The 72089-nt window shown below is 34.1% G+C and overlaps 2 protein-coding genes, 2 long non-coding RNA genes and 1 pseudogene across 4 annotated transcripts; 4 read left to right on the forward strand and 1 right to left on the reverse strand.

Annotated features, from left to right (window-relative positions):
• Window positions 1-23281: 23281 nt before the first annotated feature.
• On the reverse strand, window positions 23282-31176 carry LOC114417081. Its single transcript, XR_003667715.1, has 13 exons — window positions 30674-31176; window positions 30202-30384; window positions 30040-30102; window positions 29450-29521; window positions 29073-29340; window positions 28012-28131; window positions 27478-27537; window positions 27183-27223; window positions 27003-27080; window positions 26836-26920; window positions 25733-25900; window positions 23428-23797; window positions 23282-23332 (listed from the first exon to the last, which is right to left on the reverse strand). It is a non-coding gene; the product is annotated as an uncharacterized LOC114417081 (long non-coding RNA).
• Window positions 31177-37241: 6065 nt separating this feature from the next.
• LOC114385424 lies at window positions 37242-37868 on the forward strand. Its single transcript, XM_028345533.1, has 2 exons — window positions 37242-37704; window positions 37777-37868. Exons 1-2 carry the CDS (start codon window positions 37242-37244, stop codon window positions 37866-37868), a joined length of 555 nt encoding a protein of 184 aa, XP_028201334.1.
• A 10071-nt stretch (window positions 37869-47939) lies between these two features.
• LOC114417083 (SPX domain-containing protein 3-like) lies at window positions 47940-52245 on the forward strand. Its single transcript, XM_028382185.1, has 3 exons — window positions 47940-48410; window positions 50604-50769; window positions 51457-52245. The coding sequence occupies exons 1-3, from the start codon at window positions 48162-48164 to the stop codon at window positions 51825-51827; spliced, it is 786 nt and encodes a 261-aa protein (XP_028237986.1). The 5' UTR covers window positions 47940-48161; the 3' UTR covers window positions 51828-52245.
• A 1145-nt stretch (window positions 52246-53390) lies between these two features.
• Window positions 53391-54530, forward strand: LOC114417091. Its single transcript, XR_003667716.1, has 2 exons — window positions 53391-53827; window positions 54147-54530. It is a non-coding gene; the product is annotated as an uncharacterized LOC114417091 (long non-coding RNA).
• Window positions 54531-65880: 11350 nt separating this feature from the next.
• Window positions 65881-68692, forward strand: LOC114385500 (annotated as a pseudogene).
• The last annotated feature ends 3397 nt before the right edge of the window (window positions 68693-72089 follow it).

Raw genomic sequence — 72089 nt, forward strand, 5'->3', positions numbered from 1 at the left:
CAAAGATGCGTGGCGATGAATAGTTAAGGTATGTGCCATGTAAGGCAAAGTAAGGAGTTTCAAAATTAAGAGAAGATGACGGAAGTCTATTAATAAGATAAACAATTGTAGTGAAAGCTTCAACCCATAGACATAAAGGTGCACCACTATGAAATAACATAGTCATACCTAATTCACATATTATTCTATGTCTCTTTTCAACCATACTTGTTTGTTCCGGGGTATATGGACAAGAAACTTGATGTATAATAGCTGTTAAGCGAAAATGAGTTGAAAGTTTGGAGTTGATGAATTCACCTTTTCCATCAGAATGAAAAACTTTGATTTCTTTGTTAAATTGTTTTTTAACATATTGCTCAAAAGATAGATATACATTAACAAAGTTAGATTTATGTTGTAAGGGAATAATCCATGTATATTTAGAAAAATCATCAACCAAGCATGCATAATATTTAAATTTACTAATAGACAAGGTAGGAGTGGGTCCCTACAAGTCACAATTTATTTTTTCAAAGATAAAAGAAATAGAAGTTCAGAAGAAGAGAAAGTTAATTTAGTAAGTTTTCCCAATTAACAACTATCACAAAGATGTTCAAATTTCAAGGTTCCAACTACATCAATTAATCCTTTATTCTTTAGTAATTGTAAAGCCTTTGTTTGAGGATGTCCTAGACATTAATGCCAAATATCTGTTGATTCTAATTTGAAACGATTGGAAAAATATGATTTTGGAAAAGGAGAGAGAACATATAAGTCACCCTTACGCCTCCCGATGATAATTGGTTTCCCCGTTTCTCGTTCCTTAACACAAAAATCAGCAGTAGAAAACTCACAGTTAACAGGAAATTGTTTTCTTAGTTGGATTATAGAAAGCAAATTTTTCATTAAATCAGGGACAAGTAAGACATCATGAAAAGGTAGAGTAATATTTTTTTTTGGCTAAATGAATAAGTCTCCAATACCATGAATTGGGAGAGAAGAACCATCACCAATAAGCATAGAATTTGTACATGAATATTGTCGAATATTACTCAACATACTAACTTTACCTGTCATGTGATTGGAGGCGCTGGTGTCGGAGGTTCATTATGTTTCAGCAAATGTGTTGTCTAAGGTAAATGGTTGCAAGTGCTTAAGGTATCAGATTGAGTTGGTTTCTTGGACACCCACCAACATATCTTTGCTATATGGCCCATTTTATTACAGTACTGACAATTTTTCATTCCGATATTGTTTTCATTCTGCAGGAGTCATATGACGCTGTCCTGGTGGTGGAGGACGTCTTTGTTGTGTGCTTATTAAGGTTTGGATTTTATTTTGGTTCCTAGGATGTTGAGCCTGAAATCCTTTCTCGATTGATGTGAAGGTTTGAGAATTTCCTTGATGTTGAGAGGAAAACTGACGAGATCGTTGTGGTTTGCCATAGAAGGCCACTTGAGGAGCAGAAGAGTTGTGCACATTAGAGTGATTGGAGAACCAATTGCGACGTTGATCATGACTTTGGAGTTGTGAGATTAATTCAAAGTATGATGGCCTTGGAGGTTTTAGCATGGTTGTTGTGAATGTTTCATACTCGTGCACAAGGCTTGTGAGAGATAGAAAAAATTTTCTTTGTCTAGGACAAGCTTCCCAATTGCAACAAGGTTGTCGCATAGACCTTTGAAAGTACGAATGTGTTCACCAATACTTTGACCATCTTCCTTGCGAAGGTACATGATCTGTTGACGGAGTGTGAATTCATGTTCTTGAGTCTTCCACATACAAGTCTTTAAGTGCAATCCAAACAGTGTGGGTAGTGTCTAAGCCAACAACGAGTCCAAGTGCTTCCTTAGAGAGTGTTCCAATCACCCAATTATCTGCCTTGTGCCAAGCAATGAGTTTGTCAGTTAATTTTGAAACAAAATTTTATGTTTGTTGTCCCATTGGAATTTGATGTGGTGTATTGAGTAGGAGCTGAATCATCATTTGTAAGATGACCAACCAAGTCTTGGCTGTCTACTAATGCTAAGGCTTGTTCACGCATAGGGTAGTTTGTGGGGGTGAGCCTCAGAGTGATGAAATTGTCAATATTGAGGGAGAAGGAAGTCATGTTGCAGCAAGGTGTTCACAAAGACTCAGATACCAAGAAGAAAATCGATAAATTGTATAACTTTTTATTAGAAACATGAATACATTGAATCACTACAAAAAGAGACATAGGAGAAATATATAACATAGTGTACAAAGATTTTACATAGAGGAATTAATTGTAAATTATTTACAGATTAAGAGATTCTAAATATAAACTAATTTTTCTAAATATATTGAGCTAGAATTTGGTTTATTAGTTAGATTGATTTGTGTCATTTAAAGAAAATTAATCCTTCACCAGCTCTCCATTGTTGGTGGCGTGATCATAGGGATCATAATTGACATCCATGGACAGTTGATTACTGTTAAAAGTTCTGTACACACGTATGTAATTTCTTTTATGTCCTTTCTCATATAAAACAAGGTATAATGTTGAACCAGAAATCTTATTAAGAATTAAGTTGTTGTAACAATAACCAAAAGACTCGTTCTATATCAAATGCTCCAACTTCAATACCTAACCTAGGGCCAATTTAGTACTCCCACTTATGGCCGAAATTTCGAGAAAACTGACTTCGTAAATTCGTAAGCTTTAAATTGGTTTAAACTAAATTCTAGAAAACTGCAATAGTTAGACGTCACCATGCTATGTCTGGTTCATATCAAAGTGTTGTCAACTATCAATTCATTTTTCCAATTTAAAATTTTGCTACACATTATGCTAGCAATGCAGTAAATTCACTATTAAGGCAAAGCTAAAAAGCCTGTGAAAGAGTGGAAAGATATAAATTGGCGACAATAACACATGAATAACATCATGATGGAATAATCCTAAAACATAACAAAATGATGAAATAGTGATCGAGGCCGTACCCGAATCAAATAAACATTAAAAATGTAGTATCTAGGAAGTGATCCTAGGTCGTCTCCCAACGAGCAATGATCGACCAAATGTTCATAATAGATAGTAATAAAATAGTAACGAATTTGGGGGGGGGGGTTGTTTGTTTTTGTAATTTAAACAGCGAAAATTTTTTAATTAGAAAATAACATAATTAAAACATGTTGTTTCCCCTTAATTCACAAGCAAGTCTCTTATCCGAGGTTACGGGGATTTATCCTTTATCAGTTCAACCACTTAATCCAACCCTAAATTAAATTACTAAGCAAAATTTAACATAAGGCTGTCATTATGTGATTAAGCAACACATACACCAATTAATTATGAACGAAATTGATCATTAAGCATGAATGTAAATTAAGCGCAGAGACAACTAATCAAGCACTAAGCATGTATGGATTAATAGCAACAAATATAAAGTAATTGGTGAAGAGGAAAAACTGATCAGAATTCAATAGTAATAATAAAACCTCAAAGAGAGCTGTGCTTGATCCTCAAGAGAAAACAATGCAGGAGACTTAGCCTTCCATTAATCAGTAGAAAACGAAATTGTAGTAGAAAACTAGAATTATTCTCCTCTCCAAAACGAATAAGAACTCCCTAAAACTAAAACCTTGGTGATGTTATATAGGTTCTCAGCCCCAAAGCTTACAAATCTGTTTTAAGTTCAAGCCCATAAATAAAATAAAATCTGGACAAGATAAGATAAGATTTGATAAAATAAAATCTAGATGAAACAAAATCTAGATAAGATAAGATAAGATAAGATTGGATGAAATAATATATAGACGAAATAAAATCTAGATAAGATAAGATTTGATAAACTAAAATTGTCTGCTCTCTTCAAGTCCAAGCCCAATTCCGGATTCAAGCCCAATTGCTTATAATTCTCCTGAAATTAAATTAAAAACACAAAATTAGTCAAATAGGCCCAAATGATAAAACTGCATAATTAATTTGACAATTAAGGCTAATCAGTAATTAAAATGGTGACAAAAAGGGTTAAGAAATTGGAAAAAATAATGACACATCAAATCCCCCCACACTTAGCCTTTTGCACTCCTGGGCAAAATTAAAAAGTAAAGCAAGGAATAAATCAAGAGACATTAAAGAGAAACAAACAAACACAAAAACAATTACATATTTCTCAATGAATCTCAAGGAATGAAAGGAATGAGCAACATCCAACACATAGATAGTAAAAGAATCAAGATAGTCATGAAAATCATCCAAGAATCTCAAACATGGCAAAATAGTCAATCGGCTCAAGAATGAAAAGTGATAAAGCCTCACAAGATATACACTCTATCTCTCAAGTGTCTAGGCTATTGTTTATTCTCAGAGCACCCATGAAAACAAACACCACATAGACTTGGCAAGACTCTAAAATTGACAACCACATCACAAACACATGCACATGAGGATCAAAAGGTCTTTTAAGGTTGTAATGAGGCCAAGGACAAGGTAGAGGAAAGTATGGGATAGTAGCTAAAACCCAAAGGAATAGAGGAGAAATGGGGAATAAGTGGGAAGTAAGAAAAAGTAGTAAACCCCAAAACCAAAATTAAAAAGTAAACCCAAAACAAAATCAACCAAGTCCTCAAACCAATCCAAGTCTTCAAACCAAGACCTCATTTATTCAACTTCATTCTTTTTCTGTTTTTATTTTATTTTAATTTATTTTTTTTTGAACGTGAACAATAGCAATTGAAAGCATTTGAAAAATAAAGCAACAATTAGGCAATATATGTATATACATCTAGCATGGCCAAAATACATCATCAAGCATGGCCAACAAAAACATATCATCCAATGAAACATACCCCCCCTCACACTTATTCCCAAAACAATTCCAAAGCTCCAAAATTCCTTAAAGGTAGGGTGAAATCATGGTTTTTCACTTAAGGCTTGTAGTGAGCTTCAAAACAAAGAAAGGGGAACATAGGCTCAAAGGGGCTATCAAAGGAATTAATTTAAGGTAGGCTCATTTGGCTAGAGGCTTATAAGAACAAAATGCCTAAATCATCTCCCAACATGCATGTGAAGCAAGAAGTATCAACAAGAGTCATCCCAATGCTATTGTGCAAGCAATCAATGGGGCAAAACACACCGAATAAAATAGATGATGATGACTCAAATTCTCACCAAGGGTAAATCTATCACTTTCAATTCGAACTTTCAAAACTAACTTGACATGTAGGGAAAAAACAAGGGTTTCAATTCACAAAATGCCAAGAAACTCCTATTTCAAAAACAATTACCCATTACCTGTACATAACCCAAAATTCAAAGAGAAACATGCAATGTTGTACACAAAACATAAAACCAAAATAACAAAATTAACCTAGAAAAACCTAATAAAATTAAATTAGAATACCCAACAAAATTAAAGAACAATCTCCCCCCCCCCCCCCACACTTAAACGACACATTGTCCTCAATGTAGCACAATCATAAGATCAAGAAAAATAAAAAACAATCAATAAATTTGGACAAGTGCAATAAAAGTAAAGAATGAGACAGAAAAAGAAAACTCCCTAAGTCATGGCGGAAGAGAAGTAGGGTGAAGTAAGGAGGTCTCCTCCACCACTACATCCACTAAGCAGAGATTTGTGAGAAATGGTTTCAACCGGTGTCCATTGACCTTGAAGCTATTATCTGTGGATTCACTTTTGATCTCAACTGTACCATAGGAAAAACATTAGTCACCACAAAAGGACAAATCCACTTTGACCTCAACTTACCATTCATGAGTCCGAGCCTAGAGTTATACAATAAAACTTTCTGTCCAACCACGAAGTCCTTCTTAGCTATCAAGCAGTCATGGAACTTCTTGGTCTTCTCCTTGTAGAATTTGGAATTCTCATAGGCTTCTAACCGAATCTCATCAGTGCACGACCCCATACTTTTTGAGCAAGGCATACATGGATCTGTTACAAAAATGGGTGCCTTGATCACTAACGATGGCTCTAGGAACTCCAAACCTGCAAAACAGATTAGATCTAACAAAATCCACAACGACCTTAGCATCGTTAGTTCTGGTGGGTTTGGCTTCCACCCATTTTGAAACATAATCAACAGCAATGAGAATATACACAAAACCAAAAGAGACAGGGAAAAGCCCCATAAAATCTATACCCCAGACATCAAACACCTCACAGAATAACATGGGTTGTTGAGGCATTTGCTGTCTCCATGAAAGTGAGTTGCCTGCTCTCTGACAAGGCTCACAAGTGCTACAGATTCTCCACGCATCCTTGAAGATGGTGGAACAATAGAAACCGCAGTTAAGAACCTTGTGAGCTGTCATCTGTATGCCAAGATGGCCACCTGGTAAGGAAGAATGACAGAATTGCAGGACTGAGTCAATCTCATGGTCTGGAATGCATCTCCTAATAACCTGGTCACTGCACAACTTCCACAAATAGGGGTCATCCCAAATATAATGCTTAGCATCGCTCTTAATTTTATCATTTTGAGCTTTAGATGCTAAGGGAGGAAAAACAAAAGCAACCAAATAATTCACAATATTAGCAAACCAAGGAGTGGGGAAGGACTCAGAAATACTATACAGAATGTACAAATGGTCATCCGGAAAATTATCCTGAATGGGTGAGTCCGTAGACACATGCTCAATCCTACTCAGATGGTCAGCCACGAGGTTCTGTGCACCGCTCCGATCATGGATCTCCAAATCAAACTCTTGGAGCCAAAGCATCCACCTGATCAATCTAGGCTTTGATTTAGCCTTCTTCAACAGGTGCTTCAGAGCTGCATGGTCAGTATAAACAATAACACGAGTACCAACCAAATATGAACAAAATTTTTCAAGAGCAAAAACTATCGCTAATAGCTCCTTTTCCGTGGTAGTGTAATTTGCTTGAGCAGCATCCAAAGTTCTGGAAGCGTAGTAGATTACCTGAGGCAACTTATCAATCTTTTGAGCAAGGACAACCCCCAATGCATAATTAGATGCATCGCACATTAGCTCAAATGGGGTTGTCCAATCATGTGCCTGAATGATAAGAGTGGTAGTCACCGCACGCTTGAGGCAATCAAAAGCCTCTTTGCATTGGTCATCAAAATCAAACTCCACCTCCTTTTGCAGGAGATTGGATAATGGAAGGGCCACTTTGCTAAAATCCTTGATAAAGCACCTATAAAACCCTGCATGAACAAGAAAAGAACGAACCTCTCGCACGCAAGAGGGGTAAGGCAATCGTGAAATAACTTTTATTTTTGCAGGGTCTACCTCTATGCCCCTATTGGAAATGATATGCCCTAAAACTATACCTTGTTCTACCATGAAGTGACATTTTTCAAAATTCAGCACAAGGTTAGTTTCAATGCATCTATTAAGAACTCTATCCAGACTATCCAAATATGCATCAAAAGAGGATCCATAAACAGTAAAATCATCCATAAACACCTTTATGCAACTCTCTAAAAAATCACTGAAAATGCTAAGCATACACCGTTGGAAGGTACCAGGGGCATTGCATAGGCCAAAGGGCATCCTCCTATAGGCAAAAGTGCCAAAGGGACAAGTGAATGTGGTCTTTTCTTGATCCTCAAGAGCAATATGAATTTGTAAATAACTAGAAAAACCATCAAGAAAACAGTAATGAGACTTACCTGCCAAGCGCTCAAGCATTTGATCAATGAATGGCTGGGGAAAATGATTTTTTCTGGTTACCTGGTTCATCCTACTATAATCATTGCAGACTCGCCAGCTATTCTGCACTCTTGTGGGGATAAGCTCATCCTTTTCATTCTTGATCACTGTGAGGCTTGTCTTCTTAGGAACCACTTGAACTGGACTCACCCACTGGCTGTCAGAAATGGGGTAGATGATTCCAGCTTGTAAGAGCTTGGTCACTTCCTTTTTCACCACATCTAGAATGACGGGGTTGAGTCGTCGTTGTGGCTGTCTCACTGACTTAGCTCCATCCTCTAAAAGTATCCTATGCATGCAGGTAGATGAGCTAATACTAGGAATGTCTGCTAAAGTCCATCCAATGGCTTTCTTGTGCTTCTTGAGAACTAGCAACAACTTCTCCTCTTACTCAGCAACAAAGGAGGTAGAGATGATCACTGGAAATTTTTTCTTGTCCTCCAAGTAAGCATATTTAAGGGTTGCTGGTAATGGCTTCAACTCTGGTGGTTGAACAGTGGGAGGAACTAGGGTAGGAGAAGAAGAAGGTTCTTCAGCCTGTACCTCATAAAGCAAGTCAGAAGTATATGTACTTCTTGCAACATGGTTAGTGCATTCTGACTCAAAAAAATCAACATCAAGAGGTACAACACCAGACTTAACTTCAAATTCACTCTCAGTATAAAAGTCAAACACAGGATCAAATTCAAACTCAGGTTCAGGTTCAATGCATAAGGAATGACAAGTATGCAAATCAGATAAAAATGGATGTTTCCTACCATGAAGAACAAAATCAAAATCAAACATATAATCATCAACAATCTGATCAATTATCTCAGCACGAAAACAGAATGATCCTCAGATGGATGTTTCATGGCATCAAGAATGTTAAAATGAACAACATTATCACCAAATTCCATAGACAATGTGCCAACATAAACATCTATCTTGGTTCGAGCTATTTTCAACAGGAAAAATAAGTTCACAAACCCGAACCAGCACATCCTCTATGAAACCTACGGGGTAAGCAACACTTCTATTTGCCAAATGAATCACCACATCTCTAAATTGCAAAGGTCCAAGAGATAAAGAATTGAAAATGGACAGAGGCATGACACTAACTGATGCTCCTAAATCTAGCATGACATTCTCAAATTTATTGTTCCCAATAATGCAGGGTATACAGAAAGTACCTTGGTCCTTACATTTCTTAGGAATGTGAGGAACAACTTTACCTATCAATGCTTACACATTTCTGCCCATGCTAATTTGTTCATTGCCTTTGAGCTTCCTTTTGTGGGTGCACAACTCCTTTAGAAACTTGGCATATCTTGGAATCTGCTTGATGGCATCTAGTAAAGGTATGTTCACCTCTACTTTCCTGAAGGTCTCCAAGATCTCCTTTTCCACTTCTTCCATCTTTTTGTTTGGACTTGCTCTAGGTGGGAATGGAAGAGGGATATGAGGCTGCTGTAAGTCAGAATTACTAGAAGAAGGTCCACTTGCATGAAAATTTTTGTTAGGAAGCTTTCTCTTTTGTGAACCTATCTCATCCTCTTTTTCAGGTATAGAATGAAGCTTGACAGGTTCAGGTGCAGGTGCTGCTATTGGTGGAGGCACTTGAATTTGGTTGTCAGACCTCAAGGTGATGGCACTCACATTTTTCGGATTCTGCACAGTTTATGAAGGCAATTTGTCAGAATTTTGGGACTGAGCTTGGTTCAACTGAGTAGCCATATGCCCCATCTGATTTGTCAGACTCTGAAAGGAGGTTCTTGTCTCTTGCTGAAATTGCATATTTTGGATGGTCATTTTCCTCACTAACTCTTCTAAGGAAGGTTGAGGAGGATGTAGAAGCAAAGCTTCATGGTGAATTAAAGGTGATTCAAAGGTGTTTTGATGATAACAATGATGATAACAAAAAATGATGACAAAGGTGATGACAAAAAGCTCAAAGATCAATCAAAGAACAACTCAAGCGATCAAGATAGAATCAAGAACAATTCAAGAGTTCAAGATAGAATCAAGAAGAATTCAAGACTCAAGAGGAAAGTTAAGAGTCAAGAATCAAGATTCAAGGTTCAAGATTTCAAGAATCAAGATCAAGATTCAAGACTCAAGATTCAAGAATCAAGAGAAGGCTTAATCAAGATAAGTATGAAAAGTTTTTCTCAAAAATTGAGTAGCACATGATTTTTCATAAAACATGTTTACCAAAGAGTTTTTACTCTCTGGTAATCGATTACCAGATTGTTGTAATCGATTACCAGTAGCAAAATTGTTTTGAAAAAGTTTTCAAATTGAATTTACAACGTTCCAATTAATTTCAAAAAGCTGTAATCAATTACAATGTTTTGGTAATCGATTACCAGTGCCTTTGAACGTTGAAATTCAAATTCAAAAGTGAAGAGTCACATCTTTTCACATAAAGCTTTGTGTAATCGATTACACTGATTTGGTAATCGATTACCAGTGATTGTTTCTGAATAAAATCAAAAGATGTAACTCTTCAAATAGTTTTTGACTTTTTCAAATTGGTTTTTAAGTTTTTCTAAAAGTCATAACTCTTCTAATGGTTGTCTTGACCAGACATGAAGAGTCTATAAAAGCAATGCTTTGTTTTGCATTTCAATAATCTTGAACACTTATTCATACAATCCTTTACAAGCCTTGAATCTCTTTGAACTTCTTCTCCTTCTTTGTACCAAAAGCTTTCTAAAGTTTTCTGGTTTTCTAAACCTTGAAAACTTGTGCTATTCATCTTTTCATTCTCTTCTCCCTCCGCCAAAAAGAATTCGCCAAGGACTAACCGCCTGAATTCTTTTTGTGTCTCTCTTCTCCCTTTTCCAAAAGAACAAAGGACTAACCGCCTGAATTCTTTTGTGTCTCCCTTCTCCCTTCTCCCTTGATTCTTCCCTTTCCCTAATACAAAAGTGTTCAAAGGACTAATCGCCTGAGAATTCTTTTATATCCCCATTCACAAAGTATCAAAGGTTTAACAGCCTGAGATCTTTGTCTTAACACATTGGAGGGTACATTCTTTGTGGTACAAGTAGAGGGAACATCTACTTAGGTTTGACTGAGGACAAGAGAGGGTACATCTCTTGTGGATCAGTTCTAGTGGAGGGTACATCCATTAGGTTCAAAGAGAACAAGGGAGGGTACATCCCTTGTGGATCTTTGCTTGTAAAAGGATTTTTACAAGGTTGAAAGAAATCTCAAGGACCGCAGGTCGCTTGGGGAATGGATGTAGGCATGGGTTGTTGCCGAACCAGTATAAAAACTCTTATGTGTTTGTCTCCTTCCCTACTCTTTTACTTTCCACTGTGCATTTTAATTTCCGCTTTTAATTTTTGGTTAAGTTTCTCTTCTACTCCTTATTCTCTTAACAACCTAGTAAAAGCCTTAGAAGAGTAATTTTTTAATTAGTAAAGGTTTAGGAATAATTAATTCAACCTCCCTTCTTAATTATTCTGAGGCCACTCGATCCAACAGAGGAGCCTCAATTGCTGGTTGTCTTTGTTGTGACTGATGCTGCTGTTGCTGCATTGGAGGAGGAACATATGGCTTGCTTGGACCAGCAACATTCTAGAAAGGAGGGACAGGCTGTTAATGTTGTGGAGGACTTGCCCATCTCAGATTTTGATGATTCCTCCAACCTGGATTGTATCTATTGCTTGAAAGGTCATAATTATTCTGTTGTTGTTGGTTTTGCTGCTGAGGAGGTCTATTATAAATGTTTGCAGCATAAGCTTGAGGTTGCTCATTGACTCCAGATTGCTACAAAGAAGGACAAAGATTTGTATAGTGATCTGCAGAAGAACATAGACCACAGACTCTTGCAACAGGTGTAGATTTCTGATTCATGGCAAGCTGAGTTACTAGGTTGACCAAGGCATCAGGTTTTCCTTCAAGCTTTTTATTTTCAGTAGATGAAGATGAATCTGTGGCCACCTCATGGACTCCTCTAAGGACAATAGCATCATTTCTTGCACTGAATTGTTGGGAGTTGGAAGCCATCTTCTCAATCAAATTCCTAGCCTCAGTAGGAGTCATATCACCAAGAGCTCCACCACTGACAGTATCAATCATACTCTTCTCCATGTTGCTAAGTCCCTCATAGAAATATTGAAGAAGGAGTTGCTCAGAAATCTGGTGGTGAGGACAGCTTGCACATAATTTCTTGAATCTTTCCTAGTACTCATACAGGTTTTCTCCACTAAGTTGCCCGATGCCTGAAATGTCTTTTCTGATGGCAATGGTCCTAGATGTAGGGCATAATTTCTCCAAGAACACCCTCTTAAGGTCATCCCAGCTGAAAATGGACCTGGGAGCCAAGTAGTATAGCCAATATTTTGCCACTCCCTCCAGAGAATAAGGAAAAGCCTTTAGAAAGACATGATCTTCGTGGACATCAGGGGGCTTCGTGGTGGAACAAATAATATGGAACTCCTTAAGATGCTTATGAGGATCTTCACCTGCAAGACTATGAAACTTGGGCAGCAAATGTATTAGTCCAGTCTTGAGAACATATGGAACACCTTCATCAGGACATTGAATGCACAAGCTTTCATAAGTGAAATCAGGTGCAGTCATCTCCCTAAGAGTCCTCTCACGAGGTGGAGGTTGAGCCATGTTCTCAATATGAAAATTAGTAGTGGAATGCTCAAAATCAGAATATTTAGAATCACCCTCAACAAAATGCTCAAAATGCTCAAAATGCACAGAATGACCAAGATGAACATTATGCCTAACTAATCTATGAAAGGTTCTATCTATTTCAGGATCAAAGGGTTGTAAATCACCTGGATTGCCCCTAGTCATGCACTATATGCAGCAAATAATGTGTTTCTCAACAGGCACCTAACAAGGGGGTAAAACTACAGCTATACTCAAACGATATCAAAATTAGCTGAAATTTTTTGAGGAACCCCCTAAAATCATGAAAAGATAGCACAAAAAATTTCAAACAAAAATTCAAAGTCTAACTATGAAAAATACCTAAGCAAAGTTTAGAAAAATATGACAATAATACTTGAAAAATAAAAAAAACTTAGTAAACGGCTGATTTTTGGAGTTTGGGAGACCCCAACCATCTAAAACGGGTTGTCCCACTAAGGGAAATTTTTTTCTACCCCAAATGCATATATAATAATAGTCATTCTGACACCCAAAGCAAAAGTTATGGCCGTTTTAAGTTTTGCTTAAAACAAGTTCCCAAAATTTTTGTCTCTCTCAAATTCAGCCACACCAAGTGCTCTTGGTATTTTTCACACAAAATATGGATCAAAAGAAGCTACCACACAAAAAAATCAGCCAAAAATAACAACTCTAACTATCAAAACAAAAATCGCTAATTAAATTGCAAAATCAGTCGCTAATTCCAGTCGCTAATCACTGTTCATAGCAAAACACAAGGCTGAAACAGTCGCTAAAAACAATCGCTAAACAGGGGACGCAACTGAAATGCAAAATAGAACGCTACACAAAACAAGACAACTAAATACTATTATGAACTTTTGGCCCACTGCTCCCCGGCAACGGCACCAAATTTGATCGAGGCCGTACCCGAATCAAATAAACATTAAAAATGCAGTATCTAGGAAGTGATCCTAGGTCGTCTCCCAACGAGTAATGGTCGACCAAATGTTCATAAAAGATAGTAATAAAATAGTAACGAATTGGAGGGGGGGTTGTTTGTTTTTGTAATTTAAACAGCAAGCAGATTTTAATTAGAAAATAACATAATTAAAACATGTTGTTTCCCCTTGATTCACAAGCAAGTCTCTTATCCTAGGTTACGAGGATTTATCCTTTATCAGTTCAACCACTTAATCCAACCCTAAATTAAATTACTAAGCGAAATTTAACATAAGGCTGCCATTATGTGATTAAGCAACACATACACCAATTAATCATGAACGAAACTGATCATTAAGCATGAATGTAAATTAAGCGCAGAAACAATTAATCAAGCACTAAGCATGCATGGATTAATAGCAACAAATATAGAGTAATTGGTGAAGAGGAAAAACTTATCAGAATTCAATAGTAATAATAAAACCTCAAAGAGAGCTGTGCTTGATCCTCAAGAGAAAACAACACTGGAGACTTAGCCTTCCATTAATCAGTAGAAAATGAATTTGTAGTAGAAAACTAGAATTATTCTCTTCTCCAAAACGAAAAAGAACTCCCTAAAACTAAAACCTTGGTGATGTTATATAGGTTCTCAGCCCCGAAGCTTACAAATTTGTTTTAAGTTCAAGCCCATAAATAAAATAAAATCTAGACAAGATAAGATAAGATTTGATAAAATAAAATCTAGATGAAATAAAATTTAGATAAGATAAGACAAGGTTGGATGAAATAATATCTAGATGAAATAAAATCTAGATAAAATAAGATTTGATAAACTAAAATTGTCTGCTCTCTTCAAATCCAAGCCCTATTCCGGATTCAAGCCCAATTGCTTATAATTCTCCTGAAATTAAATTAAAAACACAAAATTAGTCAAATAGGCCCAAATGATAAAACTACATAATTAATTTGACAATTAAGACTGATTAGTATTTAAAATGGTGACAAAAAGGGTTAAAAAAATAGGAGAAAATAATGACACATCAAATAGCTATTACAAATCATGCTTTAATATACCGGAAGAATTTAGAAATCATAAATATAAGTATCCAGAAAGAAAAGAAAAAAGTAAAGGTGTCAAAAAAAAAATTGGTCATATCAAGCCAGTGAAAATAGATACTTTGTATACAGTCATCGGGGGTTCCAAATGGACAATCATTACAATACGATTGATGTTCTTGCAACTGTCCCTTGTCATTGCATTTCACCAACACAGCACATTCGTACCGTCCTCCAACAATATCACCACATTTTGTATAGCATATTGGATAGAAGAAGCTACAAATGCAATCATGAGACACAATAAAAATCTTAGTCCAAGAGGAGTGCACTCCGTATTCTTTCATCGCCCATGTCTCCAAAGAACATTCAATATGCTATGCTTAAAAGCAGTCTTAGGTGGCAGAGACATCTCTAAAAAAACTCTTTTTCTGCTAAATTAAAGACAACAATAATGTCCATTGATACATGACGATTGAAGGCCACGGAATGAATGACACCGTTCAACAACAACCGGTCTCCGTTGACTATCTTAACAGAGGACTTAAGGACAAATGGGTAGCCTCAATTTTTTTACACTCTTTAGCTCTTAACCAGAAGAACTCAACATCCAATATTATATTAATATTAATATTAATACTCAGATTCTTTTTATCTTATTACATTGGTTACTATAAAATTGAAGGCTAAATTGTATTTTTGTTTACAAAGTTACCTAATCTTCCAAAATTGTCTTCCCAATCCATCTAATCTAATCATCTTAATAAAAAATTTGTGAATACATTCAAAGATGCAAAATAATCTTAATCTTAATAATAATAATAATAATAATAATAATAATAATAAATAAATAAATAAATAAATAAATAAATAAATAAATTTGTGAATTTATTCAGAAATGCAGAGTACATGTGTCAACTATAGAAAAATTCATGCACATATTGTAGTGCATACAAAGAATCCTCATTTTGTACTTTAAAAAATTATATATTTGCTAATTTGTCTCACTGCCTACAGAGAGATTCTTCATTTGCTAATTAATATTCCCACACCAACTCCTTAAATATTTGAAAAACATCCCATTGTCCTCTACAATTAGGGGTGGGTAAACGGGCCCAGGTCCATGGATTGGCCCGCGGGGCCCACGGTCCGTGAGGGTTACAGACCAATTTTTTTAAACGGTCCATGGCTATGTCATATTTTTGGGTCTGCCCCGCTTAACCTGCGGATTATGCGGGTTTGACCCGCGGGGTCCACGGGTTGCCCGCAGCCCGCATTAGGTTTGATTTGTGTGATGCTGACCCAATTATATTAGGTTTGATTTTCTCTTTTTCACTTTAAACTTTTCTTTCTAAAATAACAGCTAAAGAAATATATTAGATAAGATAAAGATTTAAAGATAAAAATAAAAGATTTAAATTAAAAGATGATAAAGATAAAAAAGGATAAGCTAAGAAAAATAAAAGATAACAAAAATAAAAGATTAAGATAAAAAAAAGATAAGTGATAACATGCTAAAAATCTTCCTTTTTGATATTTTCTCGATCTTTTTTTCTTTTAATCTATGTTTTTTATATCTGCAAGCCATAAATAATAAAAATATTAATTATTATCATCTAAGCTAAAAATAATTGTTAAATAAATATTTTTAAATATATTTCAATATATTTTTATTATAAGAACACTTTTTCTCCTCACGGTTTTTCTCCACCACATAGTCATGCACGCGCGCGCGCAAGTCATACGACTCTTTCCCTTACAAGGAAAACAAAACGCGATTCACACTCACGCAGTCATGCAACACACCACAGCGGCACAGCCTCGACCCACCATCGCGCCACCACGCAAAGTACATATCTTCTCTCTCTAGAATTTGTTTTTATCCTATTTTTGTTGGGGCTGAGTCATTGTTGTTGTACTCTTAAATGTGGAGATGTAGAAGGCTCAAGCTACTTCAAATATGAAATTGCTTGTTGTTGGAGATGTTTAAATTTCATATTTTAGATTTATTGTTTGGATTTTCTTTTGTTAAAACATTATTTATTTTATTGATGTAGTTGACTAATTATTGAAATTTTATTTATATTTGTATTGAACTTAATTTGATTGTATTGTATTTTTATTAAAATTGGAATTCTTTAAAAATTAGGCCCACAGACCAATCCGTTTGACTTGTGGGGTCTGCGGGGCAGGGGTGGACCAATTTATTTGGTCCGTGTAAGAAGCGTGGTGGACTGGTCCGATCCACTGCCAATGCAGACTTATGCGAGCGGGCCTTACGCGGGGTGGACCAACCCGCTTACCCACCCCTATGTACAATAGAAGTAACTATAGATATTAAAAAGAAATGAGAAAAATTTGTATAATTTTATGAAACTTAAGAAGTGGTCATAAACATCTTTAACCAAAGATGAATAATATCATCCTAATAATTAATAGTTTTTTATTTTAATTTTTTATCATAAACGATAAATAATTTTAAATAAAAGTGATTCTAAAATATCCTTTGCTTCAAATTTATTTTACTTGCACTTTCTTAGTTACTTGTGTAATTTTACGAATTCCCATGAGTGATTAGTATAATTTACTCTTGTAACAAAGCTAATAAGCTATACCTTCCTCGTATCATTCACTCACTCAGATCAATGAAATATTGTCCTCTCAAATCATTCAAACTTGTACAAGGTGAAATTTTAATGCGACAACTTCGAAAAACATCTTTAACCAAAGACAAATAATTTCATCATAATATAATTAATAATTTTTTATCTTCTAGATGATCATAAATGATAAATAATTTTAAATAAAAGTGATTCAAAATATCCATTGCTACAAATTTATTTTATTTGTGCTTTCTCAGTGATTTCCAAAGTCCATCCAACTTGTTCTTACAGTCACTTTCACGTTCCATCTTGTCTGTGCAGCAGAAAACTTGTAACAGTAGAAAGCTAGAGGTGATGAACAAAACAAGCAGAGATGAAACTGTTGGTAGTTGGTTAGATGATAGTTGATAGTTTTAGAGAATTGTTTTAGAAAGAAGGCTATGTCATTGATTTCTTGGATTGTCAATTACAACATACCAATTGCCTATTTATAGGCTCAAGTCACCAACCTCTCAATGGTGGTGAACGTTTCTACATTACTTTAGGTCTTTCTAGAGTTTTCATGATAGATTAGTATCATGATAGTTCTAGATTCTTCTATCTTATACATACACTTATAGTTCTAGATTGTTCTACCATATTCATATACACTATAGTTCTAGATTATTCTACCATATTTATACATATTATATTTAAGAATATTCTAAAAATTTGTAGCAATTTCAACACTCCTCCTTGATGCAAATTTCTGTGACTCCGAGCATAGCTCGTAATTCTTCAAATCTTGGTCTCGACAAAGCCTTCGTGAATATGTCTGCAATTTGATCTTCTGTTCTGCAGTAGTCGAGTTTGATCTCTTTAGTTGCTTCAGCTTCTCTGATAAAGTGATACTTGATTGCTATGTGTTTTGTTCTGCTGTGATGAACTGGATTCTTCGCCATTGCAATTGCTGATTTGTTGTCGCAGTTGATTTTAGTAGGCTTATCTTGTTTTTCTCCCATGTCTTCAAGTATCCTACGAAGCCATATAGCTTGACTCGTTGCTTCAGCAGCTGCCACGTACTCTGCTTCTGCTGTTGATTGTGCTACTGTAGCTTGCTTCTTCGACGCCCAAGAGAACATTCCCGATCCTAGTGAGAAAGCATAGCCAGAGGTACTCTTCATGTCATCTGCCGAACCTGCCCAATCACTGTCGATGTAGCCAAGTAATTCTGAGTTGGTTTCGGTAGTATACCATATACCGAACTCTTTTGTTCCTTGTAGATACCTCAAAATTATTTTTCCTGCTCCAAAGTGTATTTGACTTGGGCTTTGCATGAATCTTGATAGAAGACTTGTAGCATACATTATGCCAGGCCATGTAGCTGTCAAATATAGGAGGCTTCCAATTAGATTTCGGTATTTGGATGCATCAGCTTCTGGTGCTCCATCATTCTTCTGTAGTTTCTCATTTGTTATGAGTGGAGTAGCAACAGGTTTGGAACCATACATCTTGAATTTCTTAAGTAAGCCTTCTGTGTATTTCTTTTGCGAGATGAATATCCCTTCATTTCTCTGACTTACCTCTATGCCGAAGAAGTAACTCATCAACCCAAGGTTGGTCATCTCAAAGGTCTTCATCATGTCTTCTTTAAACTCCATCATCATCTTAGTATTGTTTCCCGTGTAGATAAGATCATCTACATATAGAGAGAGTAAGAGAGTGTACTGACCTTGAGACTTGATGTAAAGTGTAGGCTCACTCTTGCTCCTCCTGAATCCTCGATCCATGAAATACTGATTGATTCTGCTATACCATGCTCAAGGTGCTTGCTTCAAACCGTAGAGTGCTTTTCTTAGTTTTAACACTTTGTTTTCTTTGCCTTCAGACACGAATCCTTGTGGCTGCTCCACATAGATCTCTTCTTCAAGTACGCCGTTAAGGAAGGCGGATTTGACATCTAGTTGATGGATACTCCATCCTTTTTGTGACACAAGAGCTATTAGAGCTCTTATGGTATCAAGACGAGCTACTGGTGCAAATGTCTCATTGTAGTCAATTCCGGGTTGCTGTGAGTAACCCTTAGCTACTAGCCTCGCCTTGTGTTTCTGTATGGTGCCATCAGGGTTGAGCTTTGTCTTATAGACCCACTTAACCCCAATGATATCTTTTCCATGGGGACGATTTACTAACTCCCATGTGTTGCTTTTCTCGATCATCTGTATCTCTTCTTCCATTGCCTTGACCCATACTTCCTGCTTTGAAGCTTCTTCAAAGCTTCCAGGTTCAAGTATGGCCAAGTTACAGGTTTCATATATGTCCACCAAAGATCTTACTCGTCTTGGAGTAGATTCTGGTGATGATAGTTCTTGATCTTGTTGTTGTGGTGGAGGTGAAGGTGGTTCACCTGGGTCTTCTTCCTCATCTTCTTCTTGAGGTAGTTGAGCGGGTATAAAAACGTTCTTCTCCACTTTTTCTTCATCCCAATTCCATGAAGCATATTCATAAACTTCAACATCTCGACTGATGACGAGTTTCTTAGTTTGCAAGTTGTAGACACGGTAGCCCTTAGAGATATTGTTATACCCAAGGAAGATACCTCGTATAGTCTTGTCTTCAAGCTTGTGCCTCTTCACGTCTGGAATATGAATGTAGCATATAGATCCAAAGACCCTTAGGTGCTTTGCTGATGGCTTCTTCCCGTTCCAAGCTTCAATTGGAGTCTTGTCTTTTACAGACTTAGTTGGACATCTGTTGAGTATGTAAACAGCAGTGTAGACTGCTTCAGCCCAGAATGTGTTAGGTAGTCCCTTTTCCTTGAGCATCGATCTAGCCATCTCCATAACTGTGCGATTCTTTCTCTCGGACACTCCATTTTGTTGAGAAGAATATGCGACTGTAAGTTGTCGCTCAATGTCTTCATCCTCACAAAATCTTTCAAACTCGCAAGAGGTGTACTCTTTGCCGCGATCACTTCTTAGTACTTTTATCCGTTTTCCACTTTGATTTTCAGCAAGGACCTTGAACTTTTTGAATACTCCAAAGACTTCTGATTTTTCTTTTAGAAAATATACCCATGTCATTCTAGAGAAGTCATCAATGAAGAGTATGAAGTACCTGTTGTTCCCATGTGATGGCGTCCTCATTGGTCCACAAACGTCCGTATGTATCAGCTCCAATAGATCTTTCGCTCTCCATGCTCCACTTGTTGAGAAAGGAAATCGGTGTTGCTTACCAAGAAGACATCCTTCACACACTTCATTGTTCTCCTTTATGCTTGGAAGATCTCTCATCATGTTCTTCTCATGTAACAACTTCAAGGCATGTGAGTTGAAGTGTCCAAATCTTCGATGTCATAGCCATGAATCATCAACTTGTACCTTCATGGCAATGTTTGTTGCATATTTTAAATTTAGAGGGAAGCTTCTATTGCTCTTATTCATCTTTACTTGGGCTATCTCAGACCTTTTATTTTTGTTGTCTAAGATTTTGCATACACCTCCTTCAAAGTGAAGTGTGTAGCCTCTCTCCATCATTTGGCCAATGCTTAGAAGATTTTCTTTTAGGCTGGGAACTAGTAAGACATCATGGATGAGTCGCGTACCTTTATATGTCTCCACCATGACAGTGCCTTTGCCTTTTGATTCAACCACACTTCCATTTCCCAGTCGAACTTTGACTTTGACAGACTCATCAATACTTTTGAAAATAGTCTCATCCTTGGCCATGTGATTGCTACATCCACTATCCAAGTACCAGTTTCCTCCCTTTTCTTTTATTGAGTCTTGAGTGGCGTAGAACGTACATTGTTCTTGATCATGCTCCTCTGCGATATTAGCTTGATGCCTATTTTTGTTGCGACAATTTTTCTCTACGTGCCTGAACTTCTTGCAATGGTTGCATTGTGGCATATTACGAAACCAACAATTTTTCTCTGCGTGGCCTTGCCTTTTGCATATATTGCATGGAGGATTTTTATCTGTTTTGTTCTTAAGGAAATTCCTAGAACCTTCTCTTCTTCTAGAAGTTTCTCCATAATTTTTCTTTCCTCTATTTTCTTTGTTTTGGGGCTGAAATTTAAACTTTGACTGGAAGGCATTTTTAATTGTATCTTCTTTATGCCTATACAGTCTTTGCTCATATGTTTTAAGAGAGCCCACAAGTTTTGTCTCTGATAGAGTGGACAGATCTTTGGTTTCCTCAATTGTTGTCACGATTGGGTCAAACTTTTGGGGCATAGTAATTAGAATTTTCTCAACAATTTTCTTGTCAATAATATCTTCCCCAAAAGCTCTCATTTGATTAACTATTCCTTTAACTTTAGAATAGTAATCTTTAACTGTCTCGGACTCCTTCATCTTCAATAGTTCAAAATCTCTTCTTAGAGATTGAAGTTTAACGGCACGTACCTTAACACTTCCTTGAAATTCCTCCTGCAATGTGTTCCACGCTTCTTTGGCAGTCTTAGCTCCCATAATTCTTGGGAAAATTGGATCAGTCACCGCTTGTTGCAAGGTGAACAACGCCTTTGAATTTTTCTGTTTATTTTTCTTCAACTCTTTTTCTTGAGATGCATTAAGAGCTGAAGTATCCGCGGGAATGGTGAAGCCTTCTTCTACTATGTCCCATAAATCTTGAGATGAAAAATATGTTTCCATTTTAGCACGCCAGAAATCATAATTTTCACCATTGAAGATAGGGACAGAAATAATTGACGATTGAGTAGTGTTATCCATAGCTTAGAAAAAATATTATTGGAGTGGGTTAGTAGTACAAAGGAAATTTTTGAAGTAGTTGGGAGGATTTTGGAATGGTAGGTAGGTAAGATAACTACGCCCAATGTATGACCGAACGTAGCTTTGATGCCACTGTTGGTAGTTGGTTAGATGATAGTTGATAGTTTTAGAGAATTGTTTTAGAAAGAAGGCTATGTCATTGATTTCTTGGATTGTCAATTACAACATACCAATTGCCTATTTATAGGCTCAAGTCACCAACCTCTCAATGGTGGTGAACGTTTCTACATTACTTTAGGTCTTTCTAGAGTTTTCATGATAGATTAGTATCATGATAGTTCTAGATTCTTCTATCTTATACATACACTTATAGTTCTAAATTGTTCTACCATATTCATATACATTATTGTTCTAGATTGTTCTACCATATTCATATACACTATAGTTCTAGATTATTCTACCATATTCATACATATTATATTTAAGAATATTCTAGAAATTTGTAGCAATTTCAACAGAAATAAACTTCCACCTGGTACCCAATCCGTCAAGCCAGAGGTAATAGACAACAGAAACTTGCATTACTCGGGAACTAGAAAGCAAATGTTTTTTCTGCGGCAAAGAGAAGGTAAACGGATTTAACTGAGGTGAATAAACAAGTGGGAGCAACAAGACTCAACAATAGAACACAATTTCGATTGCAACGTCATACTTTCATGCATAAATGATCAAGAAATCCGTATGAGAAAAGTATGAAACACAGACCACATTACTACACAGCTTACAGATGAAATTAAAATTCTAATGTGCACAAATTTAATTAGAAAGCACTCACTGTGTAAAAGTTTTTTTCACAATCATCTAATCACAAATCACAAGTTTTTTCTTTATGTTTAAAAACGGTATTCAAACAGACATTCTTGTTTTCAGCTTTTCCTTTACAAAATCATGAAGGAAATAGAGTAAACAAGGTAACATTTTTGTAATTATTAGAAGAAACATATAAACCAAAACTGAAAACAAAAATCAACCAAATACATGCTAAGTATACACGAGATTCATTTTCAACACAAGTGTCAAGCATCATAAAAAAGGGTGGTCCAGTGCAAAAGGCTTACACTCTAGTTTGGTGTAGGGAGGGTTCAGAGGTACAAAGCCATTACTCCATTAGTGGAAAGGTTGTTTCCGCAACGTAAACCCATAATCAACAAGTAAAAAAGCAACCTTACAATTGCACCAAGGCTTAGCCTCTATAAATCTTGAATGCCGAGCAGCAAAAAATAAAAAAAATAAAGATCATACCATTTTTATAAATAAAGTTTTAGAGAACAATAAGATCTTTATTCTGATCCGTTGGCAAACAATGACTGTTAATTTCATGGTGTAAAACAAAGTTGGTATGAGGGATTTCTAATGTGTCCAAAAACTGCATATTTTGATGTGAAAATAATTAGGAAAAGGAAAAGAGAGAGAGACCAAAAAGCAAAAGCATAATAAAAAACCCTAATGAGAAGATTCCCCCGTAGCTTTTCAAATAAGTCCCAACAAAGTATATAAACACCAAAGAAATCAAATTTTGGAAGCATATTTCAGTATAGATGCTTATATCAGCAAACACACTAGGTAAAATTACTAGGTCATTGTACACAGGCTTACCCTTGCACATGCAAAGAGACTGTTTCAGGGGACTGAGAAAAACTTGCCTGACTTTGCTGTTCTTTATCGACTCGAAGATTTTTGCCTCTTCTAATCAACTAAGAAAATGTTTGAAAAAACAAAGATAAGGAAATATTTAAAGTAATTGATGCAGAAACTACTACCAACTTTCCATTTAAAGAAATGTGCATACAATTTTGCATCAGAAATGTCTGACAGAACTCCGCTGAATCAGTGATTGAGCAATATGTAGCTTAAACCAACCAAGATGATCAAGCAGACCAGACGATCAACCACCCCTTCATCAGCACAACATCTAGGATAAAGTCCTTAACCCATTTCTTGGAAGTTGCCACCATGTAACTAGGAAAAAACTAATGAATACATGAAAGGCATACCCAAGGCTTGGATGTCAAGGCATGAAAAAGATATTAGATGTCCAACTTCCACACCCACCATTTGCACTGCTAGACGTCAGTTAGTGATCATCTTCCATATATACTCTGCATGATGAAAGTGACAGACCATATTTTGGCATGCATAACTTTGCACAAGCCAGGAACCTGCTTAACAGAGAAATTTGACTATAAACATAAGTTGAAGAATGCATAAATAAAAATAACTTGAAAATAAAACAATCAGCTCAGAATCATAATAAATACTCCAATTCAAAAGTTTTCAATACTCAATTTATATGACTCTTACTAATTATCTTGGTCAAAAGTGTTATTAAAAAAATAGATGCCAACAACAAAAGTGTAACATGCATAAGTATATGAAAGGAAAGACATGGCTAATTAATAATCCTAATGGTTTTAACCTTCATTGTTTATACTACAAACAAAAAAAAAACTACTAAATTTTCAATACTCATTTTTCTGACTTGTTTATCAATTATCTTAGTCAAATGTATTATTAAAAAATTAAACACCAACAACAAAAGTGTAGTATCCATAAGCATATGAAAGGAAGACACTTGTTACCCCCAAACAAAAAGTGTTGCTAGTTACCAAAAGCAAACAGACATTATATAAATTACCAGAAAAAGGACAGTAGTGTCTTTCAAGTTTTGGATGAGCGGCCTACTTGGAAGATAGAAAACAGAAATTCATAGGGCTGTCTTTTCTGTTTTGGTTGTACAAACAAACAAATAGTCGTGCGAAACAGGAAGGAATACATGTCTGATCTGAACAGGCATGGCAGCATGTGAGGTGAGGCAGAAAGATGTAACAGAATACACTTCTCGAGTATCTCTGTGATATAATTCTTGTTTTCGTTTTATGTCATTTACTGTAATTTTCTTTCTTTTGTATCTGTCACTCAGTTAAAGTTTTCACCTTCAGACAGTTATAACTGACTTTTGTCTTTGTTGTCCTGGCAGTATATTTTGGGTTGTAAGTCAATGATTCCATCTTTGTAACTTTTTCACAAATCAATACAATTTCATTACCTAGAGCACATTGATTCTATCCCATGGCTTCTGAAAACCAACCTCCTCCACTACCGCAGCCATTTCAAGCTTCACCGTGAAACTCATATCGTCCGTCCTAATGAAAGAAAAGGAAAGGGAAAGAGGTGGTCTTCTTGTCTGGATGGTTCTAGCAAAAAAACAAGCTGGAAGGGGGAGTCTTAGTTATGATACTATATTTCAAAATTGAGGTTGTGATGAAACTACAGGGAATCATTTATAAATCTTAAGCTATAGTGACCTATTTAAAAAATCTCAAAAAGTACAAAAGCTTGCCAATTAATTTTATCTCAATCATATAACAGATGACACCCATTTTTCTTTCAACGAAATATGATATTTTACTCATTGGGTCAGTATGCTACTGCTCATCAAGCTAATCAGTAGCTTGCCAGACAAGGGCTAGGCCTTTTGATTCACCCAGCCAGCCAGTGGGTAGCATACTCTTCTTGTGAGACAACACTACAGAGAAGCTAAGTCCTTATGTAACTTAATAGTCAACCAAAGAGTGTGATTATACGCATTCCCAAAATTTTCAAATTTTTAACATGTTAAGAATGTAGAAGTCTTGGGTTATCTGGATTTGTCAGGTTAAAACTTGTGAAATTTTGGGTGTATGAATCATTTTCCATAACCAAAACATGATTTATTTCCCCCCACCACCAATTCGAGTGGCAAAATTTTTGGTTGAGGGGAATGAAGGGGGAACACTTCCGCAATAGTGAAATGCTCTGCAACAAGCTTTGAGAGCAAGGAGGCTCCGTTCTGTGACAGTGCATTAGCAACCACTCCAACTACTGTTAACTACTCTGATTCAGGCACAGTCAACATCGGCTGGAGCCTCAACCAAAAATCAGTCTCCAATTGCAAATAACAAAGCGCTAGGCTTCCATATCCCTCTAGTTCATTTATTTCCACTTTTAGATAATAAAGTTATTCAAACTCTAAATTCAACAATTTGGTTTAAGACGAAGCAAAATCATATTAGAAACATGTTAATAATTGCCACCAATCATTTATTTCCATATACCTTTAGAAAAAATAAAATTTCAGTCTTCATGTAGTGAGAATCTTATGATATATCAAGACTTGGAATGATTTTTGGAAGCAGTCTGTAAGGTGGCCTTGAACATGACCCACCATCACTATTTAGGAATTTGAGTTCATTTTCAAGAACAGAGTAAGCTTCTGAAAATGCCTGCACTAATATTATAACTAATGAGAAACACTACCAGAAAAGTCAAATTCATCAAAGCATAATTCTTTCTTAAATAAAACCAATTTCAATTTTCAAGAATCTTATTTTAGAGCAATATTTGGGAGATTCAAGGATGACACCATAAATTGTTAATAATATACAATGATTTTGATGAACTTCAAGAAGTTTAAACACGGTACTCAGAAAAACATCATATATGGACCCATTAGAGTTCTATGCTTCTACTAACATAAGCCGCCTTAATTGCAATTATCATATGATAAAGGGGTCCTAGCTCCTAGCCACTTGTGGGTACACTGCAGCTTAATCTTTTAGAGTCAATTATGTGTGTTGGAAAGCCGCCTTAATTGCTGTGACCTGTAGCCTGCCTTAGTTGTGGTTGTGGCTTCTCTGGGCAGCCTTAATTGCAGCATGGAGGATTTGTTTAGTCCCACATGACTAGAGATATGGCTTAAATAAAGCTTGGTTAATCCTCACTTTACAAGTCAGTTTTGTGAGGTTGAGTTAGGCACTAAGCCTAAATTCTAACAGTAAGTTTACAAATCTTGCCAGACTTCAACAAAATTTGTCCATCCTCTACAACTTTCAAGAATCATGAACACATTTCCTCTTAGAAAATCACAAACTGACACATGCCACATTGTTATTGAAAGTACATTTGTCATCCACAGGCATTTCAGGTGCATTATTGCTAAAAAAATTATAGACACCTAGATCAGTTAATGAAGACATTAGAAGCTGTTTTACTGCCAAAATTACACGAAATATTTTCTTTTTTATTGGTTTGAATTACATTAAAGATAGTTTCATAGCTTGTGGATAACATAAACTACAGGTTTTTTTCCCTGTCATCATGGCATAGCAAAGGTCAAGTATAACAATTGAAATATGGAAAAGTTGTTGTTAATCAATACCTTAATACATTGATGTATTCAGAAGCAATTCCTTCCCAAATTATTAGTTGGAAAAAGAGGATCATCTATGTGAATTGGATCGATGCTGCAATGAAGGTAATTGCCATTTAGCTGGAGAAAAAGGAATGATATCGCACAGTAGATAGAAAGTTTGGTTTCTATATTACCTACAACCTCTTTCTCTTTTTATATAAAGTCCACTTCCCTGAACTGATATTCTCATTTGGCGAGGATCAAACACATTCCTAAAAGAAAAACCATTGAATTGGATTCTAACCAAAACAAAATAATTATACAAGTCCTCTCTAGTAGCAACAATAAAATATATAATTATGATTAGTTCTCACCCAAAAAAGTAAAGAAAATCCATTAGAAGACTTCCATAATTCTGCCAGAAAATGTAAGAGAAGTTTATTTAGTAGAAGTAATAAATACAGCTCTCCATAACCCAGCTTGTTTTTTTATACTAAATCCCCATTGATTAAAAGAAAAAACAAAATAAGAGTAAAGTCTGGTTTTTCATTCTCTTTAAATTGTGGCATTCTACCCTTAGTTTTATAATAATTCAGAAGACAATTAGTCCTCGATGGCCATCAACAGATACAGACTTGAATAACTATAACTAGAGAGATCTAAGTTTACTTGGTTGATTGGCCAGCCAAGATGGTGTTCATGCTGAAGAAATCGTATAATTAGTAAGACCTGCATAAAAAATACAAAATACAAAACAAAAACAAATGTTTTTAGCAGATACAGACTACAATTTCTCAAAACACTCAAAAACAATGACAAAGCAACATAGTTGCAAAAACAAATTGTGTTTAAGAGGAAGGCAATAAGATATGTTGAAGTGTGTTTCCTACAGCTTCCACCTCAATTTCAAAAAGCAAGTGAATCTAAAGCACAGATTCCAAAAGAAACTAAGAACATAAAAATCTTTTTTTTTTCTTCACTTTTTCCACCTGATCATCACTAAACTGCCGAGGACAAGATTATATGAAACAATGATCATGCCAGTTGCAGATAGATCAGAAAATGTAATAAAACCAAAGATTCTTCAAATCTTCATAGCCTATCTGAAAAGCTACGTCAATTTGTGTTACTACAATAGAAAAGGGACTTAGAAAATTCATTGAGAAATGAAAATTGACTGAAAAAGGAAGCAATCATGCATACCAAACAGTAGGAACTTAAGCCACCAGAGTCGGACTGATCAAGGCTTCGATCAGCCAAAAACTGTTTTAGTACCAAAGCAAGAGGTGTAGCAGCTGGAAATTGCTCTGTCAACCCCTTAACCTACAGGAAGCAGTATCATAAGTAAGAATTACAAATACCAAGCAAAATAAAGAGAACCACATGATACATTTGACCACAAGTACAGTATCAGAGCTGAATGTAGAACAACTCATTCACTTATAGTTGATTTTGTTGACAGCCCATTGGATCTCAACAATTCCAACCAATGGACTTATTCGGTTCTGCTGCTCTTAATAATCATCGAAGAAAAAAATAGTTGTTATGCTGTGTCTAATACAAGTTCTTGTGATGTATTTATGAAACCATGGGATCAAGCTGAATTATTAAAAAATATTCCAGGGAGGAGGTACAAGAGGAAAACATAAGATATACATTAAGGCATTGCATAAATATGGCATCAAGCTTCTTTGAAGTACAGTTTTTGTTGCATTTCTTCTCATCGATGTTGTTAAAATAAGTAGACCATTTCACTGGTAGGCATCCAATTCTGCATTCTACATATGTAACTGAGCAATCCTAACAACCCACCGTAAGTTTATTCTTGGGGTTAAAATATATATTTGTGAAAAAAAGAAAATTTAATAAAAAAAAGGTATTTATTCATACAAATTAACATGTTTTGTACAACTTCAAAGAATTTTTCTAACTTCCTGAGTGAGATTTAGGGAAAAAAATTATTCACCAAAAAATAGTCTATCCCAATCAAATAAATAAAGAATAAATTTCTTCAAGATTTATGGTTAGACAAATAAAGTAGGTTACTCTCTTCTTGAACTAGGGCATATGTGTGTATGTGTGTGTGCATGCATATGGTGCACACATGCATGCCTGCATGCATATATGTGTGTGTGCATGCCTGCATGTCCTTTTGACCAAAAGATGGATAGGTATCCAACAGAAAAAAATAAATATATATATATAACCACTGAAACAGGAATATTTTATGTAATTGAGGGCCCTATAGACATTGGAAAAATCACCATTTCTGTAGTCTGGAGTCCAGTATGTGATGGGGACTTAAAGTTGATGTCCAGTCTAACTGATTTCGATTTCAAGGCATCGAATTTCATTTGGGATCTTTTTGACAAAGCCAAATCTTCTAACTGGAAGGTATCGGATTGATTGTCATTACCATGTTCTCCAGGAGACAGGAGTACAATGTGGCTCTTCATTTAACGACTGTATCATAGGAGCTGATGAGGTAATAACATCCTGTGGTACTTCCACCACAAGCATAATAATAGGAATCTGATAGAAAAAAGATACAGAATGATATCTTACCAGAAATCAAGATAAAGAGTACACTTATTAAGTAGATAATAACAATTAACAGCTTAAGAGAGAGAAGAGGTATTACAGCTGTATTTTTCACTGTCTTCAGAGAATCATTTTTCACCCAATCTTGATTGGCAAGATACCTAGCTGCATGCTGGCAAAATAAGCATAATAGCATCAATTGTCCGATATACAGAAAATCTTCTTGTTCTTATAATTACTATTGATAAAATATATACAAACTAGAAAGAACAAATCATTATATCCACCTATAATTTCGTTATAGAGAAGAAGAAAAAAAACAACAATGCAATAAGAAATTCTCTTTACATGTGGATCAAATAAAATATCATTTAAACAGAAATGGAAAGATTAATTAACAAGATCTGTAACACACGTTGTGCAGGAAGATTGAGAGGTAAAGCAAAACATTTTTTAATGTCTCAATTATTCAGGAAAGCCATGTTCAAGTCAAGCCTATCCAAAATACAAAGGTCCACACCACCAACTAGCTTCCAGTTTTTTCAAATTAAAAAACCAGTTTGTAAAGTATGAAAGAGAAAGAAACAAGTCAATGAACTGGCATGACAAGTGCAGATTATTTTATATCATAGTGCACTTCATAATTCATATATTCATGGCATGTGGGGACTCATTTATTGCCAATATTACCTGAAGACACGTTTCTTTAATTCCATTACGACCTTCCAGTATTCCAGCTTCTTTAATAGGTTCCTGAATATTTTATTACAAAAGTTAAACAAAGAGTGTTAATCCGTCATAGTAATAACATGGCCAGACCCACAAACAGGAGAAAAAAGGAAAAAAAATTACCAGGTTTCTCACTGGAGGGAGACAAACCACAAGGTCAACATCACTTGTTGGAAGGGACATACCAGTTGCATTTGAACCAAATATGTTTGTCCGGGATCTAGGCCACAGAACCTGCAGAAATCGGGTAACTCTCTTGACAGCCCAATTAATGTAAGGCCTCCTGGCCATATTTTCTGCAGCAACCTGGAGTACATTGTTATAATAACATGATTAGGTTTCTGGTGAAGATATCAAGATATATGAGGTTTCTACAGATTCAATAGCAATTCTATTTGGAAAGATTTTAAACAAAGGACTGGAATGCTGATAAGAAACAATTATCAAAATATAAGATACTAAAACAAGCTATGTAAAGTTCAAATGTGTATCATTCAGGAAAAAATTAGAATGGACAGGATATCATCCACTAGCTTGCAAAGGAGTATGCGAGAAGTGTTCAAGTATGCTTTAGTATAACAAATAAGCCCTGTACCTGTTTACAGAAGGGGGAAAAGGCTTCCATTGCGGCGGTGGTGTGTTTGATGCAGCGACGAGGAGAACGCGAAGGCAACGTGCGTGTAGTGGTCCAACAATATGGTGTGTGCTAGTTCTATAGGCTCCTTTGTGTGACGACAGAATAATGGTTGGTGGTTTGACGACATCGGTGGATAGAGGTTGGTTCGAGTCTGATGATGACACTAGGGTTCAATGTTTCGATAACTGAGTTTTAGAGCCTTGTTGTTGGCCCCATTGGTGACCCCAGTGTTGCGACTTGCAACTGCGTCTGTGCTTCCATGGCTTCCCTTCTTGTTTTTGTTTTTTAATTTTCTTAAAAAAAACAAAAAAGTTTGAAAACCAACAACTTGATCGGGTTGCACCAGGTCTCCCCCGATTCATTACATGAGTGATATGATTGTTGGACTGAACCAGTTGGTCCACCAAATCCAGATCCCCAGGCGGACCGATTAGGTCAGTTTGATTATTAAAACTATGATTATGAGGAAGATCCTAAATGTCATACAATACCTAAAAAAACAATTGTAGCTTTATATGTGGGAGTTCAAAAGCAATTTTTTTGGCTTGTCATGTTCTACGTGTTCAAAGTGTACTATTTAACCATCATTAGTTATGCTTGTTCCAAGTGTTAATGGGGATGAGAATGGATTCAAAATTGAGAATTCATTGAGTGATAAAAAAACATTGGTGACATGAAAGTGGCATGGATAGTGTTGGCTTCTTTCCAATCTTTCATTGTCACCCCAACACCAATTCATGCAATTTAATGAGTTCTTATATTTTATTTTGTTCCCATCTTAACACTTACACATTGTTACAATGTTGAGCATGACATGTCAAAAAAATGATTTTGAAACTAGAAAAAAGAAAATTAGTGATGGGTATAATTTCTCACTAAATATAAAAAAATATGTTAGAGTTATTAAGTGATGGATTTTGTGACAAATACAGTTTCGTCACAAAATGGGGTGTCCCAAACTGTTAGTGACGTCCGTCACATACTAATTTTATATAAAAAAAAATAGTTGACACCAAAATCTTATTTGCACTTGATAAGAGAATCATAAAAAGGAAAAAAAACTTTAAGGTCTCTTCTAAGTTTCACTAGCGTAAATAATTCCTTCAATTAAATAAATCCTATTTTAGATTTAACATTTAAAAATTTACAATTTTTTGTTTTCTTCTTTTTTAAAGTTATATAGTTCTATCTATTTTCTTTTAAATATTTAATTAAGATAATTGGTTTGAATTATTATATTATTTAAATGATATTTCTTAAGTTGATAAAAAAAATGGAAAATAATATAATAATTCACAAATTCTATATAACTTTGAAATATAAAATTAAATAAAAGTAATTTTAAAAATACTATTTGTGATGAACTATATACTTGATAATCTTATAATTACAATTTGTGACATAAATACTAAGAGAAACATTAATTTGTCACAAATTTTTCGCAAAATAATATTTAAAAGTTTGTAACGGATAATTTTTATATCAATATAAATCCGTCACAAAATTATTAGCTAAACATTTTATATTTATTTTGTGATAGATTTTGTGAAGAATAGCTTTAAGAGGTACAAAAAGTCTGTCAGAGAATCCCTCACTGAACATTACATATTATTTTGTGACAGATTTTGTGGTGAATGACTTTAGGAGGGGCAAACATCCATCACAAAATTCCTCCCAAAAGGAAATCTATTTATTTAGTTAGTAACGAAAAGCCTAGAGAAGGATAAAATCTATCACTAATTTCGCCCCAAAGTAGCACAAATAGCACTCACCACAAAATCTTATTATCCATCACAATGGTCGTTACTATTAGTGAAGGAAAATGGTCCTTCACAAAAGTTCATAACTAAATTTAATTTTTCTAGTCGTGAGGTAAAATTGTTTTTTTAGGTGTTGTATGTCTTTTAGTGTCTTTCTCACATTACAATGTTGCTTTCATCTATCCTCATAGATCTTCCTTGACTTGTGAAGCTCGACCCAATTTCTTGAATGAACTCATCATGAACAAGGTGGAAATAAGCAGGCCTAAACAATTTGTTACAAAAGAAATTTATTGAAAAAAAAGCTTAGTCATTTTCCCTAGTAAATTTATTCAAGCAACATGTTGTTTAGTGCTTTGCTTACTACAACCTCCCTTATGATAAGTTCATTTTTCTTAGTAACTTGATCCACCTTTAAAAGCCTATGAAGAGCTATGGGTATAGATGAAACCCTCTAACGCCATCGCTTGCAGCCATTTCATTTGGATCTTGTCATGCATAGGTGCATTGCTTCTCTTTCTGCTTCTTAGGAAGAGTTTTGAGTGTGATAATTTCTAAACTATTTCTATTTTATCTGCAGGCTGGGCAGATGACAATATACTTTATTAACTTGATGCCTGCATTTAGCTATTGTAGATGGGGGGTTATTTGGAAGCAATGGTATGACACTAATTTCATTGGAAATGGGACTTATCAGGTTTCTATTCGACTAAGTCTAGATATAGTTGGTTGATTGCTAATCGTGGGCATAGCTTGGGGGTCATTAGAATTGGATTTGGAAAATGCAACTTCCAGAGAATGTAAAGTTCTTTGTTTGGAGGCTTAGTCATAAAGCTCCCCCTACTAAGAGTTTTATGGTGCAATGTCGTATTCCTATTCCATATACTAAGAGTTTTATGGTGCAATGCCATATTCATATTCCATCTATTTGCCCTAGATGTGGGAAATGGTAAGGAAGATTCACATCATATTTTTTAGGAGTTTAGCAATATTATGCAGGTGTGGTAGTTGTTGAGCATTAGGGTGTTGATCCCTAATAGGGTTAACATGAATTGGCAAACGTGGATTCATGCTCAGATGCAACATGTGGGAAGGCTTCTTTTGTGGGAGGTGTGGAAGGCTCGTAATGAGTCTGTTGTCAAGGGGAAGCTTATTACAAACAACTAGATTGAGGCCAGGATTCATTCCTTGTTGGAGTTTATGGCCATGGTGTTTGATAGTGAGTTTGATGGTGTGGAGTCTAATGGAGTTAGTTAGAAAAGGTAGGCCTCTTGTATGCTTGTGTCAGAGAATTAAGTGACTATTCATGCTGATAGGAGTTGTCGTGGGAAACCTGGCGTTGTGGTTTTTGGTGGCCTAATCTGAGGCTTGAGTGGTGAGTGGATTAAGGGCTACTATGGGAACATTGACCATGCAGATATCTTGAAAGCACAACTGTTGGGGTTGCTTCATGGTTTGCAAAAATGCAGTAATGTTCTTTGTGTTTCAGACTCGCTGCATGCGGTCCAATTGATCAAGAAGAAAGTCCATAGCTACAATGCACATTATCATATTGTTGAACGTATTAGGGACTTTTTGAAGGAAGATTGGAGATTGGAGTTGAAGCATTCTCTACATGAAGGCAACTAGTGTGCGGATGCCTTAGCCAAGAGCCTAAGTGAGGAGTGGCCATGTCCGAGGAGCTTTTTATTTTGGAGCTTCCGCTGCCAGAGATGGCTGATTTACTTCTGGTTGATGTTGTGCAAGTCTCTTTTTAGAGGCTTTAGTTTTGTTCTTTTTTGGTTTTTGCTTGTTTCATCACTTTACCAAAAGAAAACATTTAGTTAAAGTTATTATTTTTTAGTTCTCGTAGAAATTAATTGTTTTAGTTTTTATTATTTTTATGTAATATCAAATTAATTTATTTTCTTCTATTCATGGCTTTTTAAAGAAATTGTAAAATATAAAATCACTTTTTGGACATTTTTATTTGAATCCCTCCTTTGTTGTTGTTGCCGTCTTTGGCGTTGGCGAGATGATCGTGTTGTTTAGCGTGAGAGTCGTGGTGGAATCCATGAGGAAGAGTGTGAGTATAAATAATCTCTCGTTGGATAAGCTCCCTCTCAATGCTACCAACCCCATCGGCTACGCCTCCGTCGACGATGATGCTCCAATCAACTTCGGCAATGCCAATGAAGAAGGCACTCATGGTTTGACACTCACGAGTATGTCAACAAATGCAAAGGAGAGGAGATGAACGTTTAAAAAATAAAAAATGAAAGCACCATAATGTTTCCAAAAGCCACGAGACTCACAAGCATTGTTATAAAAATCAGTTCGATCCAGCCTGTCGGATCGATTCAACCGAGATCCAACCAGTTTTGTTATTGGATTATTCATGTATGTAATCCGGAATGACCTGTCCAAACCCGACCAGTGTTGAGGAAACTCCGTGACTCTTCCAATTTTACAAATCCGGACTGGGCTATGCACGCAAAAAAAAAATGAATCACCTCTATGATGTCATTTTGATGTTTCATTATTATCAGCCCAAAAAGAACTTTAATACGTTTGATATTTTTTTTAATACTTCTATTGTTATTTTGGATGAACTTTTATTAATCAAATAATATTAATTATATATTTATATATAAGATATATATATATATATATATATATATATATATATATATATATATATATATATAATTTTGAATTTTTTAAGATATACCAGATTAAATTGAGTCAATTATAAACCCACCAATTAAATCACTAACAAACTACTTCGAACAAGTCAATGACCAGACCAATTTTTATAACATTACTCACAAGTCTTAGGATAGTTTCCTAAAATTAAAACTATTGTCACTTTCATTGTATTTTTTTTCCTTCCACCTCATTTTCGAGGTAAAAGTAAAATTATGGTTCCCATATGAATTTACCCACTTTCAGCACAACTTTCAGCATAATCAAACACCCCTTCAATTTTACTTTCATTTTTTTTCAACGCACTTTCATTTTTATCATTCAGTAATGCCAAACATGGTTTGAGACTTTGGTTTTCTTTATATTCTCTTAGAGGAATTTGTTCTATCGTTCATGCTCTAATTCAATTAATTGAAAATTTCCTCCAACATCATTACTTAACTGTGATTATCCGTAATTTTAGATGCCTAAAAATAAGATCCCTGTTTCCCTCATCGTTGACATTAATATATATTAGCACTCGCTAGTTCATATCGAAAAGTTCTACATAGATAAACTGTCAACTAAATATTCAAAAGACGTACAAGTATAATTTTTCTCTACCGAATATACTAAATATCCTTTTTGACATATTCCGTAGAATAGGCTACCTCGTGTAGCATTAAAATCACCTTTGTGAGAAGGCATTGCCTTGTTCTCCACATCCTCATTGTCTGTTTTTTCCTTTCTATTTGTTCACATTCAATATTTTAAAAGAAACAATGAACACTGGTTCCCTCAATTTACTTTAACCATTCCCATCGTATGGTATAAAAGACATAATTTTTTGTAGTGATTGTAAGTGCATCACAAGATAACTCCTCAAGGCTAGAGCCTGTTCTTTCAAGGAAATTACGAACCCAAATAGATCTCAAACCCAATAAGACAAAAAGTACCAAGTCTTATGATGATTTTGCCAGGGGAATTGCTTGGGGCACCCAACAAATTTCCTAAATGCCAAAAATACCCTTATGGTATTTTCGGTTATAAATAGCAATAAAATTTTTTTATTTCTGCAGTGCCATTTTTTTCCGTAAAATTTCCGTAAGTCAGTGTGTGTTGCTTCCGTTAAGGGTGATTTGAAAGCGTATTTGTTCTCCGGTGGTGTAGTGCGTTGGTGACGAGTATATGGTGGATTATGGTCGGTTTTCGTTGCCGGAGAAGAAGAGGTACGCGAAGAACATACGGATTGGTGATTCGAATGAACATACGGATTTTTTTTATTTATAATTGTTAAATTAATTATTAATAATTTAGTAAATTTTGTTTTTACTAATTTTTGTAATATTACATTGCTTAAAAATGAATATACTAATGATTAATAATTAAATAAATTTATATGAGAATGATTATGTATTTAATGTTTTTTATTGAAGGATGTATTTATTAGATTTATTTGACATTTTAATGAAAAAGTCCTATAAAATATTTTTTGTGTAAACAACTATATTTGTGTGAATTGAATTTGAATTTGTTGTTATTGAATTTGTTAAATGTTTTATTAAGATGGATGAAGATCAGTGGATGTATGATAGTATCATGTCCGAAGAAGTTGAAATGAATGTCGAAAATGAGGAAGATGCCGACGTTAAAGTTGATTGCTCTGATGCCTTTAATACTTATGAGGTATTTGAGCAATTTGTTGTTGTTGGTACAATAATTATATTACATAAATGTTTACTCATGGCAAACCTGATTTGAATTCTGTTGTAGTTGTTTGGTAGCCGTGATGAAGTTTTACAATGAGCTCGATCGTTGACTCATGACATTGGATTTGTTGTTGTTATAATGAGGTTAGACACCAATACCGGTGTTTGAGGAAAAGCCTCATTTCTGTTGATAGCTCGTGAAAGGAGTGGGAGTATAGGCCTAAGAAACATAATTTGGTAAGAACATGCACTGGCAGTAGAAAATGTGGATGCCCGTTTAAGTTGCGTGCGAAGCCAGTTTCGGGAGGAGACGACGAGATGGTGAAGTTAATTTATGGGATTCACAATCACAAAATGACAAAGTCATTGGTTGGGCATCCATATGCAGGTTGAATGACAAAGGATGAAAAGATTATTGTTGCTGATATGACGAAGTCCATGGTGAAGCCAAGAAATATTTTGTTGACGTTAAAGGAGCACAATGACAATAATTATACAACAATCAAACAAATTTACAATGTGAGACATGCTTACCGTTCCTCCATAAGAGGGAGTAACATCAAAATGCAACAACTGATGATGTTGCTTGATCGAGATCAGTATATTCACTGGCATAGGCTGAAGGATGATAATGTTGTACGGGACTTGTTTTGGAGTCATCCCGATGCAGTAAAGTTAATCAATTCATGTGATTTGGTTTTCTTGATTGACAGTACCTACAAAACCAATAGGTACAAACTGTCGTTGCATGATACTGTTGGTGTTACACCAACAGGAATGACATTCTCCGCTGGTTTTGCTTACTTGGAAGGAGAATGTTTTAATAATGTTGTTTGGGCTGTAGAGTGGTTTCGGGGTATTTTCATGATAGTTGATGCACTCCCCGGGATTATTGTCACTGACAGGGATTTGTCTTTGATGAATGCAGTGAAAACTGTATTCTTGGATGCTACGAACTTGTTGTGTCAGTTCCATATTGACAAGAATGTCAAGGCAAAGTGCAAAACCCTGGTTGCTTAAAAGAATGCATGGGATTATGTGATGGAGGCTTGGGGGAGTTTGCTTGACTATCCCAATAAGAGTTCTTTTGATGAGTACCTTAAAAACTTTGAAATGACTTGCTCTCCATGGCCTATGTTTGTAGACTATGTGTGTCAAACATGGGTGATTCCACACAAAGAAAGATTTGTGAAAGCATGGACAAACAAAGTGATGCATATAGGAAACACAACTACTAACAGGTATGAATATTGATTTTTGTTTGTTTTCATTTATTGAAGTGTTGATTTAAATGACAATGATGCGATTGTTTACATGTTTTTGTATATTTCATCTGTAGGGTTGAGAGTGCTCATTGGTCACTAAAGAGACTCCTACAAAACTCTGTTGGTGACATATGCAGTGTTTGGGAAGCAATGAATGACACTTCAACACACTCAGATTAAAGCATCTTTTGAGACAAGCACGCACGTGGTTGGGCATGTGTTTAAAGTAACCTTGTACAAAAAAACTACTTGGCATGGTATCAAGGTACGCTTTAAATGAAATTGCTGCTGAGTATGAGCGTGTAGCTTATGCAGGCAAAAACCCTTCACGATGTGGATGTGTCACGAGGAGTACCCACGGTCTTTCATGTGCATGTGAGTTGTTTAAATATGTTGTTAGCTCCATACCACTGGAGACAATTCATATTTGTTGGCGGAGACTTAGTTTTTCAGATCAAGGGTTAAGTGAGACAAAGGTGACCATAACTGAGGAGATGGAAACCATATCGAAACGCTTTCAGCAACTCGATGTTTGTGGTAAAATACATTTGAAGTCAAAGCTGCGAGAAATTGCTTACCCTGATATGAACTCCATCTGTCCTCCTCTAGAAAAAGTGAAGACCAAGGGTGCTCCAAAAAAACCACTTGCCAAACAACAAAAGTCAACAAAACGCGATCCGTCTTATTGGAAGTATGTTGATGCTTTACACTTTATGCAAAATAGTAATTCCTCAGTGAAACATAGTGCATCATCATCTTAGGACCCAATACAAAGATGGAATATTCCAATGTTGACTTAATTTCATCCTTGCATCCAGGATTCTATTGAAAACATTATTGATGTCAAAGCATATGGTAATTGTGGTTATCGTGCAATAGCTGCGTTATTGGGTATGGGTGAAGAATCGTGGTCATTGGTGAGGAACCATCTGCATAAAGAACTGACTAGTTGGTCTGATGAGTATATGAACCTGGTTGGTGGCATAGAGAGATTTGAGGAATTAAAGCGTTCTCTACTTGCAGACGACTTATCTAAGGTGCATAATTTTATTATTATGTCATTTTTTTGTTAAAATAACATTTTAAGTAACCACTATTTGTTATTTGTTACATGTAGCTTACCATGGACAAGTGGATGAATATTACGGATATGGGATACGTCATTACTTCACGATACAATGTGATCGTTGTTTCTCTTTCATGATAACATAGCATGAAATTTTTTTCTCTTAGAAGTCAGCCGCCGCCAAATTCTTTTGTGCATCGTGTAATATGCATTGGTCACATGTATGGAAATCATTTTGTACAAGTAATTGCATAATTATGAATTTAGTAAACATGCTAAAAATTTAGTTGTGTATCTAACGTTCAATTACCACTGTCGTTATGTAACAGGTGTTGTTACGAGACCACTGTCCTTTACCACCAGTGGCATTGTTGTGGAGTACACATTGTCATTCTCGGGCAAAGCAGTGGCCCACTCCATACATAGCTAGAATGCAGCGTTACACAACTTTGTCTAGGCTGAATACCGAATTTGTTGATTTAGGTGAACCATGAACATAAAATTTTATTAGCATTGACGTTTGTGTAAATTATTTTATTTTTTTTACATTCAGAATTTTGCTTTCAATCAGTATTTTTAAAAGGTACAAAACAATTAAAAGCTTTAAAAATCATAATCATACGGTTTCATTCGCTAATGGACATGAATTCAAACATTACATTAAGTTGAACATAGTGGAAACAAATAAAATTTGCATGAAACTACAATTAAGTAATACTAATTTTGCATTGAATCATGTTACGACCGAGACACGTCGTCTTCCATTTCCATTACCTGTTTACTAAAAACAGCTAAAATTTCTATTGGCCCAAATTGTTTCTAGTAGTTAGACTGTACTAAGACCTTTAGCACGTCATTGTTAGTTTTCAGCTCAATAATTTCAAATTTGATAACTTTATCTGAATACTCATAGTGGCTTGGTTGTCGAAAAAACAATCGTCTTACCGTTTGTGATTCATGAATATCATAAGGGGGAATCCCAAGAGGTACAACTTGCTTGATCAAATCCTTCAGTTCATCGATAGTACATCCGGAAGGAATGTCAAAATTTTTTGGATTTTTTCATGTGAACAAGTAACCGATAAACTCATTTTGGCGTTGCATGTTCCACCTCCCGTTGTAATATAGCAAGGCATCATGAGTAGGGGTCATAGTGGCTTCAAGTAAGTTTAATAGATCATCTAGTGTTCTACCAATGGTGCAAAATAATTCAATCGGGCCAACACACGAAAATTGATGATTACACATTAACATTGTGTTAACATCATCATCATTTTTTTAGTTGCATACATTGAAAGCAAAATTGGTTACATATAACTGTGAATGACTGCCGATAGTAAATTTCATCCAAAGATTGCTTGTTAGTTAGCTGAAGGGTATTGTGTATTCTGGTTTTTAGCGTTTCAAAATCACAAGTGTTAGGTACTCAAATGGGTACTGGAGTGGAACTTTGAAAATAAACACCACTATCATTGTGAATAATCGTGGAAGCAATGCCTTCCAATGTTATTTTGATGATGCTAAAGAATCAAGAGTTAAACAAAGTTTCAAGCAAAGATTCAAGAATCAAGTTTCAAGATTCAAGATTCAAGAATCAAGTTTCAAGAATCAAGAATCAAGATCAAGATTCAGAACTCAAGATTCAAGAATCAAGAGAAGACTCAATCAAGATAAGTATTAAAAAGTTTTTCAAAACATTGAGTAGCACATGAAATTTTCACAAAATCTCTTACCAAAGAGTTTTACTCTCTGGTAATCGATTACCAAAAGATAGTAATCGATTACCAATAACCAGCATTGTTTTTCAAATTGATTTACAAAACTGTAATCGATTACCACATAATCATGTAATCGATTACCAGTGTTTTTAAAACGTTAAGATTTTCAAAATTCAAAATGAAGAGTCACATCTATTGATGTGTAATCGATTACACCTTAATGATAATCGATTACCAGTGACTGTTTTCGAAAAATTCATTTCCAAAAGTCACAATTCTTCAAGTGACTTGTTTCTGAAGATTCTTTCAAAAGTCACAACTTTTCTAAGTAACTAGTTTTAAAAGAAATTGCCTAGAGTCACAAACTTTGACTTGAGTCATCAAAAGATTATAAATATGTGACCATGGCATGAATTTAAAATCGATCCATCATTTCTTTCAATCATTCTATCTTTCAACATCTTCTTTCATTTCTTTCAACAGAACTTTCTGGTTTCATTTCTCTTCATCCTTCTAAAAGTTTTTGTTCAAAAATTTCTCTTCCAAGAAAAGTTCTTTGTTCAAAAACTTGTGCTATTCATCTTTTTCATTCCCTTCTCCCTTTGCCAAAAAGAATTCGCCAAGGACTAACCACCTGAATTTTTTTTGTGTCTCTCTTCTCCCTTTTCCAAAAGAACGAAGGACTAACCGTCTGAATTCTTTTGTGTCTCCCTTCTCCCTTGTCAAAGAATTCAAAATGACATAGTCTGAGAATTCTTTTGATTCTTCCCTTTCCCATAAACAAAAGATTTCAAAGGACTAACCGCCTGAGAATTCTTTTGTTTCCCCCTTCACAAAGTTTTGAAGGACTAACCGCCTGAGAACTTTGTCTTAACACATTGGAGGGTACATCCTTTGTGGTACAAGTAGAGGGTACATCTACTTGGGTTGTTGACTAAGAACAAGAGAGGGTACATCTCTTGTGGATCAGTTCTAGTGGAGGATACATCCACTAGGTTGTTCAAAGAGAACAAGGGAGGGTACATCCCTTGTGGATCTTTGCTTGTAAAGGAATTTACAAGGTTGAAAAGAAATCTCAAGGACCATAGGTCGCTTGGGGACTGGATGTAGGCACGGGTTGTTGTCGAACCAGTATAAAAACTCTTTTGTGTTTGTCTCCTTCTTCCCTACTCTTTTAATTTCCGTTGTGCACTTTAATTCCCGCTTTTACTCTTGGTTAAGTTTCTTTTCTATTCTTCATTTACTTAACAACATAGTAAAAGCCTTAGAAGAGTAAATTTTTAATTAGTAAAGGTTTAGGAATAATTAATTCAACCCCCCTTCTTAATTATTCTGAGGCCACTTGATCCAACAAATAATCGATCCATTTGGAAAAATAAAACCCAATGTGGAGTTCGCAATCGACTGACTGCTTGTTTGTCCCAAAAATGCCATACTTTGTTCTAAAAATTAGGTTGGGAGAGATTGTGATTTTTTAGAGTGTTGGCGTGTGTCATATATATAGATGGTTTTCACTAACATTGTTTCAATTCTTTTAAAAAATAGAGATGCGTGCACATGATTTCTGTTTGTGTTGTCAACTACAACAATGTGGTGTCAAGCTTTATCTTGCATCAGAATGTGTTGTCAAGTCTGACAATGTCGTGTTTATCTTAATACGCATGCATTTCACAATGTCTTGTCAATTCTGACAATGATGAATCATACATGCGTAATTTATTTAAATTGTACCAATTAATTTATTTCTTAACACAACAATTAAGTAATAATTAAGGATAGACAAATGACAACAATTTATATCACATAATGATTAAAATTAAATAAACAAGTGTCACTGTCCATAAATAAATATACAAAATAAATAAAATATCCAAAATAAATAAATGTACAAAAATTATAAACCGAAAATTTACAAAGCCAAAGTAAAACTTCAATGTTCATTCGTACGCCGCCTTCGCCTCGATCTGTGGGCTACAGTTAGCTGTCCAATGTAGCGTCTTGTGATGCCCACACATTCTTCAACAACAATATAAGCTTTTGTTCCTTTGGTCAAGATCCTCAGGTTCAGTAGCCTGTCCAACCTATCGCAATTGTTGCAAAGTCATCCTAGCAAGTGAAATAAAACAAACATAACAATTGTTAGCAATCAAATACTAAACAAAGCAACAAACAAAAAAACCAAAAAAAAAATATTACCACTGCATGCCGAAGATGATGTTGATCAATGTCTGCCTCATTAGGTGCCGTTTCCGCCATCGGTTGTTGATACATATTTGCTTCAACAAATTCTTCATGTTGCTGAACCGGCGGTACTCTAGGAAGATCCTCTAACTGTGCCAGACTCATGAATGAGTGCGAGATCATGTAAAACTAATCCGGGTAATCTAGCGAAAGTGGCCAGGCACTGCACATAATTGCCCTACAAGTGCAATGTAGTCACCAAACTGCATCCATCTATCATCAATTTCTGCAACAGACAGCGAAGACACAGCAGGGTGTGGCGGAATAGTCTGGATGTAGTCAAACTGTCGTACAACCCTCTTCGGTCGGTGAATAACCATCAAGGGGCCCTATCTGAGATGACAAAAAAAATAATGAGATGACCTCAAATTCTCTAAATGAACGGTGGTCACCGTACGAAATCCAGTACATCGCGTCAAGGGTCAGTCTATCCAGATCCCTCCAATACGTGGAAACGGGCAGTGCCTTGCCAGAGGTCCAACGACATGCACGCGGTCTCCTCTCGTAGTAATCCTCGGTAGCAACAACGGAATTAACGGATGGAAAATGCTCGTAAATCCAACACTAAATATATTTTACAAACATATTTACTAAAATACACGACAACATATAATAATAAACTTCAATGAAAAAACTTTTCGTGACATGTTAACTAACCTGTAACAGAGTGATATATCCTGCAAGCTACCTCGTCGTGCTCTTGGACACGTCATTTAAATTATCATACATGTGCACAAGTGTAGCAGCGCCCTAAGTGTAACCTCCAGTATGCGTCAAATCATGCAGTGCATCCAAGAATACCACGTGCACGTGTGTGGCACTCTTGTTAGCAAAGAGTGTGCATCCAAGAAGATGCAATAAATACACTCACACTGCTATGATCCAGTCACATGCCTCGATCTTCAACTCATACACATCGCGCAGCCACAATAGTCGAACATAAGAGTCATGACACTGAATCGTCTCAGCTCTCGCTTCTGCAGCACTGACCTCGAGTAACTCCACCAACATTTCGCCAGCGTCATCGACATGAAGTAGCTCAAAGCTATGGAATGCCCCTACAACAGGCAAATGTAGCAATGACGCAACGTCATCCAAGGTGATAATCACCTCTTCGACAGGCAAATGGAAACTGCTAGTTTCCTTATGCCAGCGTTCCACAAAAGCATACATTAGTCCCCGATCGCCCGTATCTAGGAAACAAGTGATCAAAGGACTCAGTCCACTGGCCACCACAAGGGCTTCAATCTTTGGGGCAGGCCTCCCGAACTTAGCCATCTTCCTTCCATGGGAAGATAACTTCAACTCAGGACGTTCCTGCAAACAATATTAGGGATGATGTAAAAAAATAATTAACTAGTAAACTACGTTCTTTAAGTTTTTTAAAAATTACATACCTCTACATTCCACACTCTCAAAGCAATGTGATTTTCAAAATCACTCAGAACTGATGTGTCATGGGGTCCGTCTGGAAAACCCTCAACATCAGTAGCACCTTCTTCAACAGGTGCTTCTGGTTGGTCGTCGACCAATTCCTCCTCCGTAGGAGGGTCCTCGACAACAACCTGTTGTTGTTGTTGTCTACGGGCTGATGTAGTAGGCCTTCGTCGCTGGGGGCATCATCGTCATTCTCATCTCTCCTCTCCAACACTTTTCCTATTGCTCGCCCTAAAGTCCGACCAAGACCTCTAGTTCTAACCATTACCTACATAATAATTATCCTATCTCGTAAATTCAATGGCCCAGATTTTAATAAACGATTTCAATCATTTTTAATTTTCAATTCAAAATTACTTTTTATAACTAATTTTAATTAATTTAACTATAGTCTTACTTTTGGAAATCTTAGGTAATCTAATCTTAGTCTTAATTTGTGAAATCTAATCTAATCTTAGTCTTAATTTGAGAAATCTAATCTAATCTTACTCTTAATATGGGAAATCTAATATAATCTTAGTAATCTAATCTTACTCTTCATATGGGATATCTAATCTAATCTTACTAATCTAATCAAATGTAATGTTATACTACCAAACATAATTAAATAAAATAACTACCCAAATAATCAGCAACACAAACCAAATTAGTCCATACATAATAAATTTTTATTAATGATTAAATTTCACAAATGATTATGACACTACAAAAAATAATTACACTAAATTTTATTAGCAAAATCACTAAACTAAAAAACATTTCAAAATAAATACAACAAAATTAAATTAAAAAATTGCATTTTTAAATTATTTTAAACAAATAAATTTCAAAAAATTTAGCCTTCTTTTATAAATTTCAAAATAAAAAAAAAACTAGTGATCCATATGGCAAAGTTTTTTTTAAAAAAAATTTAATCATATTTTATAAATTTAAAAAGAAAACCATACGGATCAGTGATTCGTATGGTTTAGAAAAAAAATTAAAAAAACCAATTCGAATCGGTGATCGATATGGTTTATAAAAAAAAAATTTAAAAAATCATAGGGATCACACAAAGTTTTTTAAAAAACATTTAATTTTAATTTTTTTAAAAGAACCATACGGACATAAAAAAATTTAAAAAATACCGTATGGTTCATACGGATTGTCAATCCGTATGAATCACTGATCTGTATGGCAGTAGCGATAATTTTTTTTTTAAATTATAACCTGCCAAGATTTAAACATATTTTTATAATTTAAAAAAAAATAAAAAAATTCCAATTAACTTCGACAAAAACCCATACGGATCACTGATCCGTATGAACCAGTGATCCGTATGAGTCATACGGATTGGTAATCTGTATGACCCATACGGATCATCAATTCGTATGGATTTTCGTCGACAACATGCCATTTTTTCCGGTTAAGCTACAAAACCAACCAACACCAGCAACATCAAACACCAAAAAATAATTACATAAAACAATAGAATCATGCAACAACGTCATAATAACAAAAAATCATTGATTACTTCAACAAAAACAACTTCAAAGTGGGAAGAGGAACAACAACAACAACTAAAGAACTGAACAAGAAGAACACCACTTACCTCGAAGAAGATTTTCTAACGAACCAGAAGGAGAACTGATGAAGACGAAGCAACAATAACCACCAACAGCAACAACCACTAGCACGGAGGAAGACGAAGGACCAACAACCACCACCACCAACAACCACTAGAAGCACCAACACCAACGGTAAGAGGAAGAGGAAGAAGCAAATGGTGAGAGGAAGAGGAAGAAGCGACAGTAGGAAGAGGAGACGAAGATTCGCGCAATACGGACGAGAAATGTAAGGCTTTTATATTATTAGGGTGAAGGACATTTTTGCCTTTTCATCACAGCTACTGGATGCCCCAACAAAAATACTGGGTGCACCAAGTAACACTGTTTTGCCACTCATGCCCAAAAACAAACCCACCATCATGACCCACTTCATGAATATAAATAAAGCATTTTCTCAAATGCCTTGTGGCTCAAAAGATATTCCTCCTTTGGTTACTTCCACAATTGCCAAAGTACCATGTATTTCTACTTTAATTAATACTCACGAATGCACACTTTTTCTATTCCATGGACGATTCTTAGTAGATTCCGAGGAATCATCCTATCCCCCCCTCATCCCACATGACAACTTTTTCCACTACTTCAACCTCTTCATTCTTGACAAATATGCAAGGAAATCTCTTCCTTCTCAATCACGGAACCAACTTTTTTTTTTCTTTCCGTCTTACGATAATTTATATATTTTTTCTTTAATTGAAAATATTATTTCTCTTAACTTACTAATCTTTTCACCCATATTAACACGGATATGTGAAATATATATCTTTATATCACAAATCTTGAATATTAATTTTTAAATAGTAATATTTTTAGGGATGGTTTTTTCCTTTTTAAACCATGTGACTTTTCTTGCATTTACTATGTAATTTAAAAAAAATCATAATTATTTAAATTAATTCAATTTGATTTCTAATTTAAAATTACTTTAAAATTTTAATATTGAGACTTTATATTAAATTAAAGATATTTTTAGATAAATGCAAATTTATTATTATTATTATAATCTTAGTAAATCTTAATTTGAATTTTAAATTTTAAATACTATATTAGTAACAAAATCATTTAAAAAATTGTAAAAAAACTTCATGTACCATTAGTTTTTTTTTTTTTTTGTAAAGCATTTACCATTAGTTAATATTATTAATATAAATAAAATACATATATTACGGATGCAATATAAAAAATAAATTAAAATAAGTTAAAAATAATTTTTTTTTATAAAAAAGTCTTATAGACTTTATAAATAAGCAAAATGATAGTATTTTAAGAATATTTTACTTGCTTATATTTTCATTTATTATGTTTAAGATTAATATATAATTTTAATTTGTTATAAATTCTATGTAATGTAATTTGTCATATTTTATAAATTATTGAACGGAACTCAAAAAAGAAAGATATGAAAAAAATAAAAAGTCTTTCAGAAAAAGTCAGAAAAATAAAATAAAATAGAGGTAACTTAAATGAATAAAAAGTAAAAAAAAAAAATGTGATGTTACAGCTCATACATATATTACATAAAATAATGTTATGAAAATTACAGGACCCACTTCACAAACCCCACTCGCTAGTGTTCCCTGGTTACTAAACTCGATCAACCACATTTTGCTACCACCAAGGAAAGAAAGAAAGAAGCAAGTTTTTATTTTTCAAAGTCTTGGTCATAATTACGACCATGAAGTAATATTAATTGTAACCGAATATGCTTCCAAGAATTCTCATGCTCCCTCCAACAACCCTTTTTATACCCTTTTCTAACCGCCACTTCATCACGGCAAGCATATGCCTTCTAATATTCTAGGAAACCTTCGCTAATAAATTCCCCTCTTAACCCCCTCCCCCCCTTTTTTTGTATCTTCATCATCATCATATTTCATATCACACCAACCCATTTTAATTTGCATTTGATCTTCTTCATAGACATATATACACTATCATAATATTAGTTTCTTCCTTAAATTTTGGTTGTTTTTAACGTTATGAAGTTTGGGAAGAGACTCAAGCAACAAATTCAGGAATCGTTGCCGGAGTGGAGGGACAAGTATTTGTCGTACAAGGAATTGAAGAAACTTGTACGGCTCATATCGGCGGCGCCGCCTACCTTGTTGAATGGGTCGTTGGAATTTGGCAAGACGGAGGCTGAGTTTGTGTACTTGTTGAACAATGAAATAGACAAGTTCAATGGGTTCTTCATGGAGAAAGAGGAGGACTTCATTATTCGCCACATGGTAATGTTCTATAGTTTAAATTCGATTGTGGTACTAAAATTTCTTACACTTACATAGGAAATCTTTGTATTTTTTAGTATATTTATTAACAATGATTTTATTTTTATTTTGTTTTAATAAAATTATTGTTTGGATAATTAGAAATTAAGAGTCTAAAAATTTAAGTATTTTTTTAAAAAGGTGTTATAAAACTTGAAGTAAGATTTGCATATCAGACAAAGTGAACAAGAGACTTTTAAACTATAAGATAAGACACAGTAATAGAGTTCAGTCCACTATTATTGCATCTTGTCTGACATAGTTTTACATTCAAATTCTTGGTCATGAAAGTAATTGTAGGGTTTTGTGGTCACTTTGTTTGACGGCAAGAACTCCATATATACTGATTTAGAGTCTTGTTTATTTTTATTTTTTATACATAGATAGTTAAGAAAATTGAGATAATTTGAACATTATAATTGTAAAGATCTTGTGATGTAAAATAATGTATGTAACATTTAAATAATATTTGAAAATGCTGTGGTTTTGTGTAAGTTATTTCATATGTGCGAACCGTAATTTACGGTATGCTTGTTTTGATGTTTGTGATATGTATATATATATATATATATATATATATATATATATATATATATATATATATATATATATATATATATATATATATATATATATATATATATATATATATAAATGACATTTTTATATATAAAGCATGTGTAAAGGACTTAGGACTCTTTTTTTTTTTCCTTTTCAACATTTTGTTTTGAAAGTAATAATATATATAGATGCTTGTATATCACAAATGTTTATTTAACATTTCTCATTTAATTTGTATCTATTTTCTTTTCTTGTCATACTATATTATTACATGAACCCTTCTCTCTTTTTCTTTCTCGTGGCGTCAGATAATAAAAGGTGTGCATTAATCTTTATTCTTATTTTAAACGATAACGCAGTTTCAGGTCATAAATTAGTAGACAAAAATTAATCTTTTTAGAGGGGATTACAGGGACTAGATTTTGTGTGTGTGTAGGAATTCATTTCATCGATCCTTCATCATAATCACGTCGTTTATTCCTTACGAATATTCTTTTGAATAGTTAGTTAAGAGTAAAAGATTGAAATTAAAGTCATGCATTACCTCTATTGGAAATTATGATTAGAGTGGAGATAGTGTTGGCCAGCTGCGAAAACGTAAGACAAATAAGATACTGTTATTTAGACCAAATTATTTATATTATCGGCTTAATGAGTAGGTGGTCTACCAAACGAGGAAGCAACACAATGGTTCAATCGGATATTTTGAATTACCAAAAGCAATGGGTTTTATATGCGAGAGCTTTGGAATTTTAATTTTTATTGTTAATCTTGAGGTTTCAGTAGTTATAAGTTTTATTTGATGTTTTAGAAAATTAAACTTAACAATAAGAAAAAATTGAACAAAGAAAAACTGACAGAACTTGATTCAACAAAAAGAAAAAAACTGATAGAACTTAAACAAGGATTTTATAGATGGTTTTGTTTTTATAGGAGCTGACGTAAAAATATATATAAATTTTATTTTAGTGAATTAAGCTCATATTAGTCCTTTTAAAAAATAATGAGTTTTACTTAAAGTACTAATATAACTTTCTTGGTAAATTTTAAATATTTAATTACATACTCTTTTTAATTATAATAAAAAGTTTTAAGGGAATCGTGGCTCTCCCTCATCCACAAGAGGATCCTACAAATATGAATATGGGTCAGAAGGGAGATAATTTGGCCCATGATGGTTTTTCACGTGGAACACCGTCACCATGTGTTTGCTTTAAGCCTTAAATTTCTCGAATTTCCCTATCAATTTTGAAAAATGGAAAAATCATGTATTAAAAAATGCACTTCAATTGTTCAAAGAATTCAAGTGAGGGGCATTGTTATTGGGCCCATTACAAGCACGTTTTGCCCCACACCCACACTTCCTATTCGTTACCCCAAGTTAGTTAGGTGCACAAATTCTATATTAATGCAACAATTTTCTGTTTCTTTTGACACGTTTCAATGTAGCTGTAGCAAAAATCATCTTTATTATTGTTGAATAAAATGGGCATAGGGATTTCAAGGAATATGGCAGCACGTCCTCTCGACAAATTTATTAATATTGAAATAAATGGTGACTATGAAATTTTTATAATTAGATGTGTAGTGCAGGAAGTACAACAGAGAATCCAGAGAGTAGTTGATTTGTGGGGACCAAATGGAAGTCAACCTTCAGAAGAGGATTATAAAGAGGAGATGGCGAAAATCAGAAAAGCTATTGTTGATTTCCATGGTGAAATGGTTCTCTTAGTCAACTACAGCAACATCAATTACACAGGTGTTTTTTTTTTTTTCCCCACTTAAAAGTTCCCAAATAATGTTGGAGGTTCTAAACTAGACCTGATTCAGCTTTTTAGCAGTGTCTCTCAGGTTTTGAATTCCCCATATGCTTAAGCTATTCACTGTTTATACTCTAATCATAGATTGTAAGTTTATTCATTTTTATAATAATTCCTTTAAAAAACTGATGAAGACTATCACATGGTCATGATCAATTTTCATGTGACATAATTGAGTTTTATTAATTTTTTTAAAATTAAAAGATTCAATTTTATTTTATATGAAAATCAATGAAGACGACCATAGACACATAATGTTCTCGAATCTTATAATAATTTCTCTATATTTAGGGTAATTTCTAACTGATTGACCAAAAAATATTACATGGCCGAAGACTATAATCTTTTAGATAATCTCCACATGATACATAACTGTGATTATGTAAAAATCAGTTATATATCATGCGGGAAATTAGTCAGGACCATGAACGTGATGGTTATTTAATCATGCAATAATTCCTCTTGTTTTACCCTAAAAGCTCTTTATACTAACATGGAAATTAAATTCCACATATTGAAATATGCGTTGCCATAGACTTTGATGCAGCTTTCTCTACACAATTTGCAATTTATAATTATTGCCATCTGATGCTAGCTTCAACAAGTGACAACACTGAATTTCGCAGGGTTGGCAAAAATTCTGAAGAAATACGACAAGAGGACAGGGGGGCTTCTGCGTTTGCCGTTCATCCAGAAAGTGTTGGAGCAGCCCTTTTTCACAACAGATTTGATTTCAAAGCTCGTGAAGGAGTGCGAGAGCATAATTGATGCAGTGTTCCCGGCCGAGGAAGAAGCTGAAAGAGCAAAGGAAGCAAAAGAGGCGATAACTGTGGCAGGAAAAGGGATTTTCAGAAACACGGTTGCAGCTTTGCTTACACTGCAAGAAATCAGAAAAGGTAGCTCCACAGAGAGCCCTTTTTCTCTGCCTCCACTCAATTTGCCGGACTCTGATCTCATCCAATCAATACAGCTCAATGCTGCAGTTCCTATTGTCTAGGGAAAATGATGATGTAACTAGATGAAAAATAGTTACCACAGTATGGTCGGAAAATAGATAGTTATAGTAGTGTGTTTGGATTTCTGTTCCAACACCTCAAACGCCCGTTCATTTCAATCCATGCATAGAGAAGCTTTTCTGTTTGGGTACATTGCAACGTGTGCGGATAGTTATTCAAACACATCCACAGTGTTACAATGGGATGTAATAGTAATACAGTTTGCTAGTAATTAGTGAGTTAATCAAACTATATATCCTTTTGATGAAGTAACACATCAGTTACTTGAAATGAGTAACTAGCCATTTCAATGCTATTTAGTGACTATTGGTTAGGGCATTTAAATTTTATTTCAGTGTGATATGGTCAACATACTGGGTTTTCTATGAATTAGGAAATAAAACAGTTATGTTATGTCCATTCCAAGGCTTTCTCTTTAAGTTGTCTCGGCCGAATCTTATAAATAAAAAAATTAAATGTCAAAGAGAGTTCTGTTTGAAGTCTAACTCAATTAGTTGAACAAAATGCATAAGTTATTATAAATTTTTTGACACTATCTTTAATTCCTATGTATCAAAAAAAAAAAATCTAAGTAACTTCGATTAATCTATTACTTAGTATGTGTTCTAGATACGTTAGTTATATCTCCCGAGGTTCTATATTGGATGCTCTCTGCATCTGTGCAGACACAAAGCAAGAGTATTTATCCATGTTGTCTGTCCTCATACATCGTTATAACCTTTAATTATGCTTCTTTTCACAATTTTCTTTTCTTTTAATTGTGCTCTTACGTAAAATATTGTAAGCATCCACAACAAAAGGCATTGTATATGACCAATTAGTATAGGGACCTGTGATAATGGATCCCCGATTATGAACCATGACTCTTTAGAAGTATCTAGCATTATTTAATTTACCAACCACAACCTTGGTTAGCAATTTAGTGTATAAATCCTTTATCTTCGTGAACTTTTCTTAATCTCTTGAGGAGCACATAATGTCTTCCGAATAAGAATCAAGAAGAGATTGCAAACAATCTCTCTCAGGTGAATGAGTGGTGGAATGAGTTTTATAATCTGAGTATAATAGATTTATTTCAATACTAATTAGAGTATTGATAGATTTTTTTTTTTACCAAAGATATCTCTTGATCAATAGTTAAAGACTAATTTATTTCAAGACGTAAAGATAAATAAAATGAGTTTAGTTTTCTTAACAAAGTTTTCTTCATACATCACTAATTGAACTCCTAACAACACATTTAAAAGTCCCAGTTATCTTCCAACTGTGTTAAAGCTTATTGGTTATGATATTGATATAATAGGTGGCAACTATTGTACACTTTCTTTGGTTCTTCCATTTGGCAGTATAGACTATTTTGCTTACGAAAGGATAACTCTTATGTAAAGGGAAATTTCCTTTTGTACGGAATCAAAATTAAAGCTAAAAAATCCGTTCCCTTGACAAAGTCAAAGATTATGAAATTTATTAGAGCAGAAAGGTTGACCTTGACAACGTGACACCAAAAGTTCCAAGATATAAATGTGGTCCCATATATCATTTTGTTATGACTTTGGTACAATGGACCCAACAACAAACCTTGTTGAGTTTTCATCTCAGAATTTGGAAGCATGTACCAACAATTTCAGTCAGAACAATCTCATTGGCTTGACACAGTTTGGTAGATTGTATAGAGGCAACCTTGAAGGTCAACATGTAGTAGTGAAGATATGGGATGGTGAAAGAATGAAACAGATAAGTTCCAAATATAATGATGAGAATTTGATTATCAAAGCAAGTGCTCTCACTATCTCTTTCACTCATAAATGACCTTTTTTCTTATCCTGCTTCCAACTTTAATTTTGTCTCACTAATTGTGAAAAGTCAATGGTTCTGTTTTGCAGGAGGAAGTAAAATTTTGAACTAATCCAACATTGAAAGGTTACCCTAATCTGGTGAAGTTGATTGGTTATACTTGGGAGAGAGATGTAAAGGGACTTGTGTATGATCTCAATCCACTTGATACTTTGGATAACGTAATAATGAAAGATATTAATTACTTTATTACAAGCTTTGATGTTTATCACCTTCAAATGTCAACGGTTCAGGAGAAATTTCAAAACTCGTTTTAATTGGAGAAGAAATGAAAGAGCCTCTAAGGAGTTGTTGCCCTTTTATTGTTATTGAAGGATATGTCCTAATCCTTAATCCATTTCAATAATTATTTTTGGTCCTTGAATTCTTGATATATGATAGGAAACAAAGATAAATGATTTACTTAATTACTTTGATATTCTGATGTGATTTCTTTGCTGAGGCAGGTAACCTGAATTGGCTTCGGAGAATAAATGTAATTCATGAACTTGCAAAGCTCTTGAAATTCATTCATGACCTGGAGAAGCAAAATATGGTGTTGAATATCAGTGCATCTCATATACTACTCGACAAGTTTAGCACATTATTGTGGCAATAATCCACTTCCCAGCTCCTAAAAATTTTATATATCGATGTTTCCTTTCTCATTTGCACTTTCTCTGTTTTGGCACTCAACATGAACACTCATTTCTGGTGTAGGATTACAAGCCAAATTTTATTGATTTGATGTTGCTCAGCGAAGTGACAATGCTAAAGGAACAAATAACAATGTCAACTAGCTACATCGATCCTTATTTTTCTCTAAGGGATAATTTTTTTTTTTACCTGCATCGTGAATGCTTCCTTTCAATTTGTTTTGCTACTATAATACTAAAATATTTTATTATCAATTTATTATGACAAAAATTTAGGTGTAATACGTTAGGTATATTCATTACTGTTCTTCAATAGAAATTAAAGTTTTACTTCAGGAAGGATTGACGCTAATTAGTGAAGTGAAATTCTAATTTTAATTAGAAAATATTATTAAAAACACTTTGTTGTAACATAACATATGTTGCATTTTTAAGGTCACTACATCTAAGATATTGCGTGATTTGACTCTTGTATGAATTTCTTTGTTTTGTGTTTAAAAGGGTTAGTCTTTTTTTACAGGGCCTTGCGACCCACATGTCTGGCCTAGGCCCTCTATGATATTTTTTGTTCATAAAATAGGCTTGGTGGGTTAATGGTAAGACTGTTTTTGGTAGGGGTTGACAGTCCACGTGTGTGATCGAAGTCTCGACTAAAGTCCACTGCATTGTTAGAATTATCACATCTGAATTATATATTCCATTTTAAGACTTGTATGAATCTTTCACAATTTTTTCCTTGAAAAGTATGTCATTGAGTTAAGAAACAAAGGTGCTTCAACTACCCTTCATCTAAATTCATAAGCAATGAAGGATATTTTTGGTGTAGCAAAACGACACTAAATAACTGTCTCTAACTCTCGTAGTTTCTATTATTAAAGCAAAAAACTTGTTCCGTGTCGTCTGCATACCGAACATGCTACATTAGTGCCTAAACCAAAATTTCTAGTCCCGTCTTATGAAAATCTTCGATGTTCATCTAATATTCTAATTGTTTGAGGAAAACCCTTCATCTGGTCTGTGATGTATATTGTACAGATCGAAGCCTAAGTTTGTATTTATAATACACGATCCTCTTTTCACTCAAGGCAGGTGGTGAATGGGATAGAAGCTCTTAACTGTTTTCATTTGGCATTGTTTTACTTGAACTCATAACCAAAAGAGTTTCATGTAAGAATTAATGTCAAACATGTGACTTATGTAGGGACTAATAAGTAAATAATTAACGATTAAGGGCTAAATTATAATTGGGCTTAATAGGAGAAGTTTCTAGAATTAACTGTTACTTGATGGGAGTAGTGGTTATAAAAGGGGTTTAATACCCACTAACGTGAAATAAGGTCCCCTTCCTAACCAGAAAGTGTTCTCTCTCACCCATAGTCATCACGAACGGAGAGAGACAGAAAAGAAAGGCCTAAGGAAGTGAAATCTTATTTCTCTCCTCTTTCAAGGAAATCAAAGTGCACTGGAGAGAAGTTCCAATAGAGAAAGGTACAAGTCTTCCTATGGAGAAAGGTACACATCATTATCTATTGTTGTTTATTGATTGTTTGTAAGAACCATAGGTTTCAAGATCCTGTTGTTTCCTATCATTGATAGTCTAGGAAATCTCTTAAGAATTTTTACATGTGGTATCAGAGCATGTGTTATGAAATTTATGATTATCCAAGAATGATTTAATTTCTCCCAATTATGCATGAACCCTAATTCTGAAATTTAGGGATAATTTATTTTCTTCAAATTATGCATCAAACCTAATTATAAAATTTAGGAATTTTAATTTCTATTACATGTATTTTCAATTAAAGTACACGTTTGGATAGTGTATTTTTGGCATTAATTATGTTTTTTCGTTGCAAAGTATGAAATTTTGTATGAAAGAAATATTATACAAAACTTCAAAGAGAAAGCTTCTGCTACGAATTTTATTTCTAATGGAGAAAGTTGTCTTTCCATTAACGTTATTTATATATTAAATTATGGAGAAAGAATGTCGCGCTATGCTGTGAATTGGTTTTGTAAAGTTGTGCGGCTGCATGTACCTTTCTTTCAATTCCAATTGAAAAGTCACTGCTATGCGTACCTTCCTTGTAGGAGAATTAGAAATTTTGGATATTGCTATTTGTAACCCATTTTGCTATTTCTAGTCCCACTTGTGTTTTTTTTTTTGGAAATTATTATTAAACGTAATTGAAGGATTGAAAGTTTATATTCTGTAATTAAATTAACGTGAATACTTTGAAATTATTGGTAGCAGTAAATATATGTATATGCTACATATTTGCTTGAACGTGTTTGAATGCAAAAACATAAATAAATACAAATATTATTTTATGGTCTGTAACGAAATTAATATAATGACTATGAATTGTTAATAGCAATAAGTATGTACAGGCCATATATATTTGGTTGGAATTAAATGTATGTTGAATTTGTTAGTCACCAAAGTGGCCAAATTTGTAAGGTTATTTAATTCCAAATTAATGATTATTTCAATTATACTTGGTTGGAATTAAATGTATGTTGAATTTGTTAGTCACCAAAGTGGCCAAATTTGTAAGGTTATTTAATTCCAACTTAATGATTATTCCAATTACTCATAGAATAATGATGCTAAATTATATGATTATTGGTTTATGGGTAATTGAAATTCATTGTTATAAGACATTTATGAATCACCCAAAAGTTGATTAGTTGTTCTTATAATTAATGAATATAATTGTAGACAATTTGTGTGTATCATTAGTTTTATTTATATGCCCAAAGGAAATAGATACTACTAATTGGTGCATATTTAATTGCCAAATAATGTTAAAATTTTATTAGCATCATTATGTTTGTATGTTGTATGTGGGTGTATCACCCAAAGGAGAACATCAATATACATTGTCCATTATCTAAATGAATCATATGTATGATATGTATGATATGTATTTTATGTCTTAAAACACTTATGTGAATTTTATTATGTAATACATGTTTTGAATTCATTGGACTCTGATGTATCATCTGAGCCAATTTTAATGGACTTAACTTCTCTAACTGAAATGAGTAGGTCCACTTTCACCTCGGTGTTTTGGATCATGATCTTGCTATGTTGGAAGAGAAGTTTGTTACTATTATTGATGTTAGTAGCAATGAAGAGAAAGTTCATTATAAAACTTGGGAAAGATCTAACAGACTCAGCCTAATGTTGATGAGAATAACTGTTGCAGACATCATTAAGACAACTCTCCCTAAAATCGAAAGTGCTAAAAAGTTTATGGATTAGTGGAAGAGTATTCTCAAACAGCTGATAAGTCTGTTGTTGGGACATTAATGAGTATATTGACCACCATGAAGTTTGATGGTTCACGTACTATGTATGAACATGTCATTGAGATGACAAACATTGCAGCAAGACTTAAGACATTGGGAATATAATGGCTGTGAATGAGAACTTTCTTGTTCAGTTTATTCTAAACTCATTACCGTCTGAGTTTGGCCTGTTCTAAATGAACTATAATACCATGAAAGATAAATGGAATGTGCATGAATTGCACAGTATGTTAGTTCAGGAAGAAACGAGGCTTAAGAATCAAGGAAGTCACTTAGTCCATTATGTTAGCCACCAAGGGAATCAAGGAGTTTGAAAAGAAATTTATGAAGAAGCATGATAAAGGCAAAGGGTCATTAAAGAACAATGACGACTCTTTGCAAATCCAGAAGAAAGGTATCAAAGGGCAGTAATTGTCAATTTTGTGAAATTAAGACATTTCCAAAAAGGATTGCCTAAAGTGTAAGTCTTGGTTCGAAAAGAATGGTGAGCTTAATGCTTATGTATGTTTTGAATCAAACTTAAATGTAGTTTCCCATGATACATGATGGATTAATTCTGGAAGTATGACTCATGTTTCTAACATTATGCAGAGATTCCTTATAATCCAAACCATAAGCCCAAATGAGAAGTTCATTTTCATGGGGAATGAAGTGAAAGCTCCAGTGGAAATAGTTGAGACTTATTGTTTAAAACGCAACACTGGACATCGTTTAGATTTACTGGAAACTCCTTATGTACCTAGTTTAACTAGGAATTTAGTTTCATTATCTAAACTTGATGTTACCTCTTTTAATTTTGGTAATGGATGTTTCAATTTATTTAAGCATAATCATCTCATTGGTACTGGTATTCTTGTGATGGTTTATATAAATTGGAAATAGACTGTTTGTATGCTGAAACTGTTTTAACTCTGCATCATAATGTTGGCACTAACATAGTTTAGTGAATGAACGATCTACTTTTTTGTGGCATAAACGTTTAGGTCACATTTCTAGAGAAAGGATGGAAAGATTAATAAAGAATGAAATTCTTCCTTATCTAGATTTTACAGATCTAAATATTTGTGTGGGTTGTATTAAGGGAAAACAAGCAAAACATACAAAGAAAGGAGCTACAAGAAGCACTCAGCTTCTTGAAATTGTGCACACTGATATTTGTGGATCTTTTGATGTTAGTTCTTTCGAAAAGGAATGATATTTTATCACCATTATTGATGATTATTCATGTTACGGTTATGTCTACTTACTGCCCGAGATTTCTTAGGGAATGAATGTCTTAGAAATTTACTACAATGAAGTAAAAGGGCAATTAGACATAAATGTGAAAATTATTAGATATGATAGAGGTGATGAGTATTACGGAAGATATGATGAAACTGGGCAACACCCAGGTCCATTTGCTAAGCTTGTTCAGAAACGTGCATTTGTGTGCAATACACAATTCCCGGTACACCATAACAAAATGGTGTATCAGAAAGGCGTAATAAAACTTTAATGGATATGGTTAGGAGTATGTTAATCAATTAGACTTTACCCGTATCTTTGTGGATGTATGCCTTGAAAACTGCCATGTATTTGTTGAATAGGGTTCCTAGTAAAACAGTTCCAAAGACATCTTTTGAACTGTGGACAAATAGGACACCTAGTATAAGGCACCTGCATGTTTGGGGTTGCCAGGCAGAAATAAGAATTTACAATCCGCAAGAAAGAAAATTGGATGCAAGAACAATCAGTGGATATTTCATTGGTTATCCAGAAAAGTCAAAGGGATATATATTTTATTGTCCTAATCATAGTATGAAAATTGTCGAAACTGGAAATGCAAGTTTCATTGAAAACGGTGAAATCAGTGGGAGTACAGTTCCACGAGAAGTGGAAATTAAAGAAGTTAGAGTGCAAGTCCCTTTAGCTTTTGCCTCTAGAAGTAAGGTGATTACTACTTCAGTTATTGCTACAAACAGTAATGAAGAAGTACAACACAATGATAAGCCAATGATACATAATGAACCCATTGTGGAAGAACCACGAGAAGTAGCATTAAGGAGGTCTCAAAAAGAAAGAAGACTAGCTATTTCGAATGACTATGTGGTATATTTACATGAAACAAAAACAAACTTAAGCATTAATGATAATGATCTAGTTTCATTTTCACAAGCTATAAGTTGTGATAATTCTGAGAAGTGGTTAAATTTCATGAAAGAAGAGATAAATTCCATGGAACATAATGGAGTTTGGGACCTTGTAGAATTACCAAAGGGTTGTAAGAGAGTTGATTGTAAGTGGGTCTTCAAGACTAAATGTGACTCTCATGGCAACCTTGAACGTTACAAGGCTAGACTTGTTGCTAAGGGATTTACTCAGAAAGACGACATTGATTATAAAGAGAAGTTTTCATCAATCTCATGAAAGGATTCTTTCAGGATTATCATGGCATTAGTAGCCCACTATGACTTGGAGCTACATCAAATAGATGTGAAAACCGCCTTTCTTAATGGAGATTTAGAGGAGAATGTTTGTATGGACCAACCAATGGGGTTCTCAATTGAAGGAAATAAACACATGGTGTACATACTAAAGAAATCAATATACAGTCTTAAAGCAAGCTTCCCACCAATGGTATTTGAGGTTTAATGATACCATTGTTTCCTTTAAATTTAAGAAAAATACTATTTATCGGTATATGTATCTGGAGGTCAGTGGGAGTAAGGTTATTTTCTAATTCTGTATATTGATGATATCTTGCTTGCAACTAACGATCTTGGTCTTCTTCATGAGACTGAGAAATTTCTCTCTAGAAACTTTGAAGTGAAATATATGGGTGAGGTAAGCTATGTGATAGGGATAAAATATTTTGTAATAGATCACAAGGATTGTTAGGCTTATCTCAAAAAGTGTATATCAATAAAGTACTAGAGAGATTCAAGATGGAAAGGTGTTTAACATCACCTATTCTAATTTAGAAATGAGACAGAGTTAGTCTCGCACAATGTCCTAGAAATGATATGGAACGAAAACAAATGAAAGTAATTTTGTATGCATCAGTTGTTGTTGCATTTGAGAGCTGAATTTGTAGTATGTTTTGAGGCTACAATTCAGGCTAATTGGTTGCGGAACTTTATTTCAAGGCTTGGAATTGTCGATAGTATTGCTAGGCCGCTGAAAATGTATTGTGATAACTCCGCAACAATATTTTTTTTAAGAACGACAAGTACTCTAAGGGTGCTAAGCATATGAAATTGAGGTACTTTGTCATGAAGGAAGAAGTTCAGAAACAAAGAGTGTCAATAGAACATATTAGCACAAACCTTATGATAGTTGACCCTTTGAATAATGGATTATTGCCCAAGAAATTATAGAACATGTTGAAAGTATGGGTATTATTGTTATTGATGATCATTAAGAGTAATTTACCTTTTGTAATTTTGCTGACACTCTGAGCTTAATTATGATATGTTTCTGATTACCTGTTCTCTATGTTTGCATGCATGTTTGTGTTAGAGTAATGTTAACAGGTTTTGTCTTGAATGAAGACATTATGTTGGACCAATTATGTACTCCTAACTAATGGTCATATTAAGGAGAAGACTAATTTGTAGTACATGGAAGGGACTATGTCGATTAGATGATGTACAACCGCCATGACTCGAATTGGTTCTCATTCTTAATCATGAAATTATGATGTACCCAATGTATAGAACAATTTAGTCAATTTTAATGTGCATTATGTTAGTTAATCTATTTATTTATTTAGTCCATAATGTTTATTAATGTCACATGAGCCAAGTGGGAGAATGTAAGAATTAATGTCTCATGTGAGAGACATGTGACTTATGTAGGGACTAATAAGTAAATAATTAATGATTAAGGGCTAAATTGTAATTGGGCTTAATAGAAAAAGTTTCTAGAACTAACTGCTACTTGATGAGAGTAGTGGTTATAAAAGGGGCTTAATACTCACTAACGTGAAATAAGGTCCCCTTCCTAACCAGAAAATGTTCTCTCTCACCCATAGCCATCACGAACGGAGAGAGGCAGAAAAGAAAGGCCTAAGGAAGTGAAATCTTATTTCTCTCATCTTTCAAGGAAATCAAAGTGCACTGGAGAGAAGTTCCAATAGAGAAAGGTACAAGTCTTCCTATGGTGAAAGGTACACATCATTATCTATTGTTGTTTATTGATTGTTTGTGAGAACCATAGGTTTCAAGATCCTGTTGTTTCCTATCATTGATAGTCTAGGAAACCCCTTAAGAATTTTTACATTTCAGTCATTGGGAAGAGAGAACATGCAAGCATAAACTTGGACAGTGTGGTTCATATTTGGGCCAAGAAGGAATACAAGTCAAATTGTTCTCTTGTCCACAAAACTTTGCAGGAAGATTAGTGTTATTGTGCTGAAGATGGTGTTGCAATGACTCAATTGGCGTTGCAGTGCATAGAATTTTTTCCAACAATGAGGGATGTCTTGCTGAGGCTAGATAATCTTTTAGTGTTACAACGTTTGGCTGATGGTAGAGCAACCAAATGGGAAAAGCAATTCATTTCATCATGATACAAATTTAGCTTTTGTATGCCAAAAATGTGTGTATATAAAAGTTAGAAGTTTTTCCTCACTTTACTGCATTGATATTAGAATGAAAAAAGAATTGCTAGAGGGAGTATGTTATTATTGAAGCAATTGAGATTTCCCCAAATGTTTTAAATTCATCAACTAACTCATTTCTCTTCTCCCTATTTCCTTTGAACTTCTCTTTCCTTCCATTTATCTAACAGTTCTGTTAAAGTTTCCAATAAAACATATTCCAAAAATTATCTCTTACCCTCATCATTCAAGGAGTAAACATATACAATGAAACATGAAGTATTTAATTTCATGTTCCATTTACACCAATGAAATCAGTATTGGAGAGCGGATAAATCATCTCGAAGGTCCATTTCCTCTAAATACACAAAAGACCCCATATGACTCCATATGATCTCGCAAGTCCTCTTTTGCCTTCTTATTTTTGTCTCTTGGATTTAGAAAAATCTAAATTCTTTACTTCTACCATTTTTCTAAAAATGTGTAACCTCTTGTTATAGGTAAAATCAATTAGTGGATTAGTTACAAACTATTCCATGCTAACTAAACCTTCACTACTAGAAAAAATGTTTTTCACGACGGTTCTTGAAGAACCGTCTTAATATATAAGGCGGTTATAATTTTGTAAATGTGAGGGTTTTCAACAAAGATGATTTTTCAAAAATCGTTTTAGAAACTATCATTCTACAATGGTTTCGTGAAAAACATCTTGGAATGACATATTCCAAGACGGTTTCCCAAAAATCGTTTTAGGAAGCTGTGTGTTTTTAATTTTTATCTCTTCCTCTATTCTCTCGCGCTTAAGCATTTCTCACTCTCCCTCACACACACTCTCTCTCACTCTCTGTGAGCGAGAGCTGACAAAGCCTTACAAATGATCGTCGATAACTCCTCCTAAAACGGTAATGTCATTTCCACCTTTGACAACTCCTCCTGAAAGCATTTTTAAAATCCTGTGTGACACATTCCGCATTGATGTCGCAAAGATTGGACTTGTCTTTGATGCCAATGCTAACCTTTTTGGTCATTGTAGGTTTCGTTTGGGAAGGTTGTTAAATGCCCTAGTTGTTGGTGTTGCACAACCACAACCAGATATTCAGGGAGACCTTGAACTAACTCCATGTCGGTGAACAACACGTCTCAAAATGTACTTTTTTAAAATATATTTTTTAAAAAAGTAAATTTTCTAAGATGGTTTTGCATAGAACTGTATATATTATAAAAAAAAGACATTCTAAGACAGTTTTATGAAAAACCGTCTTTGAAAATTTACTTTCTAAGATGATTTTTAGAATCCTCAATTTTTTTCTTAATTTTTTTTAAAAAGACATTCTAAGATGATTTTTGGGAAAACTATTTTAAAATTCTCAATTTTTTTAATTTTATATATAAAAAAAGATATTCTAAGACAGTTTCAGACAAAACCGTCTTAGAAATTATTCCCTTCTAAGACAGTTTGAAAACTGTCGTGAAAAGTCTTGATTTTTTACGATGGTGGCTTCAATGTACAGTTGAAAACCATCGTAAAAACTCCTTAGAATCGTCGTAAAAAGCATTTTTTAGTAGTACTTGTTCTAAATCTTTAGAATATTATTTAAATTTAAAAATATTATGAATTTGTTTAGAATATTTTAGGATTTTGTTTCCTCTTTTAAGATTGTGATATTAAATTTATAGATAAGAATTTTGATATGAGAAAAAACATTCCACCTTACCCAACCAAAGAACGGATTTTGCAAGTTTCACAAAAACTTGTGATGAACATCATGTTCAAGGGTTTACAAGTTTTTCATAAAAACTTGTAATAAAAATGATGTACAAGAGTTTATAAATTTTTCATAAAAATTTATCATGATCATGGATGAAATATTTAAGAAGTTTCTCTACAAAATATATTTCCTTCCCGTTCTTTTCCTTTACAAATATATCTTAACAAGAATGACAAATAAAAAAAAATCCATGACTACCATCATAAATTTACAGTACCTCTTCATCTTCAAAAACATCTTCAAAACCTCTTGGACGACAAATTCATTGTAAGTATCTATCTCTCATGAAACGGTGCACATTACAACATGATAATAACACATAAAAACAATCATAAAAAAGTGTAAAAAGTGTGTATCTAAGTGTGTTTGACCCAACTTTTTTTCAGCTTATTTTTTCCTTAAACGAACAAGCTAGGAGCAGTTTTATTAATGAAAAGCGCTCAAAACTATAAGCAACTTAAAAACTGTTATTAAACAAGTATTAACATAAAAAAATTAAGTTAATGACACGATAAAAGGTTTTAAACATTTTAAATGTTTTACTTAATATTTAAATTTCATCAATTAATATTAAATTAATAAACTATTTTCAAATCATCATTAAAATACTTTTCATTAATTAAAGTATTTTTACATTTTTAAAAATAATATTTTTTAAATATTTGTATTTTAATATATTTATTATCAATAAAATTATTTTATATAAATAAATTTAATTTACCGTAATTTAATTTTTCAAATTATGTTAAAAAAAATTAAAATATTTGTATTAAACAAGTATTAACTTAAAAATTTAAGTTAACGACATAATAAAAGGTTTTAAACATTTTATATGTTTAACTTAATATTTAAATTTCTTTAATTAATATTAAAATAATAAAATATTTTCAAATCATCATTAAAGTATTTTTTATTAACTAAATTATTTTTAATTTTTTAAAAATAAAAACTTTTAAATATTTGTATTTTAATATATTTATTATCATTAAAATTATTTTATATAAAAATTTAATTTACCATTTTTAATTTTATAAATATACTTCTCGTTACCCAATTTTTTTGTTTTTTAAATATACTTTTATTAAACATTTTATCTTTAGAGGAGCTTTTAAGCTAAAGAAAATTAAAATTGACAAACAAATTTTACTTATTTTTTAAAATTTCTAATTTTTGGCTTAAACTTAAAAATAACGTTAAAGCTCAAAATAAATTAGGTCAAACATATACCAGAAGAAGATATCGAATCTATTTATTATCTCATTACCACAAAAATGGTCTTCTACGACGCTGGTTTTACGATAGTTGTACAAAAACCGATGTCATAAGTAAAGCAGTGACATTTTTATAAATAACTGGAAAATTTAAAAGACGATTTTGATAAAACCATATTTAAAAATGCATTACGACATCAGTTATTGTAGAACTGACATAGAATGCGAGAATAATATCTTAGGGAATATAAACTGGCTCTCTATCTGACTCCTTATTTTCATCTTTTTAATCTCTCTCTCCCTTAGTTTTGAAAAACCCTAAATTCTCCTCCTTGCTCTCTCTCTATTCATGCATCCATCGTCATGGAGATCGAAACAACGTGGTTTCTTCCATTCTCCCTTAGTTTCTTCCATTCAAATTCTAGATCCTTACCAGCTCCATCGCGAGGCACGTGCTCATTCACACAATCCTACTTGCTTGCACTGTCTCGATTATTTCTCTATACCGCACCCTATCCCTCTTCGATTTCGGAACCCTCACTCCCATTGCCACCTACTCTGACTACGTCTCCGACTTCTAGAGCATCACCTTCTGCCCTGGTTCCCCCATACTCCGAACCCGGTTCAGGGTCTCTGCCAATTACGAGAAAGACGTTAACTTGACCCTCACCATGGTCACCGAGCTAACCGGTAACCGGTTACACCATCCCGGAGCTAAAAGCCTCTACGTTGGAGAAGGCTCCTCAATGGCCGTCACAACAATGAAACAGTTAGGTTTTTTCTCCAGCGTCAGTGTCGTCCAAATGCACCATTTCGAGCAGAGGAATGTCCTGTACAAGGATAATTCCTTTGATTTCTTGTTCTCCAAAGACCTAGGAGAGGTTTCTGTCCCAACATTGCTGGTTCTCGAGGTTTAGTGTGTCCTTAAGCCACATGGCGTTGGTGCCTTCCTTGTAGTCACCACAAGTATAGCATGCCTTCCTTGTCCTCTTTGCTAAAATATTTGAATTTTCTTTTACTAGTTTATTATTCTTTCCTAGGTTCATTATTTATGTTATGTTTTTAGAGTGTATAGTTTCACTATAAATAAACTTTGTAATTCAATGCTTTTCACAGAATGCTTCAGGTAAACTAAATCCCTTTACAATAAGAAAAGAAAAAGAAATGGTTTGGAAAATTTTATACATGAGGATTGTATGAGATTATGGGACTAATTATTGAAGTTTAGTTTTTCTTAAAGAGTTGTTTGGATGTAAGTTTATGTTTTGTACAAACTTAGGGTATTTTTATTGGGTTTGATAATCTAGATGGGGTGATTTGCATAATACGTGAAGCTTCAAGTAACTCAGTTGCAACAACTGGTTTACGTAATGGTAAACTTCGTATTTTAAGTATATTTATTGGTTTATTGATTTTTCTTGATTGTAAATTTCTTAGGAAATGAAAAGAGTGGGTTGTCTAGCAAGTTCTATGATTACTATGACTTTGCCAGACTATTTTCTATTATTTTAATGATGATGGTTGGTCACTTGGGTAAGCTTGCTCTCTCTAGCACAACCATTGCCATCTCTCTCTGTGTTGTCTCTAGATTTAGTCTTATTGTAAGTCTATTCCTTTCCCATCTCACTGCTTTCTTCTTAAGCTTTAAGACCAACAATTGCATTGAACCCAAATTATCAAAGGAGGGAAAATTATTATAAAAAAAAAGAGATGAAAATGAATTAAAACACAAAATGGCTTAAGTTAGAGTAGGATTCTCTTATGTGAAGATACCTATGGTCTCTAAAAAAATTAAAAAGAATTAATTGAACTTTGTCTTTTTTGTACATGTCAAACAATTTGGAATGTCATGTGCATTGGAAACTCAATGTGGGTAAGCATATGGAGCAGAGAAATATCGAAAATTTAGTGTTCAAATATACACTACTATTGTCTCTCTTACTTTAGCATGTCTTCCTCTGACTCTTTTGTGGGTCTACTTGGAGAAGATACTCATTTTTCTTGGCCAAGACCCTTTGATTTCACAACAACCTGGAAATTTTGCTTTGTGCACGATCCCTGCTTTCTTTGTTTATGCAACACTTCAGGCCTTGGTTCAATTCTTTTTTATGCAAAGTTTGATCAATCCCCTTGTCATAAGTTCCTCCCTTACTCTTTTCTTCCATGTGGCTTTCAGTTGATTAATGGTCTTTAAATCTGGATTTGGTAACTTTGGAGCAGCTTTTTCAATTGGTACTTCATACTGGATGAATGTGATTTTACTTGGATTATATATGAAATTCTCTATTGAATGTGAAAGGACTGGAGTCCCAATTTCAATGGAACTATTCCATGGAATTGGTGAATTCTTCACCTATGCTATTCTTTCAGCTGGAATGATTTGGTGAGTTTCTTCCTCTTATATTTTATCTTTTGTGTTGTGTTTTTATTTCCCATTTAATTTTCAGCCATGGTATGTTTCTTACTTATTTGATTGTTGCAGCCTTGAGTGGTGGTCATTTGAGCTACTAACCTTGCTTTTTGGTCTTCTACTAAATCCAGAGCTTGAAACTTCAGTCTTATCCATATGGTATGCATAACTTATCCTAGTCCTTCAGACATGAATGGCTTTGTGTTTTAAAATATGTGCTGAGATTGTTACTAAGCCAAATTTTGATTTCCATTCATGTAAATGTTGCTAATTTGTTGTTATTGTTAACTATGTTCTGACCAATTTATCCATCATCACAACAATCTACATGATGACAAAAGCAATTGGCTCGACAACAAGGTTTTGATTCACACAAGTCTTAAGCTCATCAATTTGTGCATATTCATATTCATGTAGAATGATATTATAGTAAATGAATTTTCTCTCTCTTTCTGATTGGTTTCTCTTTTGGGCGAGTTGTTCAGCACTAGAGTTTCAAATGCATTAGGAGCTAGAAACTTTTCATTTTGTATGAAGATGAGGCTGCTTTCATATATCAACTTTGTTTATATCAGCTTTGTTTTAAGACATTATATGAAGTTGAGGCTACCTTCGTGAGGTGCATTATAATGATGCATGTAATGATGTGGTTTGATTTCCGCTATTGAGGTGAACATTTTACTAATGAATAATCTATAAGTATCTTTATAAGTATGTATTAGGCCTTGAGATCTGTTCAAATCCTGGTGAACTCTTTCCAGATCTCACTCACCTAAATTTTTCTTAATTAAAAAAAGAATGTATTTGGGTCCGGGGTAACAGTTTTTGGATATTTGTTCTCAAATTTTCAGTGGTAGACTAATTCGAAGACATGGGTTGAGAGAGACTTACTGAGTTATGGAAGTGGTGAAAATGGCGGGGGATTGGAGGTGGTGAGTTTGGCTTGTGGCCTAGTGGGAGGGGATACTCTTATGAGTTACACACCCTTGAGTGTTACATTACTTTCATCTCAGGCACAAGACAATGAAGCCGCATACCAGTCTTTGAAGAATGGGATGGAAAAATCCCAATAGTTCACGTTGAAGATGTATGTGAAGCTCACATCTTCTGCGCGGAGAATCCATCAATTAATGGCAGATTCTTGGTTGCAAGCTCATATGCATCATCCACAGATATTGCAAATTATTATCTTCAAGCCTATCTCAAATTACATTTGAACCACAATTAAGTTATCACTAATTTCTATAAAATTAATTATATGCGCATACAAAAAACAACACGAAATATGATTAAGTGTATGTTTGGTTTCATATTAGTGTCTCCAAAACCATGCTGAAATACCGATTAATGTGATCTTATGTAAACCATTATATGATTGATTTTTGAGAAAAAAGTTACTTATTTAATTGGAAATATGTAAAGTTAACCTTTACATGATTGAATTGAAGAGTATTTGGTAATTGGTTTTTAGGTATTTGGAAGGCCCAAAAAGGGATATAAAATGGGTGTCAACGAAGCTGACAAACAATGGGTTTGTGTACAAATATGACCTAAAGATGATATTGGATGATTGTATCATATGCGCAAGAAGGATGGGTGACCTCTAGTTTTTTTTAAAAAAAATTTGAAAGCATGCATGCAGATCCTCTCAAGTTTGGAGTCCTACTACAATTAAGACTTTTCAAAATGAAATTAGTTAATGTCTGCATGATCGTGCCACTATTTTAGGTATCAAATAGTTTATTTAATTAGGTGCACCTACACAATATGCACATACTGGCCTAGAATATCAGAGGACATAGGGCAACACTCTAGCTGCTACTTCTTCCAACTACTTGTTTGTTGCATTCTTGGGTTTTATAAACATTTCTTTCATAGATCTTAACTAATTATTGAATTGATCTAAAAATGAAATTGGATAAAAAAGGATGTAGAATCATGTTTAGCAAGACTAGGATTTAAGGTATAGCTGCAATGTAAGGATGGATTAGGGTGAAGAAATGTGAGAGTGAGAGTGAGAGAGAGAATGAGTTTGGTTTTTTTCTAAGGATTTTGGAATTATATGTGAGGCTTGAGGGAGCGTATATGAGTGTGAGAAGAGAGAGGAAGAGAGTGGGGATGAAATAATGCTTCAAAAGGACATCTAAATCACAGCTCAAAGCCCACCAGATTCTCTGTCTCTTCCTTACTCGTTTTCTTTTTTCTTTTTAATTATTTAATATTTAATATTGTGAGAATTTATTTGATTTATCATATTATGTTGTGGATTTTTTCTGTTCTGACTTCCATCTGTTTGATTTTCTAGCTTTTCAATTATTACTATTTTATATTTGCTTTTGTTTTTTGTATCTACTGCTGGTTTGACTATAGTATTATTTAAGAGAGAAAATTGTTGTTGGTTTTATAGTAGGATGAGACTTAAGATAGATAGCGATTAGTTTTCTGAGAAAAGTACTAAAATTGACTCACAACTGATATTTGCAATGTTGAGTTAATATTGCTGGTTGCCAACACTAGGAAATTGAAATTTTAGAATAACTAAATTGAAATTAAAGTATGAATTGCTAGCAAATACATACTCTTCCTATTTATATTTTTGCTTGAATATTTATGAAATTTACATAGCATAATTGCACCTGAAATAAAGCTACAGAAATATGGGATTTTGTGAACAATTGTGTATTGCCTAGGTGGCTAATTGAATTTTGACTGAGATTTGTTATTTAGAATTGGCACTTAAACATGATCTTAGTCTAAGTATCAATTCATTATATATATATATTTTAATGATTTATAAGTAGAGTTTTTGTCTATATCCTTCATGCAAGCCAAACTATTTATGGAGGAGGGATGGAAAATAGGAGTTTCATACATTGGGGTGCTTGTCTTGTTGCTTGGAGTTACTCCACCGGTTGGTTTCACTTTATGGAATAAAATCCTAGTAATGCCAAAGAAATTCTAAAATAGCATTTGTGATTAAACCAAACTTGGTAATCCTTGGAAATACTTTTTCTCTTGGTGATCATTTGGTGAATTTCGTGTGATTTAGTAATATACCACATATTCTCGTTGTTAGTTACTTGATAAGATGATGTGACCATCAATTACGTCTCTTCACTACTTTGTTATGCCTAAATTTTTAGGTTTGCGATGGCATTTCTCTGTGTTTTCACTTCCCTTTTTCCCAAATAAACCTTAGTGTAATAGTGTAAGGTTGCTTCTTTAAGAACTCTATGCCATGAAGTTAAATATTGGAAACAACTCTTGTATTAATTGGAGTAATTAATTAAAGTAGCATATACTAGTAATTATTATCTTAGGGGCAAGAAGTCTTAATTAATCATTGGATCATTCTTTCTTGTTTTTTCTTCTTTCAAATTTCCTGCTTTCCAGTTTGAGTTATCATCTATTTGGAGTTGCTAACTTTGTTTTTGCAATGTGCATTAATCTAGTTTCATTATTCTCCTAAATAGTTTACCGCATGTGAGTATATACCTATGAATTATTACCCAGTATAATGAATTTGATGATATTTTGGTGTATTAACTATGACTTGACAGTTATGGATATGGATAGAAAAGGAGCTTAATAATCAATAAAGTGAGGGCATTCTTGGCCAAATAAAGTGACTTGACAATCATTTTGTTGTTTTTTTTAGTGGTGGTCATAAACTTTTGTTTAATGAGAGTGCAACAGAAAGCCCTTTTAATTCTATTTACCTTATTTTCTAGCCTAAAGATACCTACTAAATAAAGTTTAAAAAATTAAAAAAGAGATTGATAATTAAATTATAAATCAATTGAACAAACAAAGATTAAATATTAAATTTATCTCACTTTATTAAATGAGTCGAGATGCCTCATTTATTTCACTTTCACTAAAGTTTTAAGTTCTTTTTTTTAAAAAAAAAAGAAAAGTTTTTAGTTCTTAGTCTAATTGTTTCATATATTTGAAGTCATATTATATTATAGTAAGAAAATATTCCCTTCCTTGTAACTATGAAATTAATCAAATTCCTGGTGGTTAAATCATGGACGATGGCCTTTGCGTTGCTACCATCACTATTAAGGTTATGCAGTTCTGCCCACATATCAATGAGTGTAGGAACATGGATCCTTTGGTCTTGAAGGAAGTCTAAAAGATGGGCAAGAAATTTCTGTGAAGAGGCTTCTTGGATGTTGCCTTGAAGAAGAGGAAAAAATGTTGATTTATGAGTACATGCTTAATGGTAGCTTGGACTCATTTATTTTTGGTATGGATACAAGGAATGAATTGTATTTTAAATGGTTAAGACTAGTTTCATGATTTTTCTTTTATGCTTAATTTTATAAATTGGTGCCTATTCTCTTTCTAGGGTGAAGTTATTAAAAATTTAGAATGTTGAGATTATGATAACAACGTATTCAAGTAATTGACTGCTTGATATGTATTTTGTTGCTTTACTTATTCAAGTATGAATATTTATAAAGT

Source organism: Glycine soja, chromosome 1, assembly GCF_004193775.1.
Source record: "Glycine soja cultivar W05 chromosome 1, ASM419377v2, whole genome shotgun sequence".
Lineage (NCBI taxonomy): Eukaryota > Viridiplantae > Streptophyta > Magnoliopsida > Fabales > Fabaceae > Glycine > Glycine soja.

Excerpts from the sequence above, each read along its gene's own strand:
- LOC114385424 (XM_028345533.1), top strand. The coding sequence starts at position 37,242 with ATGACAAAGGATGAAAAGATTATTGTTGCTGATATGACGAAGTCCATG. Across the intron at positions 37,705-37,776 it reads GGCTGTAGAGTGGTTTCGGG|TGAAAACTGTATTCTTGGAT; the intron begins GTATTTTCATGA and ends TGATGAATGCAG.
- LOC114417083 (XM_028382185.1), top strand. The coding sequence starts at position 48,162 with ATGAAGTTTGGGAAGAGACTCAAGCAACAAATTCAGGAATCGTTGCCG. Across the intron at positions 48,411-50,603 it reads ACTTCATTATTCGCCACATG|GAAGTACAACAGAGAATCCA; the intron begins GTAATGTTCTAT and ends TGTGTAGTGCAG. Across the intron at positions 50,770-51,456 it reads CAGCAACATCAATTACACAG|GGTTGGCAAAAATTCTGAAG; the intron begins GTGTTTTTTTTT and ends TGAATTTCGCAG.